Below are 69,264 nucleotides of genomic sequence, written 5' to 3'. Positions count from 1 at the left end.
TGCAATGTATCTTTGCCTACTCTTTTGGAAGCTTACATCCACACGTTCCCAAGATACTTGTGTCAGACCTCTAATCATCTCCTCTGCATGTGAAGGATAATCTATTAGAGCTTTCAACAAAACAAAGGAGAAACAGTATTCATTGTCTATATAGTACTATGTAACATCTAACTCCATTCTACATCAGGGTTAAGATGTAAATTGCCAGAGACATTGCTGTTACAATTGAATACTTCCATAAAGTCAGTGCATACCCCATCATATGTTTGAAGTAGACCAAACAACTTACCCAACTGTTGACCCGAGAACATGTTAAACTCAGGGTTCAAAAAATTGGTATCTAAATTTGTCTAGAAAAACAATGTATATCGGACGCTCCTATCATATTAGACTATTTTTTAATTATATAAAATTTTAAATACTATTTAAAAATACAGAAAAGTTTCTAAAAAATTGAAAAAAGCAAGAAAATAACAATTTCTGACTTATGAAGGCTAACAAATAAAAAAATGTATTAACTTATCAATAGTTAACATTTTTTTTTCTATCTTTTTTTTCATTTCTTCTCTCTCTCTCTCTCTCTCTCTCTCTCTCTCTCTCACACACACACACACACACACACACACACACACTTAAAAAACGACCAAATTTCACCTCCAAAAGAAAAATTCCAGCCAAAAAAGATTAGGATACTTTCAGAAGGTTTAATTCATATTATGCCCCTCTAGAAGCAACTGCATATTAACTCTAACATGAATAGAAAAATATTAAATGAATAAGTAAAATATTGCCATACCTTCCAGGTCATGACGCCAATCTTTGATAACCGCATGTTCTTTTTTATTATTCTCTATTTTTTCCTTATCAACATAAACTATATGAGGATACTTCTCATCATGTACAAGATGTCGACGCTGAAATAATAGATGAAGGCAAGAAAGATTCTTTTAGACACATAAAAGCGAGAGTTTCAAAAACCTAAACTGAGAGCCAAAATATTAAGGGTAATTTCTTATACATACTTTTGGCAACTCATGCTGACGCCGGATTGATGATGTTCTCCATCCCACAATATCTATTTAGTAAGTTAAATGCAGCAGATTCCATACTTTATGATCGAAATTTTAAAAAGGGAAATATCATGAAGCAAAAACTGTTGAAATTAAATGTAAACAGGATACGATCATAATTCACATTGGCATACGCAACACGTCGCTTAAAAGAGCGCAAGGCAGACCTGCATAAGAAAATCAATGTGATGAGCAAGATTCATAGCAGTCAAAATTTTACAAGAAAAGCAATAACAGGGATAGTAAAACCTGAATTTTATATCATCAGAATCATCAACCATTTGAAGGAGAAGTGGCGGTTTCCCATCATCATTATCTGTGAGGAAAAGATGCTTTCCAGTTCTTCCAACTATCAAATGTGCAGTTTGTGATGCCCTTCGCTCCAAAAAAGGAATACCACAGAGAAAAGGAAGCTGGTAGAATATATAGGCACAAGGCAGAAAATCTGAATATGAGACCATTATTTACAAACTAACAGATAGCAAAACAGCTCGTTTGTTCATTAATCTTTTTGCACCATTATGAAGTGGGCATGATAGAGAACTATGTTCCATTGAACTATTTAAAGTGATACAGTGTACAAGTGAAGTATTTATTCTTGTCCATACAAGTGAGAACAGAAGCCTATATTAATTAGTTGATTAGGAACTATATTAATTAGTTGATTAATATATGAGAATCAAACTGTACTATATTAATTAGTTGATTAGGAACTAAAAGAGAGTGATGGAATTTTCTCTCCGAAGTATCCATAAGAAATCCTTGTATTCGGTGGCATACAATATTTGGAATGACACAGATATGAAAAATATGATGCCCAGTTACACAAGGTTCTCGCCAACGTAGGGTTCAAAGAGAGAAGATGTATGCAATTTTACCATCATTTCTAAAGAAATTATTTCCTTGACTTAAACCCATACCCTATTGGATGCAAAAGGTAAGCCTTACCGTGAGATTAAGTGATACCCTCTCTGAAACAACATAATTATAGAGGCTTGCCAAAATTGAAATGTGGCTTTAATCTTTTTATAGTGTGCAACATCATAGAATGCTCAAGTTATTTAACCCGCTCTTAATGGGTCAATGATTACTTGAACAGAATATATAAAGAAATTAAACTCATCAACATATTCAAGATGAATAAACATGTTTATTATGGTGGTCATTTCTAGATAGACCAAGCATATAAATGGAGAAGCAACACTATTATCTTTGAAGGTTGACATAACTAGTTTATGCAGTTGTCAGATTGAGTTCTAAAAAGTGTTTAGAAACAAGATTAAAATGACAGAATAACAAACTATAGGGAAATATATCACATGCCTTCAATAACAAGTCGAAATAACAAGTTTTCTGACTTTCCAATTACATCAACTGACAAATGACTCTTGATGATGCTCATGTCAAAAGGTTTTTCACCCTGGGTATCCAAGGTTTCAATAAAATGATAGTTTTGGCATTTGCACATAGTAAGCTTCTTTCATAAAGAAGCACCCTGAACAGATATACAAGAATGAAAGGGTAATAAAGCTTTGCAGCTTGCAGAACTCTCAAATCACACTAACACATAATGTTCAGATTTATGCTACATGTGTAGTTATGTACCAATCATCTTTCACTACACATCAAGAATAATCCAAGTCCAGCTAAACCAAAATAATACTTGAAAGATGCATGTAAAGGTGCACATAATTAGTAGATGATTTATCCATCTTACCTGTTTATGCCCCATTGAACCCAAATGAGGAGAGGCAGATGTTATAAAATTCATAGGTTCCAAGCCAACTATTCGACCTTCCAGACAATTGCCTTCATCTAAACAGCCCTCAGCACTAGAAGAAGATTTCGCTCTGTTCTGAGGTTCGTAAAGCCTTCCTATTGCATATCTGGCTACCAGCCCACCCAATGAGTGGGCCACAAATGAGATCTTCTGAATGCCTCTTCTTCGCGCAATAACTGATCGAACCTATAACAAATCTACTAGGTGCAATCATATACTTATCATGAAATGATAGTTACTTTCAACATAAACTTCATGAGATACCATGGACACATAAGTTGGGAGTAGAGAAGTGAAATGCAACATGAACACCCTTGGGGTAAACCAGTAAGTAGCCTTATGAGCATGGTTTGAACTTTGAAGTTTCATCTGAAACTGAGATATTGTGCCGAAATGCTTCACATTTCGGACTTATCCGATCCAGAATTGCCCTCTGAAACTAGCATCCAACTGAAACAACTCTATAACAATTTTTTTTAATATATATTTTAAATTATAATATGGATTTTAATCATTTGACTTGAATCCAGCTTGTACTTAAATTCAGTGTCAACCTCATTGCTTAAATGCTAATAGATTTTATATGATGTGTTGACAAAAAAGATAAAGACAACAAATTATCAACAGAAGTACAAAACTGGAGCTGAAATTGACCAAAACATTTCGTTTTTTTGAACCAAAATAAAGACCAAAACTTCAAACCATGCTTATGAGCACAGGAAGAGAGAAACCAAGGGCAATGCCTTAGTAAAAAAATTACCTCTGCAGCTAGTCTCTCACCCATCATATCAACTCCATCATAAGTGAGTTTAGAATAATTGCACTCACTGCCTGCTTGAAGGAAATCATACAAAAATCCTTAGTAATAATTAAACAGTAAACGATAATGCCGTAACATACTTGATACTTGCACCGTTACCTAATAATAAAAGAAAAACGAGAAAATCTTAATTTCTAGTAGAAACCCAATAAGATGGCATACAAACAGCATGACCTTAATGTTTTACGTTCTTCATATTTAGCAATTTTCAACAATATAGTGCGTCTCATAGCTAAGGAAAGCAACTAAGGAAGATGGTAAAAAACTTCCCAAATAGTGCATCTTATTCTGGGCATTCTGGTATTATCATGTCAGGACACTTATCTCAGCTAGCATAGTTTTTTCTAGACATATTTCATAACTAACTGCTTGAAACTTAGGATAGCCAACAAAGGGCCATATGAATTTTACGGTACTCCCCTCCCTTCATTCATCTCTTTTCTTTGAGATTTCAGCACAGCAAACAAAGTAAGCTAAGAGACCTAGTCAAAATACACTTAAAAACTACACCTTGAACTTAAAAATTCATATAATGCCTTATTTCCTTATTCCACATTTTTCTTCAGTTAACAGCTAATCAGGATTCATGCCCCATGTATAAATGTACTGTGATTAATTAGCATTTCTATCAACAATTCAAATAAAAAAATGCTAACAAATATGGAGAAACAGCAGCTAAGAGTATTTAAACTCACGATGCACAAATACTTTATTAGGAAGCCTCTTCACAAACTGCTCCGCCGCAAACTTCCAATCCTCCGGACTGCATTCACGCATAACCAATCAAGATCGACAACTAATTCCACAAACTTCTATCCAAAATTATTAAAACTGATATCAATACCTTCCAGACAAGCCGTTAATCATCACAACGAGATGATCCGGAAAGCAATCGGTCTCCGGCTCCACGGCCGAACTCCACATGTCCTCCCCACCGCTTGCAGCCTCCACCTCCACCTTCTTCTCCTTCCCCTGACTCGCGACCGAAGGCTTGAAACAAGCAATCCCGAATCCTAGCCTGAGGCGAGGCCACCGGCTCTGTCGGCCGCGAGGAGTCGCGGAGCCGGCCATCGATCTGACGGCGAGCATGAGATGGAGACGGTGGGGATTCAGGAGAACTGGAGATGGAGACGAGCGAGCATGCTACCGATCGGATCTAGAAACCCTAGATAGTTGGATCGGATTGCAGACGGGAAACTTTTTAGCGCAGTGTGTTCTCGATCTCGGTTTTGTTTCGGCGTGCTTTTGATCGAAGTAGACGAGTCTAGTTATGTCACTGTAGTAGTTTTGTGATGTCGCGAAAGAAAGAACGGCAAAGAGAATAATTTTTTTTAAAAAAAGGGGGATAATTACAAATATATTTCTCAACCTCATATATAATAATATAACCCCTTGGTTAAAATATTTATTTAAAAATAATATATAAATGTTATGTAATTAATTTTAGATCCTTAATAGATTATTTTACTTTTAATTTTAAAATACCTTTTTAACTTTTTCAGTTAATATCGCGGTGTGAGATTTTCTATAGTTTTAAAGAGTTAATATTAATAAAAGTGATGGTTATATCTTAGTCTAAAATGTAATGGGGGGTAAAATTACACAAATAAAATTATAATAAAAAATTATAATTTAACTTAATTTTATAGGCGCATGTGAAAAAAAATGTGATAGTTATAGGATACAAACATAACTATCTCATTAAAAGAAAAAGGTAAAAGTAAAAGTAAAAGTAAATAAATAAATTAGCCTCTAAACTAAGCTAAGCATTTCCAGCTGGAATCTAACATTAAAATTGGAAGTAGGAATAGAAAGAAAGTGGCACTCGAATGTTGGCACACCTACTTACTCTGTGCCGCAAAAGTATAAAAGAGACACAGGTAGCAGCGAGCGTTGTATTTGTTTCTTCGAGCCGAAGCCCTATTTCTCTGTTCGAACCTTTAAACCCTAAACCTCTACACCCATCTCTCTCCGCTCTTTCTTCTCCAATCCAATCCCCTAATAACAATGGCGGCCGTTTCATTGGATGAGGCGAAATCAAAGAACGTCCTCCGACAGGTTAATCGAATCGCAAACCCTTTCCCCTTTCCCTAAGTTCGTAAAGGAAGCTCTTTTTTTTTTTTTTCTCCTTTCTACTTTTCCTGATATTTTTTGTTTCCCGTTTTATGGTAGGTGGAGTTCTATTTCAGCGACAGCAATCTCCCCCGGGACAAATTTCTAAAGAAAACCGTGGAGGAGAGTGAAGATGGATGTATGCTTCTCACTAAGTTGTTTCTTTTTTTTCGCACTTTCAGTTGATGACTTTAGGGAGGTTTCGTCACTATTATTGGTTTCTTTGATGTTTGATTCCAGTGGTGAGCTTGGCGCTGATATGCTCCTTTTCGCGGATGAAGACACATCTTGGATTGGACGCCGCCGTGAAGCCCGATGAGGTGCCTGAGGAGACAATGCTTGCGGTGGCCGAGGTTTTGCGGCAGTCTTCGGCTCTTCGAGTCTCGGAAGACGGTATGTTTCTTGTAATATATTGTTCCCCGGTCTTGTTTGGATTGGGAGTTAAACTTTTCAGATTGGAAGGAGTGGGCTTGAGTAGATTTACAAGTTCGAATTGATTGTGATTCCAAAGGCCACGAATATGGACTCTTACCCCTTCAGCTAGAGTTGTTTTTATCTTTTCCTTTAGTGAATTTAGATACAATTTCAGTCCTTTATACTATCCAATGCAAAAGATTAGGGTTCTCTCCTTTGTGATGTTTATTTCTTAATGGTTTCTTCAAGTAAGTGTTGTTTGCTATAATAGAATTTCTCAAATGGCAAGAGTTAATTTTCTTCTCCTTTTGACAATAGAAGCTTCAAGTTCTTTTCTTTTTCCCTGTTGATTTAAATTATTATATCCAAGAGCTGCTACTTGTTGAGCTTTAACTTCTTAAGCTTGTATTGCAATGTGATCCCTGTTTCTTATTTAGTAATTAGTCTATATATTATTTAGTAAGTAACACTACATAGGGCAAGAGATGTAGGATCCGCATGTTTTTCTCTTCAGTTTTATCATTTTTTTGGATTATTTAACTATTCTCATCAAGTATGTGTTGCTTTCGATGTTAATATCTTCTCAGAGGCATGCACATTTATCTCTTTTTTATTGTATTTATATTGCGGTTAGGCCAAAGGTCTATCTAAACTAATTATATGTGCTGTTCAGAAATTTTTTTTTTTCACTTTAATGGGTATTCTATGATTCTATATTCTTATTGCATCTTCTTTGTTATTTATGTAGGAAAGAGGATTGGTAGAAGTACCGAGTTGTTGAAGCCAGATGAGGTTTTAGAGCAAGTGGATTCAAGGACAGTTGCAGCATCCCCATTGCCTTATGATGTAAAGCTGGAAGATGTGGAATCTTTCTTTGCTCAGTGCGCGAAGGTTTTTGACATGAATGACATTATACATAGAATATTTTCATCAATGTTTTTTACTATAATCAAATGATCTATGTAATGACCATTTTGTTTGCTTTCTGAGTTGAAATTGTGGAAGTTTCATTTGGTTAATACGTTTCATACCCTCTTCATGCAACAGGATCTTCATAACTTTGTGAACTCTTCCTGAACTATTTTCCTTTTCCTGGTTTAGTTGGTAGTATATCATATTGGCCTCTTCAGATTCCTTGTTTTAGTGCTTAGAAATAGTATTTTCTTAAGGTATTTATTTCCGTATTGATTATTTAATTGTTCATTATAATTCGTTGGAATTTACAGGTTAATAGTGTAAGACTGCCTCGCCATATTTCGGACAAAAGGCACTTCTGTGGCACTGCTTTAATTGAATTTTCAGAAGAGGAGGATGCAAAAAATGTATTGAAAGAAAGCTTGACCTTTGCAGGAACAGAACTAGAAATAAAGCCAAAGTACCCATCCTTTTAGCTCTATCAGTGTGAACTATTTTTGTTGATCCTATGACATTAGTTTTAGTGTCATAACGGCATGTTTCCAGATCTATCATTTTGTGCAAATCTTTTTGAAATTCTATGTATTTCTGTAATGCAGGAAGGAATTTGATGCTGAAAGAGTGAAAAAAGCAGAGGAATTTGAAAAGGTTCGTGCTAATAAGAATGCTCCAACTGAAAGGTAAAAATCTGGAGATCATCTTGAAATGTGCAGGTCATTTCAACTTCTCATTCTACAATCAGATTTTTCATACTGACTGGTGCTTCTTTGTGGCCTATCTGGTCATAGCTACCCTAAGGGTCTAATTATTGCCTTCAAGCTGAAGAGTATGTCAGATAATGGTATGGCAGAACAAAGTGGTGAAGAAAAGGTGAACGATAGTGCAGAAGGCTGCAAGGCTGTAGAAGTTGATAATTCCAAAGAAGGGGCAAATGCAGATAATGAGGAGAGGGTTTCTGAAATTGTTGATGAGGAGGGGAAACCATCAGTTGATGTTGAGGAGGAAAATGGAGAAAAGGCCACTGAGGATAGCAAGCAAGCTAGTGAAGGTGCTGTACAAGAAAATGAAAACAATGTTACAAAAGGTTCATCAGGAGAGACTGGTGACATGAGCAGTCTGCCTGTTGATGACAAGAACCTAGTTAGGAGGGAGGATCTAAAAGAGGTCCTTCAGAAATTTGGAACTGTTAAGGTTGTTTCTTCATGCAACCCTGATCTTCCTTCTGTTGCATTATTTTGTGCTGAAACAACTTTTATTGATGTACTGTTAAATATGTAGAACAATGCAATCTTTGCATGTACTTCACTTATAGATGCTTATTAACTAGCATAAAAATGTGCTGTCTTAAGAGCTAAGCAGCGGACTTCTTTTAGTTACTCTAAAGTAAGCTACATAATAGTAGGTGAGGACTTCACTTAAACAGACTAGTATGAGGTCAAATCCTGAGAAGAATACTCTTTTCTTTCTGCTTACACTACTGTTAACCAACTTATGAGTATATGCACATGTCGTTGTGAAACGTGAATACCTATGTTATTGACAGTGAAGTATTTTAATGAGATAATGCTTTTTTTGACTTTTGTTAATGTTTGTGGTGCATAATCATCCACCTCTATCTCATAGTGATTAGTGCATTTAAATTGACAAGGATATCCTTCATGAATGAAGGAGGTAAGTACTAAATTATGATATTATTTAAGCAAAGTGACCAATATTATGGGAAATTCAAGAGTCAAAATTGTTCAAACTTGGAGTTTCTGGACACTAATCTGAGAATGTTAAGTAGGCTAGTGATGCATTTAGTACATAATTTCTATTTTTGATTCTCCTTCACTTCATATGAGTTTGTACACTGCTAATTCACTAGCTGTGAGACATATGTGTGATCTGTTATCCGTATTTCTTGATCTTATTCATGTTCCTTTTCCTTTCTTATTTGAAGTACGTTGACTACAAAATGGGGGAAGAATCGGGATACATCCGGTTTGAGGATCCTGAGGCTGCTGTAAAAGCTCGTGCAACAGCAGTGCTTACTGATGAAGGAGGCTTTGTTGTGAAAAATCATATTGCTATCTTAGAAGCCCTGACTGGTATACTTCATACATCATTCAAGTTGCTATTGTCTTGTTTTTCCTGAACCTATTTGTTCATTTTCCTCAACCTAAATTAGTATTGTGTGCCTTATTTACTGGAATTGACCTTAATAGTGCAAAGAATATTAATCAAGACATTAGAATAAGAATATTCTTATGAGGACAAGAAAAAGCTATACAACTGATCTTCTTACTATCCTAAAGACATCACAAGTTAGTTTAGAGTTAATAAAATAAGTTTTTTTTTTTTTTTTTTTTTTGCTGTTTTGTGTGATACTTGTCAATGATTGGGTTTCAGGTGAGGCTGAAAAGGACTACTGGAACTTACTACGAGGCAACCAAGAGAGGTCTAGAGAAAATAAAGGCTACAAAGGGAGGTAGTCTTCTCATCCTCATTCTGTTTTCTGATGTTTTTCTCTTTCAGATTTGTAGTTCATTGAGTTGTCCAGATTTTAAATAATTTGACATGCATGAAGCTGATGTAAATTATATGTTACAGGGGAGGAAAGAATAACAGGGGTGGAAGACATTTTAACGGCAAGCGTGGTCGTCAGACAGATTTCGCAGATAGGCGCTCTAATAAAGCCCAGAAAATTGATGCGAGCTCATGAGTTAAATAAGTACACCTCGCGGACGGAACTCTTGGCAACATATGGCAAGTTTTGCTTCTCTGTAACTTGTGCAATATAAGGAGATTTCTTTGGGTGTTTCCTTTTCTTTTATGGGGGTTGTTTTCTTATTATTAACTCTAAATCATATTACCCTTATCATCTGGAAGACTACCCTTCATATTTGCTTCAGGGTATGGCTCATACTATCTAGAGTAGCAAGCCATAGAGATTTTGTTTCCTCTAATATTATTTGTGCTGGTCGGATTGTTTAGCTGTCTATTCTTCTTCCTAAGATCACAGTTTGGACATTGCTTTTTGTTTATACAAGATTATAAGTAAGTTAAGTTGGCGTTGGAATATTTGAATGGACTAACAGGGCTTCGCACTTTCTCAGTTTGCCAGCGCAGTTTGGTTGTAAAACAAGCTGAGCTTATGCTTTAGTTCTAAAACTTATAAGCTTCCAATGTCAATTGCAAGAGTGCAAGAGTCAACAAGAATACTAAGAATGTGATGTCTTGTTTTGGATGATTATTAGTCAATGGGGTGACTGCAGATCTTATATTTTCTCGCGAAACTGCTTGGTGGCTTAATTTTTCTTATAAACGAGGACTAAATGGAGAACCAATATATTGCTTACATCTTTGAGGATAATAAGCATCAGAACTTAATCCAGATAGCCAATAGGTAAAGCGGCTCATGTTATACGAGCGATTTCGGATTCAATGGATGATCCCTAGAAGAGAGGTGGTTGATTAATGCATATGCGCACGGTTGTACCCACCTCGAAAAAGTGGGGAACTGTTTGGGTGGGAGCTTTTTTAGATGTTCATTAATAGATACAGTATTTAATTTAAAATTTTTTATTAAGTTTGAGACATAAAATTTAAAAAGTAGTATTTAAAAAAATAATTAGACTCGGATATAGTTTTAGAATTAAATGGATGCCAAAAAATTTGTATCTAGCAGTTCTAATTTGACCCATCTTTCTCTTGTCATTTCGTGGATCCCAGTCTTAACCCATCTCTTCTCTTATTTTGATTCTCAATCTTAACTCTCTTTCTTCTCTCTTCTATTATCTTCTAATTAAATACAGTTTATTAAATATATTATTATAAAATATAATTAATCAAATATGTATTTGCCAAATACAGCGTTATAAAAATTACAGTCAACTAAATAAGCTATTTGTTTATTTTATAATAAGCGTTATAATTAATCTCTTAATACACCCAGTTTGAACCTTCAACTTAGCTACCAGCGAAGTGATGAATCCAACGGCAAAGTATAGGTGCTATGTTCAATCACTCCTTATGGCAAATATGCTAGAAAGTCTATGTAGAAATTGCAAGAGGCAAGTTGGATCCACAGAATGCAGTGAAGTGGCTGGCACCCAATTCATGGATGAGATGATATACAAGTGTAGAATAGGTTGTAGGAGTGGTTCATGTTTTCCTAGATAGTCGATATATACTCTTCAGGTATTAGGAGATCAACACTGTTTGTCATAACGATATCGTATCCATCCTTTTGAACGAAAAGCTACCTAGAAAATTACCAATCTGCACCTGTCTGCTTTCAATATCATATTACCCTCCAGGAAATTGGAACACACATTCAACACAAGACTAAGCTATTCATGGCTACTAAGCCATTCAGGTTTTTCTCGTAGTGATATAAAAAAAGCAAAGAAACTATGCCATACCCACCATCCAGCGTTACCATTGTGGCACGCTTACCAAATTGTGAGGCATCCATCCAAAAGGATTGCGGAAGCTACTATTGATGAAACTGGTAAGTAGGCTGTTAAATTCTGTTTGGACACAACATTAACTCAGCAGTCAGAGTACTGAATAAGAACTTGCCTTTACAGACGAGAACATGTACATACAGTTGCTGCCTACAACAAAGAGTCATATTAAGAACCTAAGATCTGCATCATTCTTGATGGTATATAGGTTGCGAGACCAGCTGATGTTGGTAAGAATTATCACCATCTATCGGTACAATTCCAATAAACTACTATCGGCCTTGATGACCTGATTTCCTAATCGTCCAGCTCAACCAGCTGAGCTCTTTTTTCGGCTGCTTTTTTCCTGATAAAGATGCCCCATCTCATAGCAGCCTTGATCTTAAGCCATCCAACGACTGCTTTTCCGGATGGTTTACGGTCTTCGTCAAAGCTGAAGTTTGGGAATGGTGAAGGCATGTAAGATGAGAAACCATACCCATCTTCAGGTGTATTTGCTGGAGCTCCACCCATGCTGAAAACACGAAGTAGCTGCTGCATTTCGTCATGCTCTAGTATCTCGTGGCTTCTCATCCGGATCTCTTCCTCTGTCAAGTAATCATCAATACCGCGGTTGACTGGTTCATGAGACCAACCATTATAGGAATTAATGTCATCTGATTGCAACTGGTCCACCGACTGAGATTCCAAGTTTGACTGTTGTGGTGGGCCCAATGCTAATATGCTACTATTTCTTGTAGAATGGAATTGGCTTTCTGGGGCAAATGGAGCACTTTCTAACTGCATCTGGGCATTCGATGTTGTATGCTGAAGATTAGTGGAGTATCTTCCCCACTGGTTCTCACTGTACTCATCTGTAGCTCCATCTCCTGAACAAATATACATATTTAGCAAAAGTAAACATCTATAAAGTTCATTAGCATTCACAAATTTACAAGATATGTACGCAGCTAAATAACTAATGAGAAATGTAAGTATAAGTGCAACTTGCAAACATATGAGTTAGATGATACCATGTTGTACAGAATCTAGGCACTGTATGTCAAGCCCCATAAAGAAACACATACTCAGGCATTTTGCCAGTAGGATTCATTACCTCTAATAGCCACTATTGAAGTTTGCTCTGCAGGCATTGGAACTGACAAGTGCTGTTGTGGTGCTTGCTGATCATATAAAGCATGACAGTTTGTTGAAGTAGATGCAGGTTCCTTTCCGGTGGCAATTGACCCTTTCTTCTGCTTGAAGCTCAAAAGAGCCTTGCCATCATATTCTATAACATGCATCCAGTTATCGTATGCCTTCTTTACCAGTGCATCAGCAAACTCCTACAATACATTAAAGAATATTTACAATCTTTTTAAGAACTCATTATTGTGTTCTACGCCATTTGCATCTGATGATGTAATCCATCTCTTCAATGTATCAGAACGGCAACATATTTTTTTGCATTTAAATGGATCCTAGAGTTAATAACCACTTCGTAGAGCACAAAGAAGCTGGTAGAATATGGCATTTTGGATTGGCTTTTTGAATATAATAAATATCCTTTTCAAGATTAAGCATGAAGTTATTTGTATGGCAGGTTTGTGATCTTTAAAACAAATGAATTCCAGCATAATAGTAGTGGGAAAAACAAAGAATAATCCTGGACCTATTATAACAAGAAATACATTTACTACCTATCTTGTGTTACCTGTACATAAGGTAAGCAATACAACTGAACATATGTCATACTGTCTGACACGCTGACTATTTCTAGGTTGAACGATCATTAAAGAATAGTTACAAAAGCTGGCAGTATTATATTAGTGTTTGCCATAGTCTTAAAATTCTCAGTAAGCATTGTGTAAGCAGATAGAATAGTTACTGGCCACAGTAATAAATTGAACTTTGCAGCCATAAAATTAAGCAGACATATACGAGTTCATACTTGCATTAAAGCACAATAACCATCTTAGCTCTTCAAAGGATCTAGAGATTCAACTCATTGGTAATACTATGAGCGATTGACCAGATGATTTTGCATTATCTGATATATATATATAAAGACTAAAGATACTAACCCTATGGCTGTCAGGCAGAGCATCAGCTGAATAAAACTGCCCACCAGCAATCAGCCCGCTGAACTCATAGATATTATTGAATATTGCACCAACATTCCTTGTATCATCAGAGTAGTATATATAGTGCTTTCCACTCAAGACACAAGTCTTGGCATGATCGACGAGGCTTTCCCACATTTTATTTGACATGCCAGTTCCAAGGATCTAGGAAATTACAGAAAATATTTCAGAAAGCAACAAATAGTAGATATTACAAGATTCTACTGGAAGAAAATTGTAGGGAATCTTACATTTCTCAATTTCTGTGGATCCCGAACAAGCAATCGAAGAAAATCTTCTACTGTTAAGATTCTACTCTTGTTTAGCTTCTTATGAAAGGCACCATCCTTGCCAATCTTTTCCAATCTCCAAACCTCATCCTTTAAGGCTGGTGGATAGTGTTTCTTGTATACTACAGAACAATAAAAGACATTGACATTTTTAAAACCAAATTTAAGATGAAGTCAGCACAAGAATATGAGTACGTAAACCTACATTCCCCTCGGTGGTCCTTAACAGTAAATGCTTCAGTTTTTCCCTCTCTAATACGGATTCCTTCATAAATGTCTGAGGCAACCTTTACACCAAGCCTAAACTTCCTACTCCTTATCCAGCTGGAGTTATCAGTAAATATAAGTTCCCCAAGGGTCCCAACACCTTCTTTTAAAGATACTTGTAGATCCCCAGTTAAAAGTGGTCTCTTTCCTTCACGTTCTCTGACAATGTGGCTTTCAAATTCTTCTGCTGTCCAGTCATCATCATCTTCTTTGTTAAAATCTCCTTCAAGCACAAGGACGTCCAGTTTTGCAGATGACTCGGGACCTGATGTAACAACACGTCCAGTGTTTGCATCAAGCAGCACAACATGAATTGCTGCTCCTTGCTCACCTTCTACTTTTCCCCCTGTAAAAAGTGGAAGTGACAACCTTGTCCTAAATTGTAGTTGCAGGTTTCTTCCATCACGCCCTTCTATTTGTTTAGGAGAAGACCTGTTTTCTACTTAAATATTAGAAATATCCATACAATAAAACAACAGATAAGTATCTCTATGTCTTTCGTGTATACATATTAAATATCTGTTATTTTGTGCATGTGCATGTTTGCATATCCTAAAAGGCACATCATTTCAACACAATAAGAAACATCATAAAATCATTGCAACACTACCAAAGATCAATTAAATAACAAAATGAAATAAATAAAGAAAATATAATTTACCAATATCCATAATGCAATGGTTACTAACACTTTTTATGAACTTCTATGATTGGAGGATGCAGCACAGTGGAAGTATCTTTGGGATGAGCAAGAGGAAGAGAGAACCATCAACAGTTGTGATGCCGCCACCTCACCCTTTCATAACAAGATTGTAAGAAATTACACAGGCATGGCACTGCTCATTAAAATGAAGTCATTCTAATGCCAACTCTCCCATCTTCTATTCCATTGAAAAGTGGCACATTTTGCACAACTACACATATAAGTGGGGATAAACTAACAATTTACCTGGTCCAAATGCAGCATAAAGGCATAAACTTAAAGTGAAGTTTCATTTATTTTTGGATTATGGCAATTAACCTGATCATGCAACAATGAACATTTCATAATTTAGAGTCATGGCTATCAGCCTTTAAGCATTGGAGATGAGTAGCATAAGATGATAAAGTTAATACATGATAAGTAAGCTAGTAGTATCTAACTACTTAAAGCTTGAAAACAGAAAGTCAAAAAGAAGTCAACAACATTATCCCATTATTTAGAATGCAGAGATCCATTTGATCATTGAATCATAAACATTATGATCTTGCACCTTCCTTGAAGACTAGCAGATCCCAACTTTGCTAAAGCGCGCTCCACCTCTTCACTAACCTATTTAAGCACATAATGATAAACAAAATAATCAGGCAAGAAAGAGAAACACACAAAACACTGATCAATAAAATGTTGACAATTAGCAAACAATGAATGGCCAATTAAGCAGACCAAACTGCAGTTGTCCCTCCAATATGCATAAAGGTAAAAACAATGACAGTTTATAATTTTGAATCTTGATCATGCAAAGAACAGAAGCACTTTTATGATCTATGCATAAGCCATATAGGACTCCTCCCTCCCTCCATTTAAAAGTGCAACTTCCTTTCTTAATAGAGAAAAACACTCAAGGAAAAAAAATTCCAGCAAGCAAGCATTCAGTGCTAATGTTCAAGTTTAAAAAACAAAAAGATAACCAGAAGAGCTCTAGAAAAAACACACATATAGAAGAAAAAAATGAAAAGATAACCAAGACAAAAACTCAGACCAAGAAAACATGAACAAAGGCATACATTCATTTTGAAGAATCTCACTAGACATCAAGTTGCGTCTATTTCAGACTCATCATTCATCAACATGAGGAAATCCCTCACATAAGAAACATTGAGAAGTCAATGCTCTCTCCCACTCCTTTGCTACTAAAATAAAAGCAAACCATTGATAATGATGGAGATCATGATGCAACTAACAGTAAATAGAAGAAGTAATAACTATTCAAGCAGTATACTAGATAGAAAGGAAACTTGTGATATAAGATATTTTTGATGCAAGGATGTATGACTATTAACCGTAAAAATGTTAATTATATCAAAATTGTAAAGGAAGGTTGTGAATGATAAAAGAGGAATACATAAAAGAGTAACTAGTGACAGCTCTCTTACATTATACAAATTTTCTCCTACAGACTCTATTTATTGCTATTGTAGAAATGGGAGTAAATGCAACACAACCTAGAGACCAAGATGAAACCTAAAAAGGGACTAACAGTAAAGAACGGATACCAGGAAAGGTAGATAAAGTCTCACAAAGAACCAAAGTGTCCAACTGTCTCTATTTTGACAAACCAAAGAGATCTGCATGGGCATACAATTCACCAAGTAACAAAAGTAAGTAAATGATGCCCATGTGTCCAAATATTACGAAGAATGAAAGAGGTGCTTGCAAGGATAGGCAAACACCAATGCTGCTTGATATTGTGCAGCATTGGATCGGTCCTCAAAGATGCTGGGAATCCAACACCTAGTGTCAACATTTTCATATTTTCAGATTTTTTTTATTTTCTCATGAATCAAGATTTATCATGGGTTCCAATTTGAAAGCATACCCATACTAGGGAGCTACTTAGTTAAATATAGCTTCAGCATACATAGATGGCACTACAACAATGGGCATTACTGCGAGATAAATAAATTAAGTTCTCATTCTACAGATGGGTCACCAATCTTCAGCATATATTATTGAGAATATAGGAAGTGCTAACCTAAAACAAATATGCATATAGTGGTGTGGGATGAACTAGAACACAAAGTATTCCACAGCTACAAAAGAAAGACATCACAAATATAATATGAAAACTAGAATTTAAGACCACAACCAATAAGTTCATTAGTCGCATAAACACAATAAAATGGAGCAAGAGTTTAAGCAACTGAACTTACAACTCTACGAAGAATTGGCTCCAATGATGAACAGAGTTTCTGCAAACTATCCACCTTGAGAGCTTCTACAATGACACTGCAAAGTAAATGACTTACTTAAATATACACAAGAAAGAGAATGGTCACATTTGTTAAGTAGTAAAGCTCAAAAGGCAGAAATACAGCACAAATGGAGCTGATGTAGCTAGAACATTATGAATATACACATCTAACAAGCAAGTACAAGAGCATAAGGATGACAAAAATTCTATCTTCACCATCCTAGAGAACCTATCAGCTATATAGCTACCAATTATAGACATCTCACACAGCTTCTTATTTATTTATTAAACTCAATCATTGCCGGTCTAATGCTTTATGTCTTACCAGCCTAGAGAAGCTATCAGCTATAGCTAGCAATTATAGACATCTCATACAGTTTCTTATTTATATATTAAACTCAATCATCACCGGCCTAATGCTTTATGTGTTATACTACTAATGTCAACATGTCAAACCATTTAGGAGCAAATAAGCACCAAAGAAATGCTTTCTATCTGCTGCCTCTTCATCTGTATTGTTCTTCTCCAGTGAGACTCATCATACTCAATATGCTGTTCAGTGATCTTGTCTTAGACCACGTTCCTCTTATTGATAGTTTTGAGGAGCCAATAGTATGCAGCTAGGTTCTCAATGCCTTTGGTGGGGACTTCTTGATTGTTTTTCCTCTATTTGTCCTTGGATGTGAGATGGATGCAGGTGCAGCCTACATTTCTATTCATAACGAAAAGATTTAGCAGAGTGTGATTGGTGAGGAGATAGTGGATCTCAATGTTGATGGACAGGCAAAAATGGTTGGCATTGCTTAACTTGTTGAACTGCATGTCGACAGAGAAATTTCTAGCTAGCAACATACTCAATCAAATCAAGGTTGTGGTGCAGGAGGCCTTTGGAGTTACAATCCTTGCTGAGGAGTAGGCCGGGGCCACACCTAGTCATAGGTGGGGTTATAGGCTGCACAAGCTCTAAGGAATCAGGTATGCAACTGAGGTAATGGAAAAAACTAGCGGTGATGAGGATCATTGTCATTAAGGGGTGAAGGTCTTTGAAGGCAAGGGACGAGTATGGAGGAGATCAACTTCAAGATCCGACCAGGCAGAGGTGGGTTTGATCTCTGCAAGTGTGCTTTCGAAAAAAACAGGGGATGCTTTTTTTTCTATTAAATAAGATCCTCCATGCTCTGACAAAACCTTGAAACTAGAATCGGGCTTTACACTATGTATCCAAACAATTACTAACTAAAATCATTCTAAAAGAGATGCAAAGTTTGCTTTCCTAGCAGCCTACAATCAAACAGACTACTGTTCCAATACACAGGCATGCATGATTCTACACTCAATTACCTCCTCCTACATGATTGTGTATTGATGGAGTGCACACACATGTGAATACACCTACAAAACCCCCAAAGTAATTTCCTTCTCCAATCTATCAGTTTCGTAATGTGGCAACAGTAGGATGAATCTGAAGTCAAAGTTCCTCGAATATCACATTCGATTGTAAGATGACTTGCTATGTTGAGTATTTTATTTCTTGTATATTCTTACAAATGGAATTTTCAGTTGCATGAGCCCAAATATCAATCAGCCTAAATTTTGCTTTGGCCAAGACTTCAGCTTCTATTCTTAGAGGGTTGATCGGGCCAGTTGTTAAAGAAAAGTCTACTTACTCTGCTCTAGCCTTCTCAGATTTGATTTTTGCACAGATCCGACACCATAATGATAGGAAATGACTGCATTAGATACTGAAAGCTATTTTATTACAGCCACCGCTATCTACCGCAAGCCAAGTAGATAAATCAAAATAAACCCTACAGAAACACATGACGATAAAGAGACAACGCTCCATTCGCTACGACAAACTGTTTCAACTACTGCAAGAACCGCACCGCTCCACCAACACCAAAATTAAACTTATCAATAAGAGATTAGCATCAACCAAGATGCCTCTCATACCTCGCAAGTGCCGGAACCTTCGGCCGCTTCGTCTCGCGATGCGCGTCCTCGCCGTCCCCGCGATCCAGCCGCCGCTTCTCCCAAGTCATCGTCCCCGAGCGCTCCAAGTGCCTGCTCGCCCTCCAAAACCCTAACCCTTCAACATCCAAGACCGAGCTCGAGGTCAAAATCCCCGCCTCCGATAAGAAGGAGATCGGACTATAAATCGCACGGATTCGCACCGAATAATTCAGAAATCAAAGCCGCAAATCGATCAGAAATCCTCAGAGGATAGTGGTAGAAGAGAAATTTATTTGGAGATAAGGAGTTGGGCTGGAGAGGAGAATTACGTGTTCGGGCTTCTCTCCTCTATCTCTTATTCAGTAGTAGATAAGTAGAGGTCGAAGTTAAAAAAGGATTTTTGGGGTTCAGCAACCGAGAGAGAGAGAGAGAGAGAGGAGACTGAGCGAAGACTTTCTTGCTGTGATGCTGGTGTGCTTATCTAATCGCCTTTGAATTATGACGACTTTAATATTTATACGGTAAAATTTTAAATAAAAATTAATTCTCATCGGATGGCTAAAATTTTGCCACGTCACATTGATGGCGTCGATAGTATTAGAATATTTCTGAAAGGAATAATATGAGAAGAAAAGTCTTTTGAGGTATGTAGGCTTTTGTATGTCTGCGAACACGTTTGTGATTGGTGGGCTGAAGAAAACCAGTCTCTGGGACCCACGTCAGGCTCGAGTAATAACTTTACAACTGCATTAACTGTGGCCCAATAAGCAGCTAATCAATTTCTTTTTATAGGTTAGATAAATAGCCAGCTATATTCGATGAGGGAACCTATTTGGATCGATTCCATCACAATCATTGGATAACTTGGTAAACCTATTTATATAAGCGAACGCCTATATCCAATTAGCATTTGACTTTGATCTCTTGATTGATTTATTTTTTTTAATAAACACTTAGGCTGATAATTCCATTAATCTCAATCAGATATTACAAACTTGATTCATAAATAAATGGAAAGATACGTTGAAGTAGCTCCACTATCGATACAACATTGAAAGGTTAGCATTAATCGTAGCTTTATTTTATTGTGACTCTTATGAATTCTGAAGCGATGTAGCTATATAGACCTCCACATAAAATAAGAAAGGAAATTAAATTAAAAAAACAAAAAAGCATAATTGAGGTGGAGGGGGTTCAGCATAATGGACCGCGGAAAACATTCCACTATAGCACCTATGGCGAAGAGGTTGGTGTCCTAGACGGTTGTGGACTTCAGCATAGCAAATGGCAGCGACAGACAATGAGGGACAAAAAAATGAAGAGGAGACTAAGGTGAGAGCTGTGATGATGACAGGGCAATGGAGACGAACGAAAGAGAGGACGATGAGATTGAGAGGAAAATGAAGCATATCTAGAAGATAGAGGGAGGGAAAATAAGGCGAGAGCAAAGGACACTAAGGAAATTGTCATTGTTGCTAGTAAGGAAATGGCCATTGTCATTGGATAAGGAAGGTACCTTGTAGGGGTGTAATTACATCGATCTTAATTGAGTCTATTTCTGATCAAGCTTGAATTAAAAATAATTTTAAGTCTACATTGTGATTTAAGTTTGAATTAAAATTATTTTAATTCGAGCTAATTTCAAACTCGAGCCAATCATAAGTAATTTTAAGCCCAAATTTCAAGTCATATCAAGCTTGAATTAAATTAAGCTTGATTTATGATTCAATCAAGCTTAAAATAAGGCTTAATATTAACTATAAAACTTTACAAAAATATAAATCAATATAAACATTTATGTATTAGGAAAAGATACGATAGGATAGAATTTATAATTAAACTCTATAAAATCAAAATACATAACAATTCTAAGTAGAGTCATATAAGAATTTAGATATACATAAATAACATACTAAGAATCTTAATTACTCAAAATTTTATTCTATTTTTTTATCTTCTTATTAGTATTTTATATTTTATATTTATTTGAGGTATATATATATATATATATGCACCCTTTGAAACTTTTATTTTTTTTATCTTAACTAACCATTAAAATTTAAATAATTTAAATATAAAAAGATGAAACCAATTTATTCTAAGTTTTTATAATTTTTCTTAGTTAAGGTTATCTTTATCTTTTTTATGTTAAATTATTAAAACTTAACTCCAAAAGTAACTGACTATATATATAGAAATAACACACATTTTGAGAGGAATACAAGCATATAAGGGATATTTTAAGGGTATACTTGAAAAAAAAAACTTACATTTTTATTTTTTATTACTAAATATTTTTATATCTTATTCTATTATTTTTATTACTTTTGGTCACGTTCATTTTTTGATAATATTATTTGTATTACTTTTGGTTTTAAATTATTTTGAATTGAATGTGTTTAATTTTGATAATTAACATAATATAATTTACTTTTAAGATAATCAATAATAGTTTGATAATGTAATTTTATTTAGTTATCATATATATTATCTTTTATAAACAAAATAGTAGACTAAAATTAGTAATTCTAAGAGACATGTTATCCTTCGTATAAAAGCCTAGGAACAGACTTATTCCCACTTTATAACCAATACGACGATCAAAGACACTCTTTTTTAAGTCCTTTTAATGGTGTCGCCTGACTGATAGAGATAATCCCCAGATTTATAATAAGGTATGTAAGCTCTGGCTACATTAAATGGATCGATGAAAGAGTTGTACGTACTCGATACGATCTTCGAAATGGTCCAAAAGCCAGAGGGAAAATGAATCCCATGAAGATGACTTAATGCACAGCGGATTCTGTGGATTGGTTTTATTTCTGAGCTTTGACATAGTGGGCTACCATTAAATGATAGCTGTAAAAGAAAATGAAAGGTAAAGCATAATGATAATCGTATATATATATATTATATATAGGTTGACTGGTTCTCAGCCAACCAGGCTAGTTGGCACTTACAATGGCTTACATGATTGAAACTTACTAAAGACCTATTCCAACTTTCTTTAATAGTTAAATTATTAGGCAAATTACATTTGACACCATGTAGTTTGGTCCAGTTTCAATTTACCCTCTTGAATTTTAAACTTATTTTGTGGAAATGAGAAAACTACCTCTATTTTTATTATTGGCACTGATATTTTCTGCCATAAGTAAATTGCTTAGTGGCAAAATTACCCTTAGTTACCATCTTCAAATCAAATTGTATTTTTGTTGGAGTAATTAAGTCTTTTCATATTCGAGTTAAGGGTTATAAATTGCTCTACTTTATAGGAGGTTAAAAAATTAAGTTTAAAATACATAATGATGAGTTAAAATTAAGCTAAGACAATGGGATAATGCTTAAATTGTTGAAGGAATCCATGTTGCATGAGATATCTCAAGTTCTAATCTCAGCAGCGATCTCACTTATCTTGAAAAGAGCTACTAAGTTGTAACTTCCTTCAAATAATAATATTATTGCTAAAAAACATATGCCTCTCTCAGCAGCATTGAGAAACGAAGTATATCCTCCACTCAACTTTAGGAAGTTGGGAAAGTATCATGCCCTCTTGCAAGGTTTGATTCCAACACCAAGCGAATTCATTGTTGCGGATTATTTGATTGTTAATGGGTTGGTTCGACTTAGCGATTCGACTTAGTTCAATTCAATAGCAGTGCATTGATTTGGAAGAGCAATTCTGTGACACTTAGAGCGGTGGCTCGATAGTATTTAGTCTGAAGTAGTAGTTTATTGGTGCAAAAGTTTAGCTTGGACAGCTTAGTATATTGGTTAAAGATTGATGGGGCTAAATATCTTTGTTTAAAGGAAAGATTAATGTTTTATCTAATGTCTAGATTTTAGACTCTTGAAGAAAAATAAAAATAAATAAAGTCCACACATATACGTGACTAAAATATCATTTCTAGAAGAAGACTAAAATATTATTAACCGTTCACTAACAATCGGAGAAGTCCAGCCTAAACCTTATTGGATATTCCGATTAGAATAGTAGATGAAAGCAGTCGACTTAGTCTACATATATTTCCACTAGTTGCAAGCATCTTGGATGGAATTCATCTACCACGCCTCCGTCCTTAAATTGACTGGCAACTTCCTAAAACCGTGTAGCTTCTCGTCGCTACCAACTAGAGCTCTTTACTTCTCTCCTTCTATATAAGTTATCAATGCTCACCATCTAGTTCATCTGCAGTACTATTGTTTATCCCTTCCTGAGACTTAATTTTCTCTTTCATGGCATCTGAGAGCTCTGCGGTCATGAGTCGCCTTAGAGAGGCAGTTCAAAAGGTGAGGTTTTTGCTATCATTGAGTGATACTACTAGATGGGTGATCACTTCTATAGCAGGATCATCCCCCATGCGTCCTCGGCTTAGCTTTAAGAGGCAACTGAGCCTCCTTGATTGCACCGGCGACGGCGCGGAGGATTACTATGAAGTGGGCTCTTCGCTTTCAACATCGAGGACGTCGTCGACGGTGGTGTCGAGGACTAGTAGCTCGATATCGATGACAAGGACGTCGAGTGATGCGTCCACGGCGTCGTGCTATGATATCGATACAAGGGCGGATCTCTTTATAGAGCAATTCCGTGAACACCTCAGGATGGAGAAGCAGGTGTCGCTGGAGATAAGGTATCGGAAGGAAAAGAGCTTGGAGAGGACTTGGTCTGATTCATATGTATAGAGTGAGAGAGGATTGAATGGAACAGTGACCAATATTTGAGTGGTTATTCTTTCCATCGATCAGAGTTGGGAGACAAGAGCTACAGCTAGCCAATTTATTCTTTCTTTTGTTTGCATGCCTTCCTGATGATTTCATATGTTTGTTAATTGTTGCAATATGATTCTTTGTAGTTGAGTAATGATCACTTGTATAAATTAGTAACTCTATCCAAGTTGAGTCTGGTAATTAGTCATCCTTCCTTATCCCAAGCAACTATGATTATGCTAGATTGATTCCAACGCCATCTCGAGGTAATTTATAATTAATGTAGATCCACAGGCTCCAGACTCAAAATGAGAAATATGATTTTTATTTAATGATATTTTCACATAATTGCCACTAATTTTTTTTAAAAAACTACTATAATTGCTACTACATCTCAAAATATTATAACTGTGTCATTTCAAAAGTGACATTGCGTTAGTTAAATCTAAGTGATCAGAATTAAAACACAACTTAGATATGAAAAAGATTACTTTGCCCTTATATAAATTATTAAAAATAGTTTAAAACTTAATCAAATATTATACCTAATATTATAGCACAATGAAGTATCTTTTATTTTATGTAAGACAAAAATTAATGATAAATATTTTACATTCTAAACTTAAAAAAACTGGAGTATTTTAGTTATTATATGTGTTTATTAACTTTAATAATAATATGCTATGAATGTTATGTTAAAAATTAATCATAATGATAATTTTAAAAAGTCAAAAGATTTTAATGACAATTATGATATTTTTAGGAAATAATGGCAATGATGATATTTGAAAGTTTTCAAGGACAATTATATAAAATTCTCTTACTTGATATTGAAGAGTTTCGGATAATAAAATTTTAAGCATATTTATCAGTTTATCTTCACATTATTGTTACTTATGCCTTGCCATTATGGTTATGAGATACTTAGTTTTATCTATTTTTATGAATTGCTTAGATTTGAATTTTGAAAGTCATACTTTAATATTATGAATTATATTGGCTTTCGAGTGGATTACTCATTGAACTAAAATTATTAGCTTATAAAACACCCCAAAGATATAGAGCATGGTGCATTGGAACTCTAACTTTACTTGGGATTTAATTTTTACTTTTACTTTTACTTGCATTGGATGTTTCTATTTCCATTTCGACACTATCTGTTAGCTTAGTTTTATTTTATTCCCTAATGGAGCTTTATTAATTATTGATTTAGAGTTGGTAGTTTATATTGAGTTCTTTTATAGTGTGGATTTCAAAATTTTATTTATTAAGGCTTCCGGTATTTTAATTTCATACTGAATTCTTTTATAATGTGGATTAAAAAGGTTTATTTGCTAGGTTTCTTATATTAATAGGTATACGGCCGATTATGACTCCAAATTCGAATTATAATAGTGACGTTTATTCATAATGCTTGATTTAATCGCGAGGGGAGGATAGTGAGTTTTTACACTTTGATTGATAAGGTTTTTTTTTTCCACCTTATGCTCGTTAGAACTTACTTTAATTGTTAGAACAACTTATCATGAGTAATATGCGTCGATATAATAATCTGAAATTCGTGCACTTTTACTTGTTTACCTATGTGTAGATTTACTAGGTTGCAAAAAATATAAATGAAAAAAAAATAATAATAAAGCGATTAGAACTAAAGCAATCTAATAACGAAGAGTTAAATCTAGTAACACTCGTCCAAGATGATTGATTGGCTGTACACAAGCACAACAACTATACAAGAGGATTAACGTGGTTCACATCAACACCAAATTTTATTAATAAGCAGCTAGGCATGTAGAAGAGCAGTCTACTATAAAAAACAATGACACAAAGGGCTCAGTGGAGATGCTACATCTCTGGTTACAGTGGATATGCAACTTCAACTTCAAGTATAGCAGAATCTGCAAACCATCTCATACAATCAAACCATAGGTTTAACTGGACGACTAAAGAAATTTTTGGTTGGAAGTTCTCACATAAGATGGGGACGACATCTCAAGTGGTTACATTGGAAAGTCAAAAGAACCATCGATAACATCTTACAACTTACAAGCCAAGAAAAAGAAATATTCATCCACCACATCTGGAAATCTCCCAAGTCATCTAATTTAGTCCACATCATCTGATATTTGTCAAGCTTAAACACACGAATTGGATCCATAGTATTTCCTCTAAACACAGAGATCAACTCTCCTTTTGACTCCACCAAGTAGCAGGCTTCAACACCCTCTTCAGGTACAACTGCATGAATTGGTTCTGGCCGATCAAGAACTCTCCATGTCTTATTATCTGGATTGAACACCTCAAGATTTCCAGTCCTTCCCAAGCAGTAGAATTCTCCATCATAGAACACAGGATTGTTAAAGGCTACGAAAAATGGATGATCACTGTCATGATACATATCATTCCACTCTTCCTCTTTGTCGCGCCAGATGTATACATGAATCCAAGTTCCATTATTGAAAGGGCCAGTAATTCAAAAACTATGCAATCTTGAGAAGTTGGCAGTAACGAAAATGAGATCCCATTGAAGTTGTATGAATCATCAAGCATCGGAAGATTGACCACCTCCTGCATGAATGGGTTTAACATGAAGAGAAAATCGTCACCTTCTAAAATAATCACCCAACCATCTTTAGAAAATCGGAAGGTCTGCCGCTCCTTTGACAAGAGTGCCTCAATTTCGAGAGTATAGTCCTTGCCATCCAAAGGATCAAAGAACTTGCATATACCACTACCATTGGCTGTTGGAGAATGCATGAGCCATGGCCAAACTTTTGCAGCTTGAATTGCATTGGTGATTATACTCCATTTCTTACATACAGCTGGAATGCGTAGGTGACACACAAGAGATAGTTTTGAGACAAAGAACTCGACCAATTCTATCGGAAGATCACACCATGGTCTTGATGTAACCTTCTCATCCATATCTTCCTTCAATTCTTCTATTTGATAAGCCTGCAAGAATGATACTTACTTGATGATGGATTTAAAGAGATTTTTCCAAACCATTGCACTATAACCATGTATAATTGAATAGTAGCTCTAATAAGTGACTGTGTAGAAGTACCACGATGCAATTGATGGCATGGCTTCATTAAAATGCATCCTATATGTGATAACAGATTGAAACTTTTTACAAGATTATGTCCGTAAATGAATAAGTTTCTGGGTTTCTGCTAGCAAACAGATAAACCACGAGGAAAAAGAGTTTAAGAATGAAACAAATTCTATTTAGAGATATGTATACAAAAATACATAGATCTAGTTATCTACCTAACATTACAAAAAATAAGAATCAAAGATGGCTTAAGAGAAAGAGACAGGAATGGACCTTAGGCAAGACAGAGATGCTCGATGATGCAGGTGCTTCTCTACTCATTTCTTCCAGGAACTTGATGCTTGGGGAACTATAGGATTCAAGTATCAGTATATACACAGTAAGTTATTGTAGAACTAAACAAGTTATAAAAAGCAGAACAAAGACAAGAAATGTAGAGTCTACATTGAAACTAAAATAACAAAGTCTCACCTTACAGGCATTTGCCAGTACATTTAATTCCAGTCTTCTGTGGCATGCTGGAGCAGTAAGTGAAAACTGATTGTTTGGTCAGGTAGGTGGATCGTATACAACCTCTCACTGTCACAGCATGACCACACAAAGTAAACACAATCACGATGCATTCCTATTTCAACTGCCGAGCATGCCATACCATAATTTCCACCCAGAAAGAAGATTTGGTCACCAAGGCTTGTCACCCTCTTCTAAACTGATTCTGTGAGCTCCAAATGATGGATGCCAACATCGAGGACCTTGCCCAGGTAGCCATAGAGGTAGACATACACAAAAAATATTTCCCCACATGACTCAACCAAATTATCTTCGGTTATTTCCATGAGCGGCAAAAATTTAGGATGCATTATGTCAGTTACTTTGACATGGATGGCAGGCGGCGAGGACCACAAGATGCCTTGTAGAAGTGTGACTATTTAGCTTTCCCTTGCAGCCGATGATTTTGCCATCAAACTTGAAGTTGACTAATTGCTTAGCCCACTCTTTGTCACCGGACTGGCAGTGCAGGAGAAAATTTGAAGCTTGCCGACGAACATGAAGATGCAACTAGAAAGAGTAGGAGACGAGGAGAAGCTGCATTGGCCAAGGTACTCCAATGGCTCCAATAATGGAGGGAGGATAACTTTTGACATTGAAGTAGGGCTGAAGAGAGAGCACTCTTTAGAGAACTCGTCCAGGATCAATAATAGCCTGTCACGGAAAGATCCCAAACACATCTTCCCTTTTATCTCAAGTATGCTAATCTCATGCAAGACCCCATCTAATGGATTGACAACTGTCTGGGCCTTCTTCTTCCTCGTATCAGAATGGATAAGCCATAGTTTGGAACCAAAATCGGCTGGGAACAATTGTTCCAGTCTAGCAGCAACCATTTTTTTCACCTGAAGCTTGATAGATCACCCGTATTTAATATTTTTTCCAATGAATTAAACTTCAATTATTTTGAACACTAAGTGCAGAATTTTAATAAATTGTTAAAGGAATCAAGAGATATAAGGTTTCCTTATAATCTACACTATTAATAGAATAATGCAAGATAAAAGCACACAAAGAACCAAGAAAGGCACAACTTCCATGATGTACTACTTTAAGATGATAACATAATTTAGTGAATTACACCAAGCTTTGTAAGTGAGAGAATGGGTTAGCATTACTTAAAAGTGCTCATAATGGTAAAAGAAGATATAATATAAAGTATGTAGCTATACTTACAATGGGAGAGAAGAGAGAGATTAGAAGAATTTACACATCGATAAATTGGGACTGAAAGTAGTTTCACTAAAAGAAATTATTATTTCCTTTCTATATCTCTCTCTTCAACTCTATATGTCTTTCTATTTTTTATGTAGTAAGATTCAATCGGAATAGACAAAGCTTGAACTTTAATGGAAGTGATATGATGATCATCCCCGCACAAGAATGTGTCCATTGTCTTTAGTGCAATGTGTCATACTCTATTCTTATTTCCTACTACTTAAATATTACTATCAATTGTGATGAATTACAAAGTAGATCCTATATTTCATGATCATTTGCTGCTTACTTATCAGAGATAAAAATTCTGTTCACCAAATATCCAAAAACGACATGCTTACTTGATCCTAATCCTGAAACAACTTGTGGATACTTAGTTACTACCCTTTTATATTAAGTGCAATCAAGAAACTCTTTGAGAATATCCAACAAACAGAAAAAGGAATCTCCCTTCAGTAAGGGTGAAAATAGATCAGATAATGCTTAACCCACATTCGGATCCATATTTTTGATTCAGATATGAACACAAATATTTGATGAATAATAAAATTTAAAGCTATATCCTAACTAAACTAAGAGTTCCATAAAAATAATTTTTTGCATGTCAAATACATAAAGTTAGCAAAGTTAATCTCAACAAAAAGTATAGTACACATCATTAAAAATCAGAAGAAAATAACACATTCTACATAATATAACATTATTAACAAAATTATACCAACAAGAAACAATAAATCACTTCAATTGAGTGTTAACATACAAACAGATTCTACTTCTAACTTCACAAACTTCAATTGACTTCAACATATAATGACTTCATTCACATAACTTCAAGAAAATTAAATTTACACAAATTCAAATATAAAGTCTAGAATTATGCATGAACCTTATTAAAATAAACCGAAGATCATTAAGAATCGACAAACAAATTATACATGAAACACCTTATTTGAGAAGAAAATGAAGCTCAGATTTAGACAAATGATATATCTCATGACCGAATAATACTTCAGGTTTAACAACTTTAAATATCACACTTGTGCAAATGTCACAAACTTATTATACATGAAACACTTGTACAAACTTATCCAATAATCAGTGAGACATAGGCTATGTCAATTACAAGTATAAGATACTCTGTGTGATTAGCAAAAGATTTCAAACAATCTAATAGTTACAAGGCCCAAAGACCTACTTTTTTTTTTCTTGGTGAGAAAGAGCTTCTGGTATGTAGTTATTTTTACATTTTTGCTGACATTAAAAAAAGAGAATGACAATTAAGGAAGTAAAAAGAAGACATTACACCAATTGCTAAATGCTAATTAACCAGCATAAACGCCTACATCTAACTAACTTTAGATGAACAGGTTTCTAAAGCATCTACTCTGAGCTAGCATCTCAGAAGAAACTAGATTAAAACAAGGACCACAGTTGATGAAAAGAAAATAGAAATCATTCCTCCACTAGACCAGCTGTAGAAGATCATAAGAAAAGGATATTGTAAGAGCCGAAGAGGACATGCACATCTGATCTATCAAACTACCTATAAATAGATAATTTAACTCAAATTACCTATAAATTGGTGAAGCGACAGAGTGGTGATGGCCGTGGAGTTTTGTGACGGCGACGGAGTGGTGATGGCGCAGAGCTTGGTCACGGCGGAGAGCCGGAGAGGTGATGGCCACGGAGGAGGAGTTGAAGACGGCAACGGTAGGGTGGTGATTTGGGAATTTTGTCGGAGGAGGAGTTGCCGAGCATAAATGTAGGAGACTAGGAGTTGAAGACGGCAACTACAGCGCTTTCGCCAGCGGAGCTCGAGGAGGGAGGAGGGAGGAGGGAGGACGGGATGAGGCGGAGCTTGGTGACGGCAAGCTCGAGGAGGGAGGACGGGAGGAGGCGGATTTTGGTGACGCTGCGATGGAGCGGTGATGGCGGCGGAGCGGCCGGAGAGGTGATGACGGAGGAGTTGAAGAAGTTGATGGCGAGCCGAGAATGGGGAGGGCGGGTTGCAGCAGGGTTGGGTTTATATATAAGCTGTTAAACTTATCGGATCCGAATATGATAATATTAGCTATACCATATCCGGATCCGAATTTTTTCATAAAAGATTATTCTTATTCGGATCCAGATCCGAACATTTTACTTAAAGACTCAGTATCCATATCCGGATTTGGATCTAATAGAATTTTTTTATCTGTATCTGATCCAATCCGAAGCTATTCCGAATCTAATAGTTGGTTGGGTCGAACTTATTATATAAGTAACCACAATTAAAATACAATTTATTATTTAAAAGATTATTTTGACCATCGGGCGTGGTATCCTTTCTCTTTCCCATTTCGTCTATGGCGGTCTGTGGTTTGTTAGTTGGCTGTCGACGAGGGTGTTGATTACGGGTCAGTCTTGGCCCAGCCCGGAACCAGGTCGAGCCTTTGGTTATTGGGCTGAGCATGACGCGAGACCGATTTTTGATTGGGAAAAACATGCCTTTGTGGCATTTTCTTCCCTCATTCTTTTTTTTCTCATTTTTTTATTATTATTTATTTCCTCTTATACTACGAGAGAGAACACTTACACATAAGAATTGAGATTAATCTATTAATTTATAGAACTAGAGAGGGATGAATTAGATTGCATCCTACCTTCTTATCGAGTTTTCTAATTTTTTAAGAAAATTAATTTGAAATAGGAATTTCAGTAACTTTATTAATAGGAATATTATTCAAAATATTTCACTATAGTTTTTTTTTTAATTTTATTTGATGGAAGTATCATTTTTGCGAAGAAGCCCACGTTTGCTATTCCTCGAGGCTCGAGTATTACCATTAGAGCTAACGAGAGATTAAGCGGGGGTCAAGCGGCGTAATTGCAGAATTATACAAGTTTCCTACCATTCTGCCTACAATTTTGCAGTCTTTGAACGTGGCTCCGCCATTGCATCTCATCTCTTCTTCCGATAGTGAAGCGCAAGAATGGCGGAGGAGTCTTTCCTATCTCTCCCACTCCCAATCTCCGTCATCTTGTTGTTCTTCTCCCGTTTTTTCTCTCTCGCTCGCTTGGCGCAGTGTTATGGCGAGATCGAGCGCGGACGACCTCGAGCTGAAGCGGGCGTGCGAGGTGGCCATCGATGGCGGCGGCGGGAAGCAGAAGGTGGCGCTCTGCATCCGTGTCGCCAAGAGCCGCGGCATTTGGGGCAAGGCCGGGAAACTTGGACGCCAGATGGCCAAACCCAGGGTCCTCGCCCTCACCAGTACGATCCCTCTCCCTCTTCTTTTTCTCCCTTCTCCTGCATGCCCCTCGCTTTTCTCATCTAGCGTATAAAGGATGCCTCTTTGGTTGTCGGGCGTTCATGGAATTGTTCTTAAGGGCTTTCAATGTCGTTTGTTGATGAAACAACAGTTTCTCCTTTTCTCTAGTTCAAGATGCGCACCGAATGAATTCACAACGTTTTACATAACGACGCATTTCTTACTTAGACGATTCATTAAAGAACTATATATGTAGATTGGGAAGTCTCGTTTTCTCAACGAGAATTTTTATCTCGTTTAATAAATGTGCATCTCGTTTCTTGATATCTTAGAATGCAGAGTACTCTCCGTTCGATTGATTTGTTTACTTCAGAAGCTTCTGAAATGTAGAAAAATTTCTTTGAAAGTTCTGTAAGTGCACGCACAGTAACGGAACTTTATTCATGCAGCCAAATCAAAAGGTCCAAGGACTAAAGCTTTCCTTCGAGTTCTGAAATATTCTAGTGGAGGAGTTCTGGAGGTAATTAAGTGCTATCATCATAATAATATGATCAAGCAAATATTGAAATTATCTAATGTATCTAGACATTGATACACAATCAACCAGTGAAGTTTCATCACGTACAATTCTTATAGGAAATTATGATATCTTCCACGGCTACACATGCAAAGGAGGAAAACATAATTGTTTCCTTGTGGGTTTTAACATTCTTAAAATTTCGTCATCTTCATGAAAAGTTGTTTCAACCTGTTATCTTTGAGTATAATTAGAATGTAGACACAGATACTGTTTTGTACCAATGCCTTTTGTTGCATGTACAGCCAGCAAAAATTTATAAGCTGAAGCATCTTTCCAAAGTGGAGGTTATCCAAAATGATCCCAGTGGGTGTACATTTATGCTGGTATATACTAGTCTCTTCCATTATAGAACTCTTGGTTTTCTTTTTGTGAGGACATGTAGTTCTGGTTCATCATTAAAAGAGAAATAGAATTGATTTATTTTTCTATATAGATTTTGTTTAATTACCTCGTGTGTTTTCTATCTTGTTTTGTTTCATTTAGGGATTTGATAACCTCAGAAGCCAAAGTGTAGCCCCTCCTCAATGGACGATGCGCAATAAAGATGACAGGTGATAATAGTGAATACAGAAAGGTCATCAACATGCATTCACATTAGTAATTTCTAGCAAAGTTCAATTGCTGGTTTCATTTGTTCTCGTCCCTTGAAGGAACCGGCTGCTTTTGTGCATTTTAAACATGTGTAAGGAGATATTGGGCAGTATCCCTAAAGTTGTTGGTATAGATGTTGTCGAGATGGCTCTTTGGGCAAAGGTACATTTAAACAGACTTCTTTGGCCTTTCTTGCACTTGCCCACAATTATTATTTAGTACTTACAATGAGTTACGGTTGCAAAGGGTCAGCACTCAGCAATCCTTATTCGAGATGCACCTCTTAGTTTCTTATTATATGTTTTTCATGTCCTAGCAGAAAATTTAGAGTTGAAGTTCCATGTGGAAACAGCTGTGCGGAGATTATAGTGAACTAACATTTAAATAGAGTTATCTAATAGATTAACTTGAGAAACTTGGGACATTTATATAGGAAATAATGCCTAGAACACAAAATGATGGCATGGCTTAACCTTACAAAATTGATCAGTACCTTTTAACGCCAAGATGTACTTGATTTATCATCTTGCATGCTTTTCGTGGTGAGTGAATTACTAAATTATCTTAGCCCAAGCATCTTAGGATAAACAAATAATATTCTGATGACGACCTAATAAGAATAAGACATGTTGCGGGTTTCTTGCACATGCTATTCTTGATTACTAGTGGTATGCTGTTGTTTGATCATTGAATCTCTTGTTATATTTATATCAAGTTCCAGTTGCTTCTAAGTCTGCCACTTATGGTCATTATTAGGGAACTTGAGATGAAATAAGAGGAAATCAAGCACACTTCATGCATTAAGAAGTCTGTAAGTATATTACTGAGTTTGAACTCTATATTTACTAAAGTAACAAGCTTGAGGAATATAAATTATATGTCGTAATGGAGGGCATTCAATTCATGAAATTTGAGAGTTTACTATAAGGAATTATATGAGATATGATCCCTTAGGTTCATCCTTGTAACCTACCGGTAGTCAGATTTGAAATTTTAGCTTTACCTATCACCTATTGGCCCTGGATATGTTTCTTTAGAAAAGTCCTTGTGAAATTTGTTATTATCTTAAAGGCCTTTTTACTCCTTCCATACTGGGTCATTTTTGTGGAATTATCCTGTGCTGATAGATAAGACTTTAAGTCATGTTATGCTGTTGTTGAATGAAGCTTTTCAATTCTGATTTATCCTAGACAATCTCATATTTGATGTCTTGATGATGATGGTCCATCATGTATAAGACGTAGTAAAGTGGTGATTGCTTGTCTTGTGTTAAACTGTTAATTACTTCATTCTCTATTTGTCTATACAGTGTTAATGTTCATGTACATACCTAAGCAATACTGAACATTCAGATATCTTCCAAATTCATGGTTCTTTGATCATCAAATATCTTAGTTATGTATAAGTATCTTACTATCAACATAATCCATGTTAAGTCTATTTCAGGAAAATACTCCTGCAAAAAGTAATCAAGTGAGCACCACACATGGACCCGAAACATCTGTTATGGCAGAAAATGATTCACAAGTTAATGTTGAAAGAGACCTTGTTTCACAAGCTGAAGAAGAGGACATGGAGGCCCTTCTTGGGACGTATGTTAGCTAAATACTGCACTTTTTCAGAAATTTATTCTCTCTACGAAATACTTGTTAACTTTCAGTCTGCTGAAAATCCTCTGCTTTTGCAACTAATAAAATGGATCTGACGTTCTTTTCAAGCTTTGCATCTTTCTGAATGTTCTGTAAATTTTCTCTCGTATACTCTCTCTCTTGTGGCTAGTGTGATGGGGTAATCTAGACTTTGTTGAACAATACATGTTTAAGCCTTATGTCTGTTGGGTACTAGCTCTTTTCTCAGTTTTCCATATCTATGTGCACAATTAGCTGATGACTGAGCTGTAAGGAATGTTATCACACACTTGGCTAGCATGACGGGGTAATTTAATCTTTGGAACAAGGTGTGATTGAAGCCCTATGCAAAAGTACTATAGATTAGAAAGGTACTAATGTGCACGGCAGTGGGAACTAGAATAGTGAGCTCGGTCGATGGAGAGTGGTGAGCTGGTGGAGGCTGTGATGGAAGGGAAATGGTGGGCTCGGCCGAGCACCAAGGCTTTTAAATCAGCTCTTAGACCTTTCATCTCATCCTGAGATTTCTCTCGCAGGTCCAGCAGCTTTTGCAGAAGAAGAGACATGAGCAATTCAGGTGGTGGAGTTCTTCCCGCTTGCGGTGTGCTCGGCACACTTGAGAAGGCCTAGGCCTCCATTGTCATAGTTGCGATGGAGGTGGTCAGGAGCTCCCCGTCCGCCGGCCCCTTGGCAGCGGCTCTCCTACTCGCCATTGCTTGTGTGATGGTCATGGCAGAGGAGGGAGTGACTTTGATACCACTATGGTGGTCGAGGTTGTTACGAGCTGGTACAGTGAGCTCTACGCTCGACAAGGCCGAGTTGAGGTGGGATATGGTAAGGGTTGAAATGAGGAAGATGACCGCAGGTCGGGGCTTGAGGTTGAACAGGGTTTGATTGGAGAGTGATGGGGGAGACTTGGAGGGAGATAGGATAGGGTATTAGCTTGATGGGGTGGTAAAGGGGAGCATCTGAGATGAGGGGAGGAGGGAGAGTAGAGGAGCTAGGGGAAAGACGGCAACTAAAGGGTGTGTCGTCAACTATTGTGAGATGATCTTTTGGGGAGAGTGAGAGAGAGAGAGAGTAAGAAAGTTAGGATAGTTTTCCTTCATAACTTGGGGTGCGTATCACACCTCATTTATTTATGGCTATCCAATTTTAGGTGACTTGCCTTCCACGTAACGTTGTACTAGACTCAACCAACTAAACCACCTCACCAAGTGAGTTCATAACCCGACTAACCCAACCATAACTCTACCACACCAACCAGTTCTGGGCTGGTTCACAACAAAGTTCTTATTGCGGCACTCCTCCCGCCAGCAGTGTGCTCGATGCACTCAAGAAGGCTTCGGCCCCTACCGAGGCAATGACGTTGGTGGTGGTCGGAGGTTCTTTGTCTGCCGGCGTCTCGGCAGCAGCTCGTCTACTCGTCGTCGCTCGTGTGGTAGTCATGGTCGAGGATAGACGACTCTGATATTACAAATGTGCACGACGGTGGGGACTGTAGTAGTGAGCTCGACTGATGGGGAGTGGTGAGCTAGTAGAGGCTATGATGGAAGGGAAATGGTGGGCTCGATTGAGGAGATGAAGTGTTGTGGGCTGCTGGTGAGTTGGTAGCGGGTTGCTACTGGAGGTGGAGGTGATTTGGTGGTTGATGGTGAGCTGCAGTGGAAGGTGGAGTGCAGTGGGTTATAAGCTGCAATGGAGGTAGCTAATGCGAGTAGAAGAAGAGGGATTCAGCTGATGGTGGTCTGGGTAAGAGTGCCGCTAACTGTGGATGGACTAAGAGAGAGAGAGAGAGAGAGGAAAATTAGGGTAAGTGTTCCTTGATTTCTCTTTGGGGTGCTCACCATACCTCATTTATAATGACTACCCATTTTAAGTGACTTGCCTCTAAACAAACCTAGATTAGACTCAACTCAATTAGACTAACCCACCAAGTGAGTTCATGACTCGACAAGACCAACTAGCTCTGAGCTAGTTCACAACAAGTACACTTAGATAATCTAAGCAAATACCACACCATTTGCAATGCTTGTTCATATACAGATGATTGAGACATCATGATAAAGTATGTATGTATGCCTATTTATGCATAGCACCAATATGTATAGTGATAATAAGATTTAGAATAAATAGATAAACTATGAGGGGAGCACGAAGTACTATACTATCCAAGACATGTTGGACTTGGATATTGCGAATTGTTACCCGTCTTTTCTCATGATTTTGATTATGAGGGTCATTAGGACTTGCAGTATTGTGCTTTCTGTTTCTATGATATGAGTAATTTAATATCGATACTCTATAATCTATATTTTCGTGATCATCTTTTCCTCATTTCAGATTATGATATTACTATTCTTGATAAACCAAATCAACTGTTGTTCTAATTCTACTTATTAATAGTTCTATTACTGTTGTTTTATGTTGTCAATGAAGCCTTAATGTGCCTAGTTTTTTGATAAATTAAGATTGATGACCTTGTTGTATTGATGCAGGTACGTCATAGGCATCGGTGAAGCGGAGGCATTTTCTGAAAGATTGAAGCGGGAACTTCTTGCTCTGGAAGCAGCAAATGTCCATTCCCTTCTGGAAAGTGAACCTATAATAGAGGAGGTCCCTTTTAGTCTTTTTCTAACAATTATTGAAAAACCATGATGATTTATTTTCTGATTGACATGTCTTTGGCTACCTTCATCCAAGTTTTACATGGCTGTTCTTGAGAAGGATTAGGAAAATCTAGCATCTTGAGAGTGCAGCCTTCATAGCAATGATGGCTAAGAAATGAAGTGCCTTACTATCCTAAAGATATTGAGTAATTTTTTTTGCTATCATTATGCTCTTGCATTTCTCAGATGCTATTTTACTTTTGTGATTTTCTTCTTTTGAAAACTGAGAAGAAAGACTGTAATCTATAGGATTTAAGATCTAAAGGAAATTATTTCTGGACAGCATGTTCCAGTCTCCAAATGAGCCTGCTAGAGAGTCTACTTAGCAATATAGTGGATATGCAGGTCTCTGAAGGTACTTTTATCAGAAGTTACTGCCTATAACTTTCTAGCACAAGTGCAATTAGTAAAACCTTACCAAATTCCCACAGTTGTTACTTCAGCTCCCAACTTAACTCCAAGGCAGACAAAAGTGCTCATACCAACTTCCTTCCACATAGTTAATGTGCATTCGACAATTATACTTGGTGTTCTAGACTTCTAATAAATCTGTCTAAGATTATTAAATTTATATTACGACAGTCTGAAGTCTGAAGACCCAGTGGTAGTTTCTTACTTGTAATTGTTGAAAATTTCAAATCATGCAGGTATTGCAAGGTCTCGAAGCAGCTAGTATATGTGTGGAAGATATGGATGAATGGCTAGGTATCTTTAATGTCAAGCTCAGGCATATGAGAGAAGATATTGAATCAGTATGTTACTTGATAATCTCAATACTTTAAGAAAATGTCACATGACTCACATCTTTGTTATAAGTTGATCCATCCAATTCTCATTTAATTTTATCTATAAAACAACATTACCCGAGAATGTTACTTGACATGTGATTCTGTTTAATATTTATGATAGAGTGGGATTTGGGGATAATGAAAGCATTAAACCTGACCTCGTATCCTGACCTGTCTTTGATGGAGAAAATGAGAAAGCAACTAAATAAGAAGACTATTGTATATTCATATGTGCTTCAGGAAATTCTGGGAGTACAAAATTTATTATAGTAACATATTGTGCTCATGAGAAGCTGACATTATTCTAGAACCCTGACAGACTATCCAAAAGAATCAGAAATGTCTAGCAAGTGCACTAAGAAACATTGAATGAGTTAGACAGTAAAGGAAAACTTTATGCTATGTGGTCTCTCTATTCCTCTTTTCCCATTATTCATTTTCCTTTACACTCTATACCTCCTCTCTTTCTTATATACCTGTACATAGAAAATCATGCATGCAGTCCGTCCTTGTGCAAATGAAGATGAGAAAGGTCTCACAATTTTCTCTAAAAGCTTAACCAGTCAGAGGACAATGGTTTTAATCTTTTCTATATAGGGCACCTACACCATTTCATACAAATTCTTCAGAAGGCAATGGAAAAAGGGAACCTAGCTCTCACGAATCAATGTGAATAGTTCTAGTTCCACCTCACAATTCTATTAAAGTGCTAGTTCTTTTCTCTGCACACCACATTTCCCTTCTGCCTCTTGTCTTTGTTGCAAGCAAATTTTCAAGTAACTGGTAAGATATTTAGTTCCATGTCTGTCAATGTTTCAGTCTCTTTTATATCATTGTGGAGCATGTATTTCCTGGTTGCGTTGCAGATAGAGTCTCGTAACAATAAGTTGGAGTTGCAGTCTGTTAGTAACAAAGTGCTTATTCAAGAACTCGATAAATTACTTGAGCGCTTACAGATCCCTTCAGAGGTTTGTCCTCCAGAAACAAAAATGTCATTGCTTCTTATAATGCATCTTGGTTCAGACGGTTTTGCTAATGCTGGGATTGTTGGTACCATGTGATGAATGACAGTATGAATCAGGTCTCACTGGAGGTTCATTCGATGAAACAAATATGCTTAAGAACATTGAAGCTTGTGAGTGGTTAACTGGTGCTATAAGAAATCTTGAAGTGCCAAATTTGGATCCATGCTACGCAAAATTAAGAGCTGTATGTATTTCTTCTAATTTAAGTTAACAATTTCTCATCACTGACATGAAAATTAAATATTTATTTTCATATGAGATAAATTAAATAGGCAGGTTAAATCTTATAATCATAGGTCTGATGTCTGGATTATGTCAAGGATAAATGTGCATCAGAACTAGAAGTAAACTCCTTCAGTCCTTTTCCATTCAAGTTTACCTTTTACTTTGAGGTCTCCTATCGCCATTCACAAAAGTTTGATCTACAACTGTAGAATAAATCAGTTATTATGTTCTCAATTTGACAATCACTTAATAAAACAGTAAATGACCCATTCATTGCAATATTCCTGTTAGCAAGGTTGCAGCTTGCTGCATTTACCTTTGGTTACATTTACTTTGCACCTGTAATTGAGATGAATTTATTAACTCAATCTGTACAGGTTAAGGAAAAACGGGCAGAATTTGTACTGTTGAAGTGTACATTTGTTCGGCGAGCATCAGAATTTCTAAGGAATTACTTTCCTAGTTTGGTTGATTTTATGATAAGCGACAAGAGTTATTTTTCTCAGGTAATTCCATTGCTTCATCATTTGTTTGGCCTTAAATCAAAGTTGAGATTGTATCTCTGAATCCATGCAGCGAGGACAGTTAAAGCGACCTGATCATGCAGATCTAAGGTACAAGTGCAGGATCTATGCACGACTTCTTCAGCACATAAAGGTTAATACTTCTATCTAGAATTTTTAGGTGTGAGTATAACTATTAAGTTCTTAGCCTTTTCCATTCTCACTTATCACAACATCTCTCAGAGTCTTGACAGAAATTGTCTGGGTCCATTGAGGAAAGCTTACTGTCATTCTCTCAACCTGCTACTTCGTCGAGAGGTCATTCTCTCCATTCTCTTAACAAGTTGGTTCTTGAATCAGATGACAATAATAGAGAAGCATAAAAGATGAATGTGCTTTTCCATCATAGTAGGTGACAATAATTGGTTTCTGTTCCATAGGCCCGTGAGTTTGCTAATGAACTTCGTGCTACTACAAAAGTGTCAAGGATTTCTACTGTTTGGCTTGAAGGTCCTCCAGGTTCAAGTCAGACGTCAAACAATGCAGATACTTCTTTGGCTTCTGAAGCATACTCAAAGATGCTCACTGTCTTTATTCCTCTTCTTGTAGATGAGGTTGTTTCATCTATTTGTGTGTTGCATCCTATGCTAAGCCTATAAATGAGTAGATTACATCTCTGAACTTAATGCTCTTTTGTAGAGCTCTTTTTTTGCACATTTTATGTGCTTTGAAATTTCTGCATTTGCTCAACCTGACACTGCTGGCTGTGCGAAAACTGGACCTATTGGCAATGACTCAACTGGATCTACTCAGAGCAATACAGAAGGTCTTGGAATGATGTCAAACTCAGATATTGTATCAGTGTTCTGGCGTTCACTTTTCTTATATACATTGCATGCATGAACTAATGGAGAACTCTTTAACTGCTTTAACTAGGTAATAACACAAGTGAGTTAGCAATTTTGAATGAATGTCTTCAAGAGTTGCTTGACGGAATCCAGGTAGAGTATTTATGGCCTGCGTTTCATACTTCTAGTGTCAATCTATGTCATTAAGCATCTTCACAGGACATGACATCTGTACATTGAGGTAATTATGAAAGTTTGCAACTTTATTATGCTTGCCCGTCAAGTATTCCCATTATATTAATCTTTTCTCTTCAGATTATTTTGTTGCTAAAGTAAATTTATCATGGATGGAGAATACTCATTTCATGAAGATTTTCTATGGAATTTTAGAAACAAAGATGAAAATTTTAGCTGAAAAAATTTATGGTTGAGAGCTGTTAGACACATCTAAAACTTCAGTTTGGATACCCTTTGTTGGGTTTTTCCTTTGGTTCAAGAACTTTTTTTGTTAATTGAAACCTCTATAGGACTCTTTGGTATTCTTCATGACAGAAAATCTCATGTAGTCCTTAACTGTGTAAAATTGACTTATTTGAGATAGTTTATTTCGTTATTTGGTGAATAGACTTCAATTTTAAGCTATTCCAAAGCATTTGCTTTGTTATTGAGATGCCAAAACCTGTTGTTAATGATATAAGTATGATACCCTTTAACTTTTTAAAGCATTCTTAAAAGTTGTTTTCATCCACTTTTAAAAGGAAGACGTAAAATGTTTCTTCCGCACAAACTATTTTAATACAAATGAATCTGGTCTCTCTTAAAGCAATACTATATATATGCATATTGTGATGATATTACATCTTGTAAGCCACTTTATAAAGAAGTAGAGTTATATAATAGATTGTCATAAAGATTCCTATGGGGAAAAGATGGCTAGACTTGCTTATTTTACTGCTTCCTATTTCAGGAGGACTTCTATTCAGTAGTGGATTGGGCATGCAAGATTGATTCTTTGTGTTGCATATCGATGCATGGGGTTACAGAACGCTACCTTTCTGGTCAGAAAGCTGATGTTGCAGGATTTGTGCATGTGTTGCTTGATGACTTAGAGACCAGAATCTCAATGCTTTTCAGCAGGGTATGGTCATATATAGCAACGGTCCCTTCACTTGGAAATTAAATTATATCAAACATCTCACTGACCTTTCTTTTTTCTTATTATTGTAGTTTGTTGATGATGCTTGTTATCAGATTGAAAAATATGAACGCAATGTGCGGCAGATGGGAGTTCTACCATATATTCCAAGGTGTTCAAATGTCTTCCTGTTAATTTTTTTTTTCTTTTGGTGGGTGAAGTGTTTGAGTATGGCTACCGCTAAATACCCATCATCCATGTGCCCTTAGTACTGTAATTTCAGTTGGTTGATAATCGATTAAGAAGAGCAAAGGAATAAGAAAATGAGAGGGACCTGGAGTTCTTCACAATAATTACTATAATAACCTTGGAATGTTGAGCTCCTCAAAGAGGACCAGTAATTCTGAACCTTTAAACCTAGATTTTCCTTTTATATGTTGTGTAAAGTTCACTGATGACTCTATAATCTATATGCTCCTTGTTCATTTTAATCCTGATTTATGCGTTATCCTTAATTTGGAATTTCTATAAGATAAATCTGGTTCCCTTTTCTTTATATAGGTTTGCTGCCCTTGCTACACGTATGGAGCAATATATCCAAGGGCATTCCAGAGATTTGGTTGACCAGGCATATACAAAGATTGTGAGTATGCTTTGCACAGTTTACTAGTTTAGCACTCAACACTTCATATCAAAAATTTTCCTTTCTTTTTCTTAGAAAGAAAGGACAAACTATGTTTACTACATCTCGTTGAAACTTAATATCAGCTTGAAAACCAGGCTCTCTCAATTTCGGAAAATTTTAAGATGAGATCTAACCATGTATTTCTTGCTGACCTCTGGCTAAAGTAATTTTCTTACTACTCTGGGGTAATAATAGTTTGATACACTGAATTTAGGTCAGCATAATGTTTGTAACATTGGAGAGGATTGCACAGTTGGATCCAAAGTATGCTGATATTGTACTTCTGGAGAACTACGCCGCTTTCCAGAACAGGTGATAAGAAATTTAAATGCAGTATCTTCTATGGTGTTTATAAATAAATAGGACATTAGGACGTGAGTTGGTTATTATAGACTTTTTACTTTTTATCCTTATGCAGTCTTTTTGATGTTGTATTGTTTTTTACAGTTTGACTGAGATTATATATTTAATCTGAAAAAAAGTAGCCTAATGCAAGCTGGATTGGTGCACATTGTTTACTTTGTTGCAGTCTCTATGATTTAGCCAATGTTGTGTCAACACTTGCCAAGTTTTACCATCAAGCTAGTGAATCCTACGAACAAGCTTGCTTGCGCCACATCAATATGGTCATTTACATTGTAGGTACTTTTTGTGTTATCTCTATCTCTCCATCAAATCTTATCCTAATAAATAATTTTTTCTATTTACTTGATTTTGGGTTTTTTTTTACATAATTTTCACTAAAAACTTTCAAAATATCAATTGCCATTATATTCTTTGAAATATTATAATTGCTACTAAAATCGTTTAACTCCTTTAGAATTTGCCTATGGTTAGATTTAAAGGAATATATCTACCAGATTATCTTTTAAGTTATAAAACACATGTAAATGACTCAAATACCCTTTTCATGTTGTGTAAAATATTTATCATCGATTTTTGTCTTGCATAAAAGATGATATTTTTCTTGTACTATGATATTAGGTAAATGATGTTGGATAGCTTTTATACTATTTTATACAATTTTATTTAAGGGCAAAATGGACTTTTTTATAATCTAAGTTTTGTTTTAATTATGTTTTAACTATGTTTTGAAGGAGCACAAATGCACAATGATCGGTGACAATCATGATATTTTGAAGAATGTAGTAGTAATTATGAAGTTTTTGAAAGTTTTTAGTGGAAATTATGTAAAAATCCCCTTGATTATTAAATTACCTTATGGGAGCCTTAAAAGTGGGTAGGCACAGCTACATGCATCCATGAATACATATGTACATATTACTATATTAGTTGGACTGCACAGTTCACTAATCTTTTCATATTGGACATAATCTTCAAAGTTCACTAATCTTTTCATATTGGACTTAATGGTCCAAAACCAATTATAGGCCGTCCAATTATTCAATCAGATCTTATGATTGCACATCTTAGGCGATAGCCTGCACCCTATATAGTGACGTAGAGCATCTAAAATTCACATCTTATGATGGGACATCTTAGTTATTGGAGATCTCCACCAGTGAAACTTAGTTACTGGAAACCATGAAGCGATCCTTACATATGCAGATAAATATAATATAGAGAGGAAAATGATCAAGATATAGAATGTGGAAGATGTGGAAATGAGGGACATTTTGTTGGTCTCTATGGGTCTTACTTATGCATAAAAAGTGAACATGTATACCCACTCAACAACAATCATAGAACGTGTAATTAGTATGGTTTTTTTACTGAATGCCTTTGCACTAGAATAACAAAGCAAGTAATCCTTTTTATAAATGCTTTAGTTCTATTAGCAATGGTCCAATGGTGTAAATTTTCTAGATGACCTATAATTATGTATATGTTTGTTTTCTTATCTACAGTTTTATTTCTTGCAGCACTTTGAAAAGTTATTCCAGTTTGCACGGAGAATTGAGGAGTTAATGTACACAATCACGCCTGAGGAGGTGAGTAAATCATTGAATTGGGCTCACGTCCTATTAGTAATTTAGTATGTTCGGATTCTTGTATTTTGTGTTCAAGACTTCAAACCCTACCCCTCTTGCCTTAAAATATGATCATTGACCCTCCCTGGGATCTTCTCAGGGCAGTATTCATCCTTCCGTATGTTACTTTACTTCCTTCCACAATTGGGAGTATACTAGAAGTAGAGCAAATTAAGGTCTCAATTATCATGTGAAGCAGTGATAATGATACTGTGCCAGTAATAAGATAGAAAGTTAGAAACTAATTGAGCTACTTAGATTTATAATGCAATACCATTTGTGGACATGTAGATGTTTGATCATCTTTGTTTCCAGCAATAGATCTTTAGTTTTGGAGATTTTTATATCCAGTTTAGGTTCCTTGAACATTAATTGAAGTGAAGCTCTACTCATGCATACTGCGTGGCTGAAGATGTCTACTGCTTGAACATACAGATTCCCTTCCAAATTGGAATGTCTAAGATGGACCTCCGGAAGATGTTAAAATCTAGCTTATCAGGGGTATATCAGTGAACTATTACGTATTATTAACATCACTTTTATGTCATTAGTGTACCTGTAACCATTTCTTTTCTTTTGTCTCTGACAGCTTGACAAGACCATCAATGCCATGTATAAGAAATTGCAGAAAAATTTAACTGCAGAAGAGTTGTTACCCTCCTTATGGGATAAATGCAAGGTTTGTTATGTCATCTTCTAATAGGAAACTAGTTAAGAGAATTAAACAACCTGAATGTAGCAATATGCAACTGTAATTCTTCGAATGTATAGGAGTTAAAAATTTGTTAAAATTGTGCAATAAGAGGTTAATTGGTATTTGGGAGGAGCTTTCTTAGATAGCTTCAGGATGCATTTATCCTTTCTTCCGTGACCAAGTCTCGGTGGGCTTTAAGTGAATTGGAGGGGCTGCGAGAATGCTTTCTATATCTCAATTAAAGGAAGTAGATTTTTGAAAATATTGTTCTGAATGTTGGCCATTGTAGAAACTAATTCATGTTTCTCATCTTGGTTACTGCAGAAAGAGTTTTTAGACAAGTATGGAAGCTTTGTTAAACTGGTAGCAAAAATATACCCAAGTGAGACCATCCCTTCCATGGCAGAGATGAGAGATTTGCTTACTTCAATGTAGATTTATACTTCTCTTTTCCATGTCATCCTCAAGGAGTAAAGGGTAACATCAATGTTATTGGTTTTATTTTAATTTTCTTAAATAGTTTCTTTCACTTATTTGACATGCTAGTTTATGAAACTTGTTTTATAATGAATTGACCTAATCTTTTCTTCTTTTGTAGGCAGGTACCTACCGTTCATATATATAATGCATCCTTGCTTCTATTAATGAAAGTGCAGCTACACCTTTGTTTCGAGGCGAATTCAATTTTAAGTGTATCCTTGTGCATCGTAAAAAAGGTCGCACTTTGGACAAGACTGCTAGACCTTAGAAGAAGAGGAATTCTCACTCCCTCAGCCACGATAGGTTTTTATCCCCTTATAAAAGAACATCAATTTTCTCACATGGCTCTAAATGGATAGCAGCATCCTTCTTTCTCAAATGGTGCTGTTTAGCTTGCACAAATAAAAGAATCAAGAATCCTTGGAAGATTGATGTGTATTTTCTTGGATGCGTCCTTGCAAAAACTTTCTAGATCAGTAAATGGTGATGTTGTACCTTTCTTCTTTTCTATCCATTGGCATCCATGTTCTGAAGTCTCTTCATATATGTTGCTTTTAATAAATGCTTTGAATCCTTGCATTCAAAATCATTGTGCCTAGGTGCACTGTACCACAAGTGATTCCTAGATTTCTCTTTGTGATGATGCCATTAGTCTCTCGTGCTGAAATATATTGTATTTTATTGACATACATACGTACTTCTGCTTAGTTGCATCGTGAGTTTTAGGAGAACAGAAGAAGTTTGAGAATAAGCATGCAGTTTTATGATTTCCCCATGATCTACCCTTTGTGACAAAGTGCAAAAATATTGGAAGTATTCCAGGACGACAACCAATTAAAGTACAGGCAAGAACCTTTCCCTTCGTTAATATTCAGGGGAATAGTAGGAGAGAACCACATGACGGATCCAATGCCTGCCAATCAATTCACGAACTGTGGGAGGAGACAAAAACCCAAGCAATTGATAGTATGCATTTGAATACGGAAACGACTTATTCCAACCTGTCCAATTTCAAGATAAGTCGAGTAGTATTCCTAAAGTTCTCTCTCATCAATTGCACGATTAGAGGGATAAACTGCCTATTTATTCTTATCAAGTTGAATAACTCAAGGCCCTTGAACAACTATTTGCACTTAAACTGGAAGGATGGGTGAGTCTCCACTTGATCCAAGGCTGCCAAAGATGATAGTAGCATCAGATAAGCAGCTTAGAGGGGCCTTTACATTTACGATTTATATTCTTCTTTCGCAGAAACGAAATGACTGGAAATGAAACAATCAGTTTGTCTACCTTCTGCTCAAGGCTTAAACCAACCTATGAATGAATGCTTCTAAGTCTTCCTCATGCAACCTCGTGCACCAAGGTCCACCCAGGGAGGTTATACCAACTGGCACACCTTTACCAGGGATAAACAAACTAATGATGTATTCAAATAGCAAATGGAAGAAGAAATATATATATATATACACATGTTATTCTGAGGCCACAGGTCTCATAAATAGCATTGAGTCAAGAAATTTACACAGATGTTTGAGAGTACTTCATCTAATCTTGTATCAATCGAATATACAAGGAACTATACACAATCTCAAGAATAATGTGAGAAATATGAGTAGTGCTTCCGCCATGCTGTTGTCTACAAAAATTAACTTACACAAGAAGATGTCTGGATACGTCCGAATATCAAATCCATCTATTTATTTGTCTTTCAGATTATTTGACTCTTTGATTTTGTACCTTCCCTGTTGATCGAATTCCCAGTTACTGTCTTCTAGTCACCAAAAGTCTCTACAAGAACATTTTCCATCTTTGAAGCGGTGCAAGCATTTTGGATCCTTTATCAGTATTTCCCGTCTATGTAGCTTTGAGACAGACTTGGCAAAGGTGTGGCAGTGCGAGCATATTCTTACACTTTTGATTAGATGCATGCTTCTAAAGCTAGGAGAATTAATAATCCCAAAAGCAATCGCCAACTTCTCACTATGGATGCCAGCAACTTCTTCCTTATCTTCCTCAAATTCAAGCCAAGAATCACAGGCCACAGGCAACATTAACTTAGGATCAGCTGTCACTACCTGAAGTTCAGAAACTGCAGTTTCTACGTCGACATTAACGCCTGTTAAGAAAGAATAAACCTTGTTTCTAACTTCTATCCAACAGCAACCATGAGAATCATCAAGCTTTCTCTCTTTCTTAGGCTTTCTCACCTGTGACATATCACCTACATTTACATGTAGCCTGCGAATTATAGGATCTTTTGGCTCAAGTTTAAACAGGTTTTCTGCTGCAAGGTGTGCTAACCTACTATTTCCATAGATTCTGGCTGCCGTAAAAAATGCATCCCAAACTGTGGAGTCCGGTGTAATTGGCATGTTCTCGATGAGATCAAATGCTTCTCTGAGTCTACCAGACCGACCGTAAAGATCAACCATTCTGGTATAATGTTCCAAGGCTGGAATTAGCTGGTACTCTGTAATCATAATAGAGAACAGATCCCTTCCTTCAGCCACCATTCCATCAAGACTATAGGCATTGATCATACTAGCAAAAGTCGCATGGTCTGGTTGTATGCATTCTTGTTTCATCTGATGAAATAGCTCTTGTGCAAGGGAAGAATATCCATGCAGAACACAAGCTGCAATAATTGAGTTCCACGAGATGAGATCCCTCGATTGAAGGGCATCAAATACTGCTTGGGCACTGATTATATTACCAGATTTTGCATAAGTATCAATGAGAGCATTTGCAATGGAGACATCATTTTGCAAACCATTGCGAAGAATGCAAGCATGGATTTCCCTCACTTTCCATGCTGCTATTAGATTCCCGCAAGCTGGAATAATGCTTAAAATAGTAACAGAGTTGGGCCTCATAGAAACCAACTGCATCTGCCGGAATAACCTTAGGGCTTTGTTCACACGACCATTCTGCTGTGAACCAGCTATAAGAGTATTCCATGAAGCTGTATTCCTCTTAACTCCATCTGCTTCCATCCTCCGAAAGAGTTCCATGGCTTGGTCCTCATCCCCATTCTTGATGTACCCAGAAATCATCACATTCCAAGTTACAACATTTCGCCGGACGCCTAAGCTCTCCATCTTAGAGAAGAGTTCATAGGCTTTACCACAATATCCAATTTGTGTATAACCTCCAATCATTGAATTCCATGAGAAAACATCTTTCTCTCCAATTTTCTCAAAGACCCCCTGAGCATTTTCTAGTATCCCACATTTTGCATACATGTCAATCAAAGAATTACCCACCAAGACACTCTCTGCGTTTCCCATTTTAACAGCATATGAATGGAGCTCCATTCCTCCAATCAAATATTTTAAAGATGCGCAAGCTGAAATTGCCATTGCAATAGTTACGCCATTTGGTTCTAATCCAGAGAGCCGCATCTTTTGAAATAGTTTGAGCGCTTCACTCTCCCTCTTATTTTGAGCAAATCCAGATATCATGCTAGTCCAGGTGAAGACATCCGGAGCAATTCCAGAATTCTCCATCTGGTTCATGAGTTCCATTGCAACTGTCAGATCACCCAATTTACTGTAGCTCGTTATCAATATATTCCATGTGACAACACCTGGTTCAACTCCACCAACTCTCATCAGATCAAAAAGCCGTAGAGCTTCATTCCTCTCATTGTATTGGCAATGGGCCCAGATTATCAAATTCCATGACACAACATCCTTGATACCCATTTTAAGGAAAAATCTCTTCGCACTGCTCAATTCACCACTCTTTGCATACATCGCCAATATCGAATTGCTAACATGGTTCTCCTCAGATGGGCCTAGAAAACCCCGCCTGACTGCAAAAGAATGCAACAATTTCCCCGTCTCCACATCACTTGTCTTCGCACACGACTGCAGTATTTTCGTGAGCAAGAATCTATCAGGCACCACTCCCTCATGCATCATATGGAAGAAAAGGTCAACAATCTCCTCCCATCTCTGTTCCCTAGCGCAGCCACCGATCAACGCCGACCATGTGAAGAGGTTTCTTTCACGCATTCCATCAAAGACTCTGCGGGCATCTTCCAAGCTCCCGCATTTTGCATACATGCTGACCAATTTAGTCTCGACGAATGGATTCGTCTCTTCCACTGATGCAATAGAAGAGTGGAGCCTCCTCCCTTGCTCAATCGAGTCCGTGTCAATGCAAGATTGCAACAAGGAAATGTAAGTCCTGGCTCTTGCTCTAGGCACCTGCTCCAGAGCAAAGATGGCTTCTTGGAGCTTCCCATTGCGGCAAAGATGGTTCAACTGGCGATCAATGCTCCTGTGGGGTTTCGGAGGGGGCTGTTTTGAAGGGTTGGGAGAGCAGTTTTGAGCGAAATAAAAGGTAGCTTGGATTGATTTGGAGGGAATTTGAGGTGGGCTTATGTGTTTGATGAAGAGATTCAGAGATGAGAGCTTTGCTTTGCAGGGTGAGAGTGGACTGTCCATAGGAGTAAGGGGAGGAGAGGAGAAATCCTTGCTCTATTTCTCTGTACCCACTCCTCTTAATTTTCGCCTACGTTATCTGAAAATTTTCAATTGGTATTATCCGTTAGAGATGGTGGTAAGAAGATCCTTCCAGGTTGACATCATGATAAGGGGAATCATGATATAGACATTACAGCGCTTCTAAGTTCTATCCACGATCATGATACAGACATGCATATTTTCTTAAAAAAATTAAGATTTTTTTACGAACAATACCCAATATTTTACTTATTCATTCACATTCTATCTTTGAGAATTTTAATCCGATCCCTGATTTTACTCTATAATTTTTATTTAATATACTGATATTATTTTGATTAATTAATTTCGATCAAGTACTTTCACTATTTTCTCTTATTTTTTATATCCCTTCACTATCTTTCCCACCTATCTCCTCCACTGTCATCCTAGTTGCCGCAGCTATCATCTTTCCTCATCTTTTTCCCTCCACTCTTCTTCCTCTAGGTATTTATAAATTATTTTATGTATTATAATAAAATATTCTTTTGTTAGTAATGTCTAAATTAACTCAAGCTATTAAATGAGAATTATTAGGGAAAATAAGAAGGTTGAATTATAAAATTCTTAAAAACAAAATATGAATCATAAAATAAATATAATATAAAATAAGATTTATAAAAATCTATAAAATTAAAAAAAAAAAAAAATATATATATATATATATATATATACTGTGAGCGTTATAAAATATTTCATTAATATCTAAGGCTAAAATTTGTAAAGTAGAGTCAAAAAGATCCTGTCCCAAATACAATCATAACCGATATTATACGATCCCTTTGTCGGCTTCGTAATGAACATGAGAGATCAAAGAAGAGAAAATGAGGAGATAACGATAGTTTTTATTATTTTAAAAGGATGGAGGGTATGGACCAGGAAGCTTTGTGGACGTCATTCAAGGCATTAACCAGCAGAAGGGAATCACATTTGACGAGAAATGACATGCCCCTCAACTGATGCGAGGCTAGAAGAGCTTCTTTTCGAGCGACCACCTCTGCCATTGCCATTCACTGATCTTAGTTGGGAGTTTATTCCAACAGAGTTTCTAGAGGAAGAGTTTAATTTCATAGGCAATTAGGATCTATCTACAATTAATTCAACCACCTTTCTTAGCTCGCAGATCCGTTGGTCAATGAGGAGGTTCATTAATATTTTTCCAGGACTAGCTTCAGAAGGCCCTTCCTGATCTTCCCTATGACCTTGGTATGAGCCGCCAATTCCAAGCTGGTTTCATCCTAATCTAGTAATCTTTGGGGACCAAGGGTGGAGGGAGCCATATTTGGATCGGACAAGCTTGACCAAAAATTGAAGTCAGAATTAAGCTTGCAGCCAAAGGCTTCATGATCACAGATTAGCAAGCGTAGTTAAAAGGAAAAGACTCGAGATGCGTATTGCGAATGATGCTAATCTAAGCAATAAGAGACGGGTCAAGGCTAATGCTGAACATTTTACCATGATTAACCTACAATACGTTGAAACTAAGTGACGATGTCTGAAAGGCCAAGCGACAGCTTTGCAAGTCAATCATGCGTGCAAGAAGAAATTTATGCTTCTATTAGCAATCGCAAAAGCAGATAACTACAAATTGGTGTCAACAATCATGATTGGAATCACAGTCTGATCACCCTCTTCCGAACTAGAGAAGCTCATGGCGAGAGAGTGCTGAATAGGACTTCCTACAAGAACTAGAGAGAGGAGAAAGAGACGAAAATGGAGATAAAAGAAAGCCAAAGGATAGAAGAATAATAGGACTAGGAGTTGGTCTCGAAAAGCGAGGCGAACGATCTACGCTCTACTTAACGGCTCGAGGAGGGAGAAGGAGAAGACGAACCCATGAACATGTTCCCGGGCATATAATGATTGGGAGTGCAAGCTGTATTATAATTCGAGGGGTATTAAATTATCAACTCGTCCTGAGATTCTTGTTTAATTTACTCTCCTGATTTCTGAGTCAAGTTTAAGTTTTTCAAATACTTTTTTGCTCATTTCTCAGTTTTCTACTCACTACTTGCATCACAGTAGTTATCCTGTATCTTTCTAATTATATATCAGATCGCATGTACTTTGTTTTATTCTAAAGAATCCACGGTATTATTTAATTTCTCCCACACTGTGATCACAGTTCAAACGTAACTGAGTTTTTTCTTTAAAATAAACATTTAATGCTTCCGATTTAGAGAAATCAAAATCAAAATCAAAATCAAACTCAAAATCAAACTCAAAGCAGATCTTTATTTTTCTCTATTAAAGAAAGCCGTTTATAAGGCCTTTTGGAAACAAACTATCTGCACAGTTATCAGAGCTGAAAGTGCAACTAAGTTTTTTTCAAATACTTTAAATTCAGATAAAAAAAAAATTAAAAGGGAACAAAATAAAAGTCAAGAGCAACTTTGTCAGATCTTTTTCTTTGTTTGATTTACATAACATATTTATACAAAAATTCAAAAAGCCTTTTCCAAACAAACTAAAAGAAGAGCATGAAAATATGGTCTACAAGCTAGGTAATTATATTTCCTTCTCCATTACAAGGTTCCTTATGCTGCAATCACCATTTTCGCAGGCCGATCTACTTGGCGAGCCTTTGATCTAGCATGGCGATGGTAGGATACATGACGCAGCTCTCTTTTCGATGCCTCAAGCTCCTGCCTTTCATCTAGAGAGATCTGCCGACGCCGGCATTCCTCGCTGCAAAATCCTTGATCACCTCTGCATGCATTAACGCCATATAGAATCAATTACTGCAAGATGTTTGTGATCTCATAATGAAGTATGTTAGTACTCTAGAGTGAATCGAAGAGTTACCTATACATGTAGATATCCTTTTGAGAGTTGAGCTCCTTCTTGCACATGAGACATGCCTTGAGGAAGCCAGACTCTTGAGGGACTGCTCTTCTAGGAAATTGCCAAGCCTGAACGGCGACCATACGCGATCTTATCGATGGTTTTACGACTACGTTGGATCCCTGCGTCTGATGTTGTATCAGAATCTTAAGCCCTACTAGGGCTTCTGATGGTTTCATCAAGCTTTTTAGTCCTCTAATGGCTACCTCCTCCTTGTGAACCTTATCACCCTCCTCACCTAGGTGGAAGATGCTCTTGGTTCTTGGAAGCATCTCAGAGAAGAAGAGAAGAGAAGAGATGAGAGAAGAGAAGGAAACAGTGGGGATTAGGGATACCAAAATTAAAAAGGCAACGCGATGAGAGTTGAACAAGGGGTGATAGATATTTAGAGCAACTAAAAATAAATAATAATAATAATAATAATAATAATAATAATAATAATAATAATAATAATAATAATAATAAAAAGATATGTAGAGCAACTTGGTGCTCATAAAGGATCCATCACTTCTATCAGTTTCACATGATATGATAGAATATTAAAACTGTGGATTAGTCCAAGTGGGTACTGGCCAATGAACTAGTGGGCATCGGTATCATCTGCAGCGCTATATCTGCATGAATTTACTGCAATCGGTTACTCGGCAGCGAATCAATTGCTAGTTATAGAAATTCCTACAATAGAGAATGTAGGCGATCTAATCCTATCACTAGTTGGAGGGCCTGCAATTGCCTTTTATGTGCATAATTTATACAATATTTATTCCTAATTGGGACCTTTTAATAAAATAAGGGGAAAGTATAATTTACCCTGACGTGGTTATGTCAAAATTTGAGTGCCTCCTTGTTTTTTAATTTCTTTTTCTCTTTTATATTTTAGAGCTCCTTTGGTTTGATACTAAAGCCCTAACTTTATTAGTTAGTTTCATCTTTTAATTTTAATTTTTTGAAGAATATATTTAGTTAGATATAAAAAAAATAAAGAAATGTTTAGTTACTTAACAAAGTTAGGAGTTTCTGAGCTCAAACCAAACAAAGTCTTATAGTTCTAATGTTTGACATTCGTTAATTTAATATAAAATAACTAAAATATTGTTTTTGTTTCATGGCAACTAATTAGAAAAGTATTATTTTGTGAATTTTCTTTTTATCTTATGCTTCTTTCATCTTAATCTTTTTTATTTTGACATTGCAAATATTTTTTAAAAATTAAAAATAAAGAAAAATTATCAAAAGGTTAACAACTTTAACAAGAAAATTATCTTTACCGTTAGTTTTAATAGAAAACTAATAGTTCTATATATAGATTAGAACTACGAGGGTTAAGTAATACAAATAAAAGTTTAGGAAAACACTTTAACGTTTGACCTAATTATAAGGGGGCTGTATACCTTCTCAAAAAATAAAATATATGGTGCTTATATCATTAGTACCCTTTGATAGATCAATCCAACCGCAATGATAATGCTGATAATAATGAGTTAGGTATCTCAAGAGGAAGAACTGAGTAAACTCGACCTCTCATAACTAAATCGTTTATGAGGTAAGATCCCTTTTATTTTTATCGTATTAAATGTCAGTGATTTAGTATGAATTAAAAAAGCTTTTTATAAAGAATATTTAAAAATACTCCACAATAATAATAAAAAATACACTAGTTCAGTTAATCTTAACAATGCCACTGGATGCGGCTGATAGGCTAGGCCATGGCCTCAAAGTCAAGATAGGGTTCGATCCTTTGGCCTAAGTCTAGATTCTATCTTTTAACTTGATAGATTATAAAGTAGGCTAATCGTAAACTAGACAAAAAAAATGCTAGCCCTCTCTGATACATATGAGTTGGACAGCATCAATAAAGAAATTGGAGTCATGACCAGAGGTTTATGGTCCGATAAAACTCCGCCGCTAGGTTATGATAATGACCTAAGCCAGCCAAAAGTTGATCAAGCTTATGCTTTTATTTTCAGATCAAATCGAGTTGAGTCTCAAGTTTGAGCTCCATTTTCGAACGACTACAAACATATAGAAGCAAAATAATCGTATCATCATTTAAGCTATCATGACTAGAAAACGAAGCACATGATCAAAATTAGGAACACATGCAGCGCTGGTGATTCTCTGATTTCCTCTTGCCCTTCTTTTAGAGGCGTATTTAATTAATTTAAGGGTAAAAATATCCATTAAATGGAGTTTTGGAAGAAAATTCACCAGCCTGCAATTCCAAGAAGTACATTTGCTTCTAGGTAATGAATTCGGGGGCTTCAGAATTAGTAACAGGAGCATATTTGGCCAATCGAGGAATCTGCACAACTATCTCTGTTTAGGTCCACTTTTTGTCAAAGTTTACTCATTGAATCTAGGGGCAAATCCTCAATGCAGAAAGCTACATTCACTTTGTAAACAATAAATGAACTGAAAAATCAAGTGAGAAACAACTCAAAAGATCTCAGAGCGAGCCTAACATATGGAAATCATGATGATATACATGTGTCATAAGTTACCTCAGATTATTCCAAGTTTTTTATGTATATTCTTTGCACATCAAACGTACATAAATTCCCCTCCTCGAAGAGCATTTCTTGCACCCTTCCTTTCTTCTTCTGCTTCTTTTTCGCGCTCTTTCCAGCTCTCATAGGCATGATCATCTGTTATCAGCTCATATCTACAGGTTGGACAGGAATTGTGCTCATCCTGCCAGATTAAAATGTTAGAAAGATGGACCAAACATACTACATAGGAAGTGAATGTAATTGGAACTCATATTTTTATGCACCGCTTCTGTTCTAGGAATAAATTCAAATATAAGCAAATGTTGTGGAGGGATTACCAGCCATGGCTTAAGACATGGGGGATGGAAGAGATGCTTGCAAGGCAGCTCCTGCATCTTGTCATCTACAACCAAGTTTTCCCGGCAAACAGCACACTCTGTTTCACTACCTAACTTAGCAATGACCTCCTCAGTGACATTGATAACAGGAAGATTCGCAACAACTTCCTTTGAAGCTGGTGGTGGCATGTGTGGCCCAGCACCTATCTCCTGAAAATATGAAGCAGTATCAGAATTTGACTCTGCCTCTATCATTGAAACAAAATTTATCTAATCCTCTCGAACCTCGACTAAGTTTCCTGTAAAAAGAATTCTACATGGTGGAACAACTTAAAACTGTTCTTTATCTAAATAATTGACCTAAAGATATTTCATTAAGTAATATAAACATAAGACTGGTTGCTCGAGGGAGAGAGGCTACAAAGAGTTGTCAGGGGCCCAATGACCAATTTGAAGGGTAATTTCACTGGCCCATAAAGATGACTTACTTTTGCTGCTGATATCACTGATATTAAAAGGAAAAATATTGAGATAACAAGTGAGAAAAAAAAAAATTTGCTGCCGACATGATCTCTTTTAACATTACTTTCGCTAAATTTTATGGGCCTTACTTTTAGACCAAAAAGAAAAAAGAAAAGAAAAAGTAAAGCCTACTATTCTAATAGAATCTCAACATGTCTAACTCTGGGACTCCTTTTTAATAAATTCTCAACATACCATGACCTACCAAATCTAACATATACCAATCACATAGAATCAAGATGCTAGGCAAACTACATTGTCATTAAGCCGAAGGGCAGTTGCATAGCAAAAGGAGTGCACTCTCCCTGCGATTGATAAAAAGTACCTGCAATGATGCTTCAATAACACTATCAAGGTCCATGGCATCTTGCATATTGTTTATAAACTCTCGGATGGACTCAGGGATTAAGTCAGTCCTAGCATTCTCTGATGTATCATTGTTCTCCTGGCTTCCAGAAGATTCAGGTATAGAGGTCCAATCTTGTGCAACAGCTAGAGTTGTAAGAAGATTCTGAGCCACAAGCCATGCGGGAGGTGGTGGCTCAGGTTCCATAGTCAAATGCCCTTCAAAAAGAAATCTGGAATCTGGAGAAAGACACAAAATTAACAAAATAGGATAGCCAAATGAGGGATTAAAAAAATCAACAAGATAAACACTGTAAGCAAAGAATATTTAACACTAAAAAAAAATTTCCTCCATTAGTATAGCTCCATTCAACAGTTGAAACATGAAAAATAAAAAAACAATAAGACTTCAGAAGAAAAACATAACTTTTTAGAGGATTAATAATTTGGTATTCTCAGCAAGTTTCTTCATGAAATACCATACAGAGAAACAAAAACCTCAAGCTCCACCAAAAAAGTAGCGAGGTCACATTGGCAAGTAGGGGTATTTCTCATCAAAGCCTCTTACCTATGCAAATTGCAACACAATGTGTATATATACAATCATCAGATATTAACAGGGGCATATACGTAACTAAACTTCTTGAGGGTTGTATGTGCATCAACTTTAAAGGTATTATGCAAAAAAGTTGTTGCAAATATTCCAGTTGCTTGTCTAATAACATAGTCCCCATAACACTATCTTCTTTTTATCTTACCCATCAATCTTGTATACACAAAAGTATCATATAATTCATATTTTCTGCCCCATTCGTTCCAGCATCCCATTTCAACATATAGCTTGACTAAATCCCACCGACTACCCAGAAATCACTAACTTATTTGAATCAACAAATGAACTCACAACATCAGCTTACTCACAAAAAAGAAGGATCTTGATGACTTGACTATCAAGTATACAATGGAAGCATCTAACAAGAAACAGTTCCACCATAAACAGCCATACTATGGCAAACAGTAACTGTCAAATTTATACCATTTCAAGCTATTATTTGTGATATACCTCTTTGTCTGTTGTTCACTGTTGGAACTTCATTCTCTGTTTCATGAAGATGCTCCCGAGCCCTAGAAATACATTTTTTCAAGTGCTCCTTCTCTGAGGATTCAACTACGAAATTCTCTGCTTCTTCAAAGAGCCTTAAGCCAGAAAGCCAGAAACCTGGTGCAGTATATCTAGTCTGAAGAACAGTTGCAACACGACAAACAGTAGAATATATCTGCCAAGAAAAGGAATCATATGTATCAACTAAAAAACTGGCATAAACTATATAAAACTAGTGATAATTAATCTGTCAGAAATTAGCAAACTAGGGAAGCATGTTAATAATAAGTAGCAGATAAGCTAAGCTGGCCAACATCTGAACTTGGAAATGACAAATAAGAATTCTACTGAAGGACAAACGAGACAATGCAGTTCTCAAACTGCAACAAGGAAGTGAAAAAAAATTAGTGAAGCTATTCACAATAAAGTGTGAAAGGAACAAGTAAACCAAGCACTATGATTACAAAATATGTCAAGATTAACGGATTTTAAGGGCAAATTCACTTTATTTAGGTAACAACAGCCGTCTAATAAAATAATATGTACCAACTGTATCGGCTGTATCGGTAGTATCAACCGTTCGTATCGACATGTATTTTAAAATAAATTTTAAAAGATAAAAAAATTCTAAATATTTTAAAAATATTAGTAATAAGATAAAATATAAATTATTCATATATAAAATCTAAAAGTTAAAAAAAAAAAACTATTTTCTCAATCTATCTCTCCCCCTTTCTACCACTCACTCTCTCCCTCTCCAACACAAATAAAAAAAATATTTACCTTCTCGCCCACTAATTCTCTCCGTATCAAACTCTCTCTACCACTAATCCTCTCTCTTATCAAACTTTCTCCCTCACTACCTCTCTCTCTCCCACTAAATCCCTTTCTTACTAACCCTCTCCCTTAAAAAAGAACTATACCTCATCCTCTCCCTCTCTCACCCTCACCAACTATCACCTCTCTCCTCCTCCAACAGTTTTTTATTTTTTACTTTTTCTCAATATCTCTCTCTTCTTTCTTCTCCCTCTTACTACCACAACCCACAAACCCTCTCTCTCTCCTCTTTTTCCCCCTCTCTCTCTCTTACGCATACCTGTCTCGAGCTAGATTGGCCGATCCGGCTTATACTCACCAAAACCAATCAATAGATTAGTTTTAGCCTAGGATTAAGGATCGATTACAGTCAATCCCAATCCATTTTGGCCGATCCCACTTAGGATCGGCTGAAACTAGGAACCATGGTTATAACCTAGTTTGCTAGCAATAGCAATAGAAGCAGCAGCCATCTCCACTTGCACATGAAATCACAGTCTCAATTACTGGGACAGTTGAACCCTAATTTAAGGGACTTTCTTTTAGTTCACTTCAGAGTTTTGACCTATCTAAACTTAAATACAATGAAAGAATATTCATAATTAACATGCTTGTGTCATTCACTAAAAGATAAAACATGTGTAACTTAAAAAGATCCAAGCTCCCAACCTTTCGTAGAAAAACCTACATAAACTACCGTATATTTACTATAGCAAATGAACTCGACTAGGCAACTAGAAAATTTATAACTATGAAGAGGTAGACTATGTGGAGCTTCTTTTTCGCTTAGACAACATTTTCCCAATCTCAACTTCCAACAAGGCTAATCAATCACTAGCTCACTATATCATCATCCGAACATTCTAGTGTGTAATATATTCCACTATTTTAGAACTTTTATTTTATACGTTTACATACTCTGCACTTTGGTACCATTTGAGATGAATATAGATTGCAATATCAGCATAGAGTAGTCACTGCCATCTAAAATAAGCTTTCATGTTGATTTGCAATTACCAACTTACAATTTTACAAGAATCCCTTCCAGACTTAATTCTCCACACTCCAAAGTATAACAATTAGGCTTTCTAAGGTCGCCATATCATCAGAAGATATGGAGTATGATTAACTTGCTGCTAATAGGGCAAGGAAAGAAGAAACTAAAACAGCATTGCAAAATAGGCTCACATCAATGCTATAAACAGAGAACCGTAATACCACACAGGCACTTTCAAATTTTTCTTCACTTTTCTTGCATACATGCCAGATCAAATATTATATGCCTGCCATGACTGCACAGCATTTGGCAAAAATATCATCTTCATTTATTCAATCAGAGCACATAAATATCTCATCTTTGACTTTCTATTGTTACATCTTCGGTTACCTACATTCAACAAACATCCGTGTCACTTGTGAATAAAAAGAAGAGACCTCCCTCAATATAACAGGAGTCAGAAGGGGACATTCCTACTAGTACCCAAAATTTACCCCTTTAAGCAATAAGTAGTTCAATCTCTTCAAGTTACTCTCACGTCAACAATTAGGTGCTAGTAATGTCTATCCAAGAAGCCCAATTGTTTCCAGATTATGATTGCGCATCCACTATTTTATACATCCTATACAGTGCAACCAATTGTTTTTGTAGCTTTTAAAGCCTTATACCATGCTTGCAAGATAGATCTATTTTGTTCCCTAAAGGCTCACCATTCTTCAAAAAAGGTAAAAGTATTTTCTGACGATATTATTCATGACAGAATTTGACATAAACGACGAACATAGACAACATTAAGCAATTAAAAGAAGCCAAGATGATAAATTGGGATACTACAAGATCAACGAGCCTAATTCAACATAAAAGAAACAAAAATACCGATTTGCGAATGGATGGGGAGGAAGACGAGTAATTCTCTCGGAGGAGGGTCGTTAGGGAGGAGACAGCCTCCTCGAATGACTGCTTCTTTCCGAGCTTCCTCTGCAACGATTGCAGATTCTCCATTAAAGCCTCCTCGGTCGCCATGCTCGCTGGGCCAAAATTCGTGCTTGTCGCCGACTCGAATAGAACAAAGATCGAAACCCCAACCCTAGTTGACGACCGCTCTGTTCTTCTCTTCTTCTTTGGCTCTCTTGGTGTATATATAATGAAGCGGTTCTCTTCTTTCTTGAAGGAGAGGAAACGAAATAGGAAGACGGGTCATGGAGAATGGAAGTTTCGTGTGTGTGAAGAACAGCAGTCAGCTAATTCGGCGAATAGTTCGTTTGCTGTGATACGGTTTTAGATCCGACCCGTGGATTGGGTTTGGATTCGGATTTAGATCCGCATGCATCCGAGTTCAAATAAATGATCTCTGTTCATTTGCTTTGATATGATTAGCATGGATATGAATTCGAATCTAAGAATTAAGATCCAATTATAACTCCGAAAATTTTCTCACTCAATTATTTCAACTCCAATTCTGGGTTGATTCTTGTAACAAGAAGAGAGATCAAATAAGCCTTGACTTGTAACTTTTTGCCGTAGAACCTCTTACTTCGGTACCATTTTAACTTACCATTTAATCTAAAAGTTTAAATTGACTTGAATTTTATCCTCAAAATTTTAACACTCAAGTGTTCCTTTGATCACTTCATTGCTTTTCAACTAAAGAGAACACCTCATTGGATGGAGCATCTTTCTGAGAAAGTTTTGCACATTTCACATCTCAATCAAATTTCCTTTTGATTGGCTCATGCCAGGAATTATGTTTACACATTACTGAAAAAACTACATCCCCAAGTACATATATACATGAAATAAGTACAAAAGAGTTGTTCAAACAGTGCTCTAAGGACAATACATCGGTAAACCAAGTGAGTTGACAAATCAAAACATCCTTCTTAACAGCAAACTATTTAGTAGGAAAGATAAAAGAGTTTATGAAGTCAGTTTGCCTTTATACCTTGAGTTTTCAACTCCATCACATTGTTGATAGACTTTGAAGCCTCTTCCTTTGTGGAATCATCGCTTTTGCAGCCATTGGCTCCATCATCTGAAACATTTTTCTCCATGTAACTCTGGCTCCATTGGGTGCTAACACAATGTTCCGCGTCCAGTTTCCTTCTTTCTGGTCGAATGGCTGCACAAGAGGTGCCCTTTTTATTGGATATTGCAGCAGCAAGGGCAATAGGCATGAGACAAAGGCCCTTGTTCTGAAGGTGCTGCATTGCAGTTGTCACATTGGATTCCATCAGCTTCACAACTTCTTGCTCAAAGACTAAGTTATCCTGCAACTCAGATAGGCCCGGTCCTCCCTGAACAACTTCGGATGATAGGAGCTGATTACGAGAGTCCTGCATGAATGTAACAGTATTGGCATAAACAAGGTGCTTCCAAAGAATTCTAAAGCCGTTGATAAAACCTCAGAAAGTTACATTCCAGGATGGTCATTGCACTGCATATGCATATGATAACTATAAATTGTATTGTTAATATATCTATCTTTGGTAAGTTTTGTAGAAAAATGTGAAAATTGCCAAACCTGATATTTAATGAAGTATATCACCTGCAAGTTGCTTGTTCTTATCTTTCTCACTGTCACTAATTTAAGTCAATAGAATTTGTATTTTTCTTGATTTAACTAAATTTACTTTTATCTCTTTTTGTCCTTTCTAGTGAAGAAAACTTGAATTAAGTAGGAAATAAAATGAGATGGCACCTCAGTTTGTGAATCTATAAGAAGGGGAACAACAGCTCCAGCTGCACCTAACCTGCTCATGCTTAGAACCTTCAATTAAAAATCCAAAAAAATGTCAGCATTTGAGCATAATTAAGTTATCTATGAAGGTTTAAAGAAGGATATGTGAAAACCTTGACTTGCAGCCGAAGGAATTTCACATAGTCGATAATTTCGTCAAGCATTGATGCTTTGTCAGCCTGTTCATCAGAAACAGAAGATTCAACAAAAACATTAACTTTTTAGCAACAGAGAATATGGAAAAGTTATAGTTTCCGAGGAAATGAACCAGATATTAAGTTGACAATAAGATCATTAGCAAATGATTGATGTCACTTCTCTAAATAGAAAATGGAATAGATGAAGTACCTAACTTCTAATGGATCATCCAAAGGTAAATAGAAGAAATCACTTACTTTTACATCTATGGTGAAACTAACAATTTTGACCAGCAATGGTTAAAGAGGGTCTATAGCATATGATACCATTTGTGCCAATCCTTTGGGTTAACATCCTTAGGACTACTTGGTAAGATAAGATCAGATTCAATTACTAAATCAGGTGTGTGTCGCCCGTGATCTCCTTTCAGATCCAACTTGTTTACAGGGTTATTTACAACCTGTGCACATATTCTATACTATAATTAATGCGCTCACAAAAATCACATTATGTCTATTGCAGATAAAATGGCACATCAACTTTAAAATGTACTAAATTTTATAGGTGGAAGATTGTGCCACACTGCAGAGAAAATGGCACATCAACTTTAGAATGTACTAAACTTGATAGGTGGAATGTTGTGCTACACTGTTACTGATGGAATCTGTCTTCCATTTCCTTTCTAGAATTGATTAAAAGCCTTATCAGCTGTGATCATCACTGATAGTGTGCTCTCAAGATACTCGGTCTTCAAAAATCGAGTAATCACAGTTCTAAGCATTAATCAAATTATTATGCCAGCAAGAGAAAACAGTTATAATGAAGGAGCCAATAAAATATATCTATCATGATCTGCACATTAGTTAGAATGGAAAGTACCTTGTTAGAACTTGGGACAAGTTCCTGAAGATTCTTCATTCTTTCTGTAATTTTTTCTCTTCGAAGCTGCATTTCATGGGAAATTTCAAGTATGTAACATAATCACTCAACAACCAGAAAGGAAACCATTTGGGAATTTTTAGTGCAAGAAAACATGAAAAACTGCATCAGGCAAACCGTAGAGAAAATCTTTTATTCTGACACATGAAGAGGCTTACCAGCCCAAGAATTGATAAATGATCACAAACTTACCCGTTCTGCAATACTATGAGGATCAGTTGCCTGACCACGCCGTGCTCTGGTGCGCGGCTTGGCAGCTCCACTATCATTACCATTAGCAGGAACTAAATGAGATTGAGTACCAGCTGAATGGTCTATTTGATGCTTGCTAGTGTTTCGCCCAATTGTCTGTGATGACCACTATTACAAAACAAAAGACCACTCTCAAAAGGGAAAAGGTAAAACTATGGTAATTTAACACTCAAAAATTGACAGTGCACAAGTCTTGTGAAAAAATTATGTTCCCATTTTGTAGGAGTAGTAATTATTACACTTTTTTTATCTAAAAGAAAAGGATATCAAATTTTGCACCTGTTGATGAGTCCTCATATGATCACTGGTCAAATTTATCTGTCGCCCAGCAGTGAAAGAAGGCAGATTGTGTCTCTGAAACTCATTGTAATCCTGAATGTCATTGGAATCAGAAGTCAGATAACCACACTAGGTAGAGTATGGCATAATTCCATTCTATTTATATAGAATTTTACACGTACAGAAGCGGAAGGTGAGTTGTCTATCTGTATGTTTCCATTCTCATAGCATATTGCACTCAATGTATCATCACTTTCTATTCCTGGAAAACCAAAAACTTGTGACTTTCGTTCTCCCATCAGTGAGGAAACATTTGAATATGATGAATTCCATATAGTTGAAGCCGAAGAAAAAGAGGGTGTATCAGAAATAGGTGGAAATCCAGATAGCTGACTATCATTGCTTTCAGCTGAACTAGACATGGCCAATGCACCATGAGGCAGAACTGCAGTGTATGGTGCATTCAATATTTGGCCATATGATTGGGCTGTCGAATTACATGCGATTGCACCTTGCAATGTTAGACTGTTTTGAGGAGTCTCACTAAACTGTTGCACTTGCGGTTCCATTGTTTCTTTGTGAAGCTTATGCTGGCATATAGTTTCACAAGGAAAAAGGCCTTTGTTTATGCCATACTTCAGATCCCCATTGATGAATAATGATGAGGTGTCATCTTTCTTATCCGATCTAAAATCCTCAGGATATGTACTGCTTAGTATATGACTTGGAGATCTCATGTATATAGGAGGATTTTTTTCATTTCCTCCATAAGCTTCCTCTGGATCAGTGAGCAAGAAATCACTTTGAGATGCAGTGTTGCCGATGCAAGATGACAAAATAGATGCATTAGCATCCGACCATGTTGGTGATGAAATGAAGGATTCAATAAGATCATCCATCGAAATTTCTTCCTGTTGTTACTTCAGATCCTCAGTTTGAGAAGGGCAAAGGAAATTACTCTATCAATTGAATAAAATGGAATACTGAGATATTGCCGCATTGTCCCACAAAAGCCACTATATCCACAATCAAGTTTCAAGGCAGAGAGAGATGTGATACAAATCATATACTCTCTGATAAATTATGAATCACCAGATCACCCAAGACTTTGGAGTAGTGAATACCACTAGTTCGTGTCTTCTAAACCAATTCTCTCATCTCCTATCTAGCATGGCAAAGAATTACCATTAGATAATTTAATATTACATGATTGTGGACACAAATTATAAAGATGTTCTTCCTACCAATAACTTACAATTAATATTTTATGGCATTATCATTCTCTACATATGAACCAAAGAAAGGACGGGGCAACAAGAAGAAAAGAGTACAATAATACTTAGTACAATTTCCCTAAAGGAATGTACAAAAACTAGCACACAACAAAATCAATTTTATTATTTTTGAAGAAAAACAACAAAACCAAATTTAAAATATGTAGTAGTGTAGTTGTTATATACCAACCTACAAAACCCAAATTTTGCTTTTATCTGGCCTCAAATACAATTAATATGGAAGTCCTCTATATTGTTCTATCTCACTCGTTAACACACTTCAGGAATATTCTTAGAATCTAATTCAAAGCTTCTAACGGAACCAAGCTTCAAAATTTAAGTAATTATCCAACTGAAGTATCAAGTACAACGTCAATTGGTCTATGTATCAAGTTGCTTTCAACTAAAAAAGCTGGTCAATTTGCTTTCAGCATGCCAAATTGGTATTATGCATCAAACTAGCACTCCTTTGGAAAACATTATACCTTACCACTAGATGAGATTGCACGTATATACTAAATGTACATCATACAGGTAGACTATGAGTTAAAGGTGAATGAGCTAGATGTTTCCTAAATTTCTGAAGTTCACGTCTAAGTGAATGAGCTAGACCTTTCAACTCATGATAATTGCGATTTCTTTCTTTAATGGTTTTCTCGTTTGTCGTACATTTAACAAATTCTAATTTCATCTTTCACCAAATAGCCAGATTTGTTTAACTTGGGAGACAGCATATGTTCTGCTTTCTCTAATATTTTGCATCAAAACAGAAACACCCACACCCAATTCCAACCCAAACTAGGCGTAGATTAACCCATATATTCTAATCCTTAACACTATCAGGATGTTCTATCACATACTATTAACTCTAAATAATAAAAAGCACAGAACTGATTACCTATCAGATCGAAAAGAAAAAGGCATTGTTAGAAAAGGAAAGCAACGGAGCACCCATTTCACATTACTCTGCACGATCAAATCAACTAAAACGTAATTTTAATCAAATCCGACCCAAACCCATATGATTAAAACAGCATAACATTAAAATGAACAGAATAAATACAAAAAATAAAAGACCCCGAAAAATTCTACCTGGAAATAACACAAGAATTGCAGCAAAACTATGAAACAGTGCCATTAAGAGAACAAAAACAATACAGAAATGAAGTGCAGAGCAGTATCCACAAGCATCTATAATTTGTTCAGTATACTCACCAAAAAAAGATCAAGAAAACAAGCTTGGAAGAAGAAGAAGAAGAATAGAGGAGAAACTGTTTGAGCTTTGCTCTGCTGGGGAGACGGAGACTGATACACAGTTACTATATCTCGACTCTACGGATAGGGAACGAGTCTTATACATGCCATATTGTTTTGTATAGGCGATTCCCTGTATGGCTTTCCGTTCTTTGCTAGCGTTTTGTCTATGGGTGTATGTGGTCACCACTTGTGAGACCAAATGACTAATCCTTCCGTTAAGCCTATAGTTTAAAGATAATTAAACCCACCCTGACAAGGTGGTAAACTTACCGGCATAACTAAAGTCGTACCACTTGCGCGTTCCGATTACCGCCTCATTTTTATAACCTCACTTTTTTGGTAAAGTTCATACACAAACGACTTACGTGTATGGGTCTCACACGTAACTCTCTTTTTTAGCATTCCCTTTCTCCTATCGCTTCCTTCCTTCGGAAAAGACCCTTTCCTGCCACGCGGCATGTCATTATTGGATCATCTCTCTGATAGCAACCGTTTCCACGCGGCTTTGAATTGGAAAAAGATCGAACGGCAAAGGCCCATCGAATTTAAAGGTGGGACGAAATGACGATAATGACCCTGTAGGAGGCGGTTACGGTTTAATGACGAGATTGCCCCTGAATTTTAAGAAGAGCAGGGGGGGGCCAGGGGGTGGTGAGTTAATGTGGGTAGATTAGTAACTGAAATCTCCGTTTGACCCGGTACTGTTTCCGTTAACTCGGGCGACGCTTACTGCGGGCTCGTAACGTTGTTCGTAATATTTAAATCTCTAAACTTATTATTTCCAATATACTACTAGTGGGGTTTTAGGGATTAAAAAAGAGAGCAAGGGCAACACGGTAAATTTAAGTCAGACGAGGTCTTATTAAACCCGGATAAGATGGAGGGTGACCGTTTAAAAATTCGGGAAAGCGAGGATTAGGACGAGCGTGACCTTCTTAATTATACTATAATAACCAGCTACCTACCTTTCTTATCTTGCTATGGAATGATAAGGCTTTGAAGCTTTGCATTTGGGGACTTAATTATACTACTAGTCTCCAATCATATCTATTCTTAATTGGACTCCAAGCCCATACCACTATTTCATTGGACCATAGGTATATGTTAATATCCAATACATGATAAAAGGCCCATTTGTCTTCTGATGTAAGTTTATAGGCTTACTGCTTCATAACCAGTTCTTGGATATACACTCTGCTGTATTAATAATAAGACAGGAATTTCCACATCCATTATTGCAATATTTCTTCTACACTAGGACTAATTTGGGGTCTCAATTTGGACCTCAGCATGAGTAGGTAGGGGCTCCACCGTTTTCTTAGTTCGAGTCAAAAGACTAGCTGGCCGACCGAACCCGCCCGCCCACCCACACTATTATATATGTGTTTTTTATATTAAAATTTAAATGTATGTTATCTTTTGAAAATATTTATTTGATCTCATTAGTTTCTTCTCGGGTCATTAGGTTGGGCTCGAGCTCTGTAATATGCTAATGAGTCGAGCTTAGGCTTAAAATTACATAGGTTCGGATTTGGGCTTGCAAAAGCCTACTTATCTCCCCAAGAGATTTGGGGTTCAAATTTTTCGAGAATGAATCGTCTCACTGGCTCAATTGTTTAATCTAATTTTTGGAGAAGATCAAAAGAGGAGTTATTGATCATTGTCAGAGTGGAGGTAAATTTGAAGTTTACATCTTAGTCAAGTTCCAAAAAATTAGGTGATCATGTTGGCTGCTGTCTCATGAGTCACATTAATAGACTAGCTACTAACCTCGAGAGTTACTAATTTTAGTTAAAGGAAGGAGTCAAATAAATCACTATAAACTCACGTGTATCAACAGACTATCTACAAGTCATCTTGTAACCGTTGATTAATTATAGTAATTCTAAAAAATATTCTATAATTCTCTACCTTTAGTTGATAAAAGAGTTTTTCCACGTCAAAAGTTCTAAGTATCTTTATGTTTGTTTTCTTCCTTAGGGTATCTTCCATTCCACCTATTATACTAATAATTTTGATTTACAAAACTATCCTCTAATTGGGTTTATAAATTTCATTATGGCATCATTGTGTGACAAGCAAATGTCACCTTCAAAGGAAATATACGCTTGCGTAGTAGTTGCACCTCCATGGATCCCTACAAACTGCTTAATTTGCTTGGCACTCAAATCAATTCGTCTCACATTTGTCTTCTATAACTACTACAAGGATAGGGTCCCCCAACCCTCTTTCTTATCCCTGTACTCCCTATCTCTTTCTCACTTTCTTTTCTGCCCATTTGTCTTGTCCCACTCCAGGTTACATGCAATGCATCCTCCTTTCTCAATCCGTGCGTCAACCTTCTCTCTCACCTCCCCCTTTTCTTTTACTTAGACAATTTAATCTTTACCTTCAAACCCATTGCTTAATCTTGTGGGTCAACTTAAGAGGTGTTGATGAAGTTTACTTTCTGTTTGTAATAAGTATGCTGAAAAAATTATATATACCATGATGCAAGTTGTGCAGAATGTGACTATGTTATGACATAGTTTGATGGAGCCCATTTAGATTTTGTATCATCTAATTATTTAGCCCACTTAGAGTGATTAGCACAAAAGAGGTTTCAGGATTGTGATACATGCTAGTGGCTCTAATTGAGGATTTTTTATTTTTATTTTGAAAAGAATAAAAAGGAGAA

The 69,264-nt window shown here is 36.4% G+C and overlaps 10 protein-coding genes across 19 annotated transcripts in view; 3 read left to right on the top strand and 7 right to left on the bottom strand.

Annotated features, from left to right (window-relative positions):
- The window catches only part of LOC140774580 (putative lipase ROG1), a 5,856-nt gene extending 894 nt beyond the window's left edge, over positions 1-4,962 (bottom strand). For 5 of the 6 annotated variants that reach the window (XR_012106618.1, XM_073117621.1, XM_073117622.1 and 2 more), the window contains exons 1-9: positions 4,515-4,961; positions 4,366-4,433; positions 3,611-3,681; positions 2,788-3,036; positions 1,320-1,483; positions 1,182-1,237; positions 1,023-1,075; positions 797-914; positions 1-83 (exon numbers count right to left, since the gene is read on the bottom strand). The exon at positions 1-83 is cut by the window's left edge and continues 15 nt beyond it. Coding sequence is in view for 4 of the 6 variants with exons in the window: in XM_073117621.1 (XP_072973722.1) it covers positions 1-83; positions 797-914; positions 1,023-1,075; positions 1,182-1,237; positions 1,320-1,483; positions 2,788-3,036; positions 3,611-3,681; positions 4,366-4,433; positions 4,515-4,759 (1,107 nt within the window). In the remaining 2 variants the exon portion in view is untranslated. Of the gene's footprint in view, positions 84-796; positions 915-1,022; positions 1,076-1,181; positions 1,238-1,319; positions 1,484-2,787; positions 3,037-3,610; positions 3,682-4,365; positions 4,434-4,514 lie in introns of all 6 variants that reach the window. The other variant, XR_012106617.1, reaches the window with a different exon arrangement.
- Positions 4,963-5,564: 602 nt separating this feature from the next.
- Positions 5,565-10,174, top strand: LOC140774877 (la protein 1). Its single transcript, XM_073118038.1, has 10 exons — positions 5,565-5,728; positions 5,843-5,921; positions 6,023-6,175; positions 6,945-7,087; positions 7,423-7,571; positions 7,711-7,791; positions 7,900-8,302; positions 9,054-9,201; positions 9,503-9,581; positions 9,704-10,174. The coding sequence occupies exons 1-10, from the start codon at positions 5,678-5,680 to the stop codon at positions 9,813-9,815; spliced, it is 1,398 nt and encodes a 465-aa protein (XP_072974139.1). The 5' UTR covers positions 5,565-5,677; the 3' UTR covers positions 9,816-10,174.
- Positions 10,175-11,565: 1,391 nt separating this feature from the next.
- On the bottom strand, positions 11,566-19,553 carry LOC140773151 (calmodulin-binding protein 60 B-like). Its single transcript, XM_073115550.1, has 9 exons — positions 19,350-19,553; positions 19,129-19,264; positions 17,135-17,210; positions 15,475-15,533; positions 14,160-14,653; positions 13,916-14,076; positions 13,626-13,829; positions 12,659-12,887; positions 11,566-12,431 (listed from the first exon to the last, which is right to left on the bottom strand). Exons 2-9 carry the CDS (start codon positions 19,215-19,217, stop codon positions 11,860-11,862), a joined length of 1,884 nt encoding a protein of 627 aa, XP_072971651.1. The 5' UTR covers positions 19,218-19,264; positions 19,350-19,553; the 3' UTR covers positions 11,566-11,859.
- A 3,811-nt stretch (positions 19,554-23,364) lies between these two features.
- LOC140773253 (uncharacterized) lies at positions 23,365-23,811 on the top strand. The gene has a single exon (XM_073115732.1). It carries the CDS (start codon positions 23,365-23,367, stop codon positions 23,809-23,811), a length of 447 nt encoding a protein of 148 aa, XP_072971833.1.
- A 1,881-nt stretch (positions 23,812-25,692) lies between these two features.
- On the bottom strand, positions 25,693-28,278 carry LOC140773252 (F-box/kelch-repeat protein At1g57790-like). Its single transcript, XM_073115731.1, is given in 5 exon segments — positions 25,693-25,733; positions 25,876-26,302; positions 26,305-26,790; positions 27,167-27,242; positions 27,941-28,278. Coding segments are annotated over 5 exon segments (1,368 nt in total).
- Positions 28,279-31,472: 3,194 nt separating this feature from the next.
- Positions 31,473-46,391, top strand: LOC140772821 (exocyst complex component SEC3A-like). Of its 5 annotated transcripts, none has more exons than XM_073115021.1 (26): positions 31,473-31,910; positions 32,358-32,428; positions 32,731-32,811; positions 32,972-33,039; positions 33,139-33,241; positions 34,526-34,671; positions 37,206-37,323; positions 38,024-38,128; positions 39,031-39,132; positions 39,236-39,373; positions 39,792-39,920; positions 39,991-40,071; positions 40,161-40,235; positions 40,358-40,531; positions 40,617-40,743; positions 40,854-40,918; positions 41,733-41,903; positions 41,993-42,072; positions 42,462-42,543; positions 42,800-42,897; positions 43,115-43,223; positions 44,469-44,537; positions 45,012-45,077; positions 45,166-45,255; positions 45,595-45,747; positions 45,873-46,391. In XM_073115021.1, exons 1-25 carry the CDS (start codon positions 31,730-31,732, stop codon positions 45,703-45,705), a joined length of 2,640 nt encoding a protein of 879 aa, XP_072971122.1. In that variant the 5' UTR covers positions 31,473-31,729; the 3' UTR covers positions 45,706-45,747; positions 45,873-46,391. The 5 variants fall into 5 exon arrangements, 3 of the variants coding, with proteins under 3 accessions (XP_072971122.1, XP_072971121.1, XP_072971123.1); XM_073115020.1 differs by having other exon boundaries at positions 45,869-46,391; XR_012106348.1 differs by lacking the exons at positions 43,115-43,223; positions 45,595-45,747; positions 45,873-46,391 and having other exon boundaries at positions 45,166-45,239.
- Positions 46,392-47,218: 827 nt separating this feature from the next.
- Positions 47,219-50,297, bottom strand: LOC140772806 (pentatricopeptide repeat-containing protein At1g19720). Its single transcript, XM_073115000.1, has one exon. It carries the CDS (start codon positions 50,199-50,201, stop codon positions 47,526-47,528), a length of 2,676 nt encoding a protein of 891 aa, XP_072971101.1. The 5' UTR covers positions 50,202-50,297; the 3' UTR covers positions 47,219-47,525.
- Positions 50,298-52,639: 2,342 nt separating this feature from the next.
- LOC140774343 (FCS-Like Zinc finger 17-like) lies at positions 52,640-53,466 on the bottom strand. The gene is made up of 2 exons (XM_073117305.1): positions 53,064-53,466; positions 52,640-52,967 (listed from the first exon to the last, which is right to left on the bottom strand). The coding sequence occupies exons 1-2, from the start codon at positions 53,372-53,374 to the stop codon at positions 52,796-52,798; spliced, it is 483 nt and encodes a 160-aa protein (XP_072973406.1). The 5' UTR covers positions 53,375-53,466; the 3' UTR covers positions 52,640-52,795.
- Positions 53,467-55,459: 1,993 nt separating this feature from the next.
- LOC140775074 (E3 ubiquitin-protein ligase AIP2) lies at positions 55,460-60,868 on the bottom strand. Its single transcript, XM_073118322.1, has 5 exons — positions 60,588-60,868; positions 57,860-58,073; positions 56,777-57,036; positions 55,930-56,139; positions 55,460-55,793 (listed from the first exon to the last, which is right to left on the bottom strand). Exons 1-5 carry the CDS (start codon positions 60,732-60,734, stop codon positions 55,644-55,646), a joined length of 981 nt encoding a protein of 326 aa, XP_072974423.1. The 5' UTR covers positions 60,735-60,868; the 3' UTR covers positions 55,460-55,643.
- Positions 60,869-61,416: 548 nt separating this feature from the next.
- Positions 61,417-66,658, bottom strand: LOC140773911 (uncharacterized). Its single transcript, XM_073116690.1, has 8 exons — positions 66,546-66,658; positions 64,239-64,967; positions 64,057-64,149; positions 63,718-63,885; positions 63,466-63,531; positions 62,562-62,627; positions 62,410-62,478; positions 61,417-62,044 (listed from the first exon to the last, which is right to left on the bottom strand). The coding sequence occupies exons 2-8, from the start codon at positions 64,953-64,955 to the stop codon at positions 61,637-61,639; spliced, it is 1,587 nt and encodes a 528-aa protein (XP_072972791.1). The 5' UTR covers positions 64,956-64,967; positions 66,546-66,658; the 3' UTR covers positions 61,417-61,636.
- Between the last annotated feature and the right edge of the window lie 2,606 nt (positions 66,659-69,264).

The sequence above is a fragment of the Typha angustifolia genome, chromosome 13, assembly GCF_048772165.1.
Source record: "Typha angustifolia cultivar Huaian chromosome 13, ASM4877216v1, whole genome shotgun sequence".
NCBI lineage: Eukaryota > Viridiplantae > Streptophyta > Magnoliopsida > Poales > Typhaceae > Typha > Typha angustifolia.
Note: the sequence above shows the minus strand (reverse complement) of the source record. Positions and strands in the feature narration are given on the sequence as shown.

Excerpts from the sequence above, each read along its gene's own strand:
- LOC140774877 (XM_073118038.1), top strand. The coding sequence starts at position 5,678 with ATGGCGGCCGTTTCATTGGATGAGGCGAAATCAAAGAACGTCCTCCGA. Across the intron at positions 5,729-5,842 it reads CAAAGAACGTCCTCCGACAG|GTGGAGTTCTATTTCAGCGA; the intron begins GTTAATCGAATC and ends GTTTTATGGTAG. Across the intron at positions 6,176-6,944 it reads TCTTCGAGTCTCGGAAGACG|GAAAGAGGATTGGTAGAAGT; the intron begins GTATGTTTCTTG and ends TTATTTATGTAG.
- LOC140773151 (XM_073115550.1), bottom strand. The coding sequence starts at position 19,217 with ATGACTTGGGAGAAGCGGCGGCTGGATCGCGGGGACGGCGAGGACGCG. Across the intron at positions 14,654-15,474 it reads TCTGCTAGTCTTCAAGGAAG|GTCTTCTCCTAAACAAATAG; the intron begins GTGCAAGATCAT and ends AGTAGAAAACAG. Across the intron at positions 14,077-14,159 it reads TAAGGACCACCGAGGGGAAT|TATACAAGAAACACTATCCA; the intron begins GTAGGTTTACGT and ends ATTGTTCTGTAG.
- LOC140773253 (XM_073115732.1), top strand. The coding sequence starts at position 23,365 with ATGGCATCTGAGAGCTCTGCGGTCATGAGTCGCCTTAGAGAGGCAGTT.
- LOC140772821 (XM_073115021.1), top strand. The coding sequence starts at position 31,730 with ATGGCGAGATCGAGCGCGGACGACCTCGAGCTGAAGCGGGCGTGCGAG. Across the intron at positions 33,242-34,525 it reads AGATGGCTCTTTGGGCAAAG|GAAAATACTCCTGCAAAAAG; the intron begins GTACATTTAAAC and ends AGTCTATTTCAG. Across the intron at positions 37,324-38,023 it reads GTGAACCTATAATAGAGGAG|GTATTGCAAGGTCTCGAAGC; the intron begins GTCCCTTTTAGT and ends CAAATCATGCAG.
- LOC140772806 (XM_073115000.1), bottom strand. The coding sequence starts at position 50,201 with ATGGACAGTCCACTCTCACCCTGCAAAGCAAAGCTCTCATCTCTGAAT.
- LOC140774343 (XM_073117305.1), bottom strand. The coding sequence starts at position 53,374 with ATGCTTCCAAGAACCAAGAGCATCTTCCACCTAGGTGAGGAGGGTGAT. Across the intron at positions 52,968-53,063 it reads AAGGATATCTACATGTATAG|AGGTGATCAAGGATTTTGCA; the intron begins GTAACTCTTCGA and ends TAATGCATGCAG.
- LOC140775074 (XM_073118322.1), bottom strand. The coding sequence starts at position 60,734 with ATGGCGACCGAGGAGGCTTTAATGGAGAATCTGCAATCGTTGCAGAGG. Across the intron at positions 57,037-57,859 it reads AGTGAACAACAGACAAAGAG|ATTCCAGATTTCTTTTTGAA; the intron begins GTATATCACAAA and ends GTCTTTCTCCAG. Across the intron at positions 55,794-55,929 it reads CATGTCTTAAGCCATGGCTG|GATGAGCACAATTCCTGTCC; the intron begins GTAATCCCTCCA and ends TTAATCTGGCAG.
- LOC140773911 (XM_073116690.1), bottom strand. The coding sequence starts at position 64,955 with ATGGATGATCTTATTGAATCCTTCATTTCATCACCAACATGGTCGGAT. Across the intron at positions 64,150-64,238 it reads ACAACTCACCTTCCGCTTCT|GATTACAATGAGTTTCAGAG; the intron begins GTACGTGTAAAA and ends AATGACATTCAG. Across the intron at positions 63,532-63,717 it reads CTCATAGTATTGCAGAACGG|CTTCGAAGAGAAAAAATTAC; the intron begins GTAAGTTTGTGA and ends CATGAAATGCAG.